Here is a 51,458-nt window from a genome sequence, read left to right as displayed (position 1 = left end):
ATTTTTCCTCTTTTTTTGCTTAAAGAGCAAAAAGTAAACCACCCAGTGGCAAGTAAATTCCACCCAAAGAAAGGTCTATTTGTGAGAAAAAAATAACAAAAATGTCCTATGGGTACAATGTTGCATGGCCGCGCAATTGTCAAAGTGCGACAGTACAGAAAGCGGAAATGTGGCCTTGTAAGGAATGGGATATTAGTGCCTGGTAGGCAAGTGGTTAATATCAGTGAGCCATCAATACCCCGGAGCAATGTACAGATAACCCGGAAGTAGCATGTGTACTAAGGGACATTCTGCTAGGCCCCACCCACAATCCTGCAATTCCCCATCTGTTATGAGCACACTTACTATGCAAATGAGGATCATCTCCTCGGTGGAGAACTGCGATCTCGCCATGTCCAAATGCAAATGAAATAAAAGACAGATTACAACACCACAAACCTCCAACCACTCTCATCCACAAGCACTTCCGGGTGCGTGCGCACGTGATGACGCATTTCCGGAAAGACAGCTGCTCGTGCGCCTTGCTGACTGCCGCTTTTAGCGTTTTATTTGTGCGCGATCGCCTATTTCTATGTGCATATGCTGCATATTAGCTTTCACAAATTTATGTTTTTCATTCCATTTGTTAGTTATCATTGGATATTAGATATTTGTTGCCAAAGGCCCAAAATCAACATCCAGCGGGTCCTAGTTTATGACAGTTACTGGAATTTGAGAACACCAATAGCGCACTGCACATTGAACACGTCCTATTCATTGGTACCTAACATGATCTTGGGGTGCAAGAGGGTTTGTTTTTTTATGATCATTTGGGACATACTTACATATGTGCGCTGTTACACGCTACATTTCAGCAGCTTATAGAGGTATACAATGTAAATGTTAGCGATGTTAATATATTGAACATGAAATGACCACCAAAAAAAAAATGTTCAAGCATTTAATTGATCAAAGAAATCTTCATTTATTTGGACAACAGCAACAAGTAGATACAGTCAATTTCTTTGTGTGTCACCCAACAACATTGCAGGATTGATGTTGCTAAACTAAAACTCTCCTGCTCATAAGAGCTTACAATCTAAAGATGCTTCTAATGAACTGTGCTTTCAGCGGTTATAGCAGGAAACAAAGGGCAAGATGAATCAAGCAACATTTTCTGGCCCATCAAATTTACATACACAATCACTTAGTATGAATATCTATTCACAAAACAGGCTACAGATCAAAATATCAATAGAACAAGACAGATGGGAAAAAAATGAACCCCTCCCACCTCTACAAATCCCCAAAACATACATTTCTCAGCAGGGTTGTCAGAAAAATGCATTGGAGTCTAAATAAGCAAGCAAAATTAAAACCAGAAAATATTTTAAAAAAAATGATTGACATGTGTGAGGCTTTCAATGCAAAGAGAAAAAGCACAATCATTGTACAATAACACACTTTACAAGGCCAAAAAAATGCCAACATTTCCAGCCCACTTCCAAACACAGCCTGAGTGGTGTCTGGGGCAATTCAGCACAAAATCTCTCCCCCCCCCCAAACACAGCCTGAGTGGTGTCTGGGGCAATTCAGCACAAAATCCCCCCCCCCAAACACAGCCTGAGTGGTGTCTGGGGCAATTCAGCACAAAATCTCTTCTTCCCCCAAACCACTACAAGCAAGGACTTAGTCACAAACCCCCCGGCCTAGTAACAGGCCAAATCACTCCCTACTGCACATCTTTATATAAGCTAGGGTGCATTTGGAGCGTGCCAAACAAGGCCCCACCCCCAATGAAGCCACACCCACCACTGTCAGAGAAAGTGTTTGCACCTGATGAATCCTCTTCCCACCTGCGGTAACTCTTGGTATACAGGCCCCACCCCCAATGAAGCCACACCCACTACTGTCAGAGAAAGTGTTTGCACCTGAATAATCCTCCTCCCACCTGCGTTAACTCTTGGTATACAGGCCCCACCCCCAATGAAGCCACACCCACCACTGTCAGAGAAAGTGTTTGCACCTGAATAATCCTCCTCCCACCTGCGTTAACCCTTGGTATACAGGCCCCACCCCCAATGAAGCCACACCCACCACTGTCAGAGAAAGTGTTTGCACCTGAATAATCCTCCTCCCACCTGAGTTAACCCTTGGTATACAGGCCCCACCCCCAATGAAGGCCACACCCACCACTGTCAGAGAAAGTGTTTGCACCTGATGAATACCCTTCCCACCTGCATTAACCCTTGGTATACAGGCCCCACAAATCAGAGTCGGAAAGAAAGCCACAGTGACGTGTACCTGTGCAGCATACAACAGAACATTGAGCAGGGATGTGAAAGGGAACCCCAATTGGAACCTTTATTGCTACTATGGTCACAATTCCCTCCAGATTCTCGCATGAGGTAAGACAGTCACATGACCACATCTTGTATGCAATACTGAAAATGACAAATCGATTTGACTAGTATGGTGAATTTCCCATCAATTGGCAAAACACTCCAGAAATCAAACATCACCAAACATTACACTCTGGGCAAAGCTGATTTACAAATCCTGCGACTTACAGTAAAGTTGACCATTTCAATGCAATTTTCAAGACATCTGACACAGATCTCTATGCAAATTGCCACTAAAGTAGTACATGTACTACTATAGAAATCAGTGTTTGAAACGCACCCATGTGGTCACTCTAATAGCAGACAATAGGGTGCGACTTTGCAGACGATTTACAGCTTGCATGTTGTGCAAATCACATGCCAAGTCCCACTCAATGAGCACGCTATTGGAGCGTTCATATTGTTGTGGTTCAAACTTGGTAGGAGCCGCAAGTAATAATAGAGTAATGAATACACTACTTTTCATGCAATTTGCTGAGAGATCGATGTCGGATGTCTTGTAAATTGCACTGGAAATCACCATGTACCCCGACTTTGAAATCATGTGACTTCACTGTAAGTCACATGATGTGACCGTCATGTAAATAACACCACTTAGAAATCTGCTTTAATGTGACCGGGTGGCCCCCAGTAACATTGTTTGCGATTGCCATGCAATTGGCATGACAGGCGACTTGCAAATCGTAGACCAAGTCGCACCCTATTGGCCACTGTAGGCTCTGTTCACATCCAATTGGATTGTGAACTCGTGCAACTTCACTGTAAGTTGGGCAATTGCCGCATCGGATTAGATGTCACAGTGGTGTTGGCCCCCAGTATCATTGTGTGCAATTTGCCATGCAAAGGGCAAGCTGCTGGCCATGCCAATCACATGACAAGTCACATCCAGGGTGTGCAATTTCAGGTGCGATTTGTGAATTGACATCGTACCTGATATTGGATATAATGAATGTGAATGTGAGGGGAGTAACATTCGCCATTTGTTGCAGCGAGAGTTCAAAGGTATTTGAAATTTTGTCCATTTATTAGCAAATTAACATCTAGACTGCAATAGAAATCGCAATGCTACACACAATTGAAATCACAACTAGTTTGAAATTTTCTAGAAAATGGTAAAATTGGCAACCTTTTAGCGCAATTTTCAATTGCATATAGTGTGAGCGAAGCAGGAAAATCAACAAAGGAAATAAATCTTTGAAGGCGTGCGGTACCTGCCTGCTGGGATAAGGGTCTGCTATGCATTTGGGGGAAATTCCACGCCAGTATTTGTAACAATTTTGACGTGGGGATTCCCCACCCAAGCCTTTTCTCTCTCTCTCTATCACTCTTCAGTATGTATCTCTCGCTCACTTTTCTTTGTCTCACTGGCTCGCTCTTCTCTCTTACTCTTCTGTATGTATCTCTCGCTCACTCTTCTTTATCTCCCTTGCTTGCTCTTCTCTCACTCACTTTTCTGTATGTATCTCTCGCTCACTCTTCTTTGTCTCACTGGCTCGCTCTTCTCTCTCGCTCACTCTTCTGTATGTCTCTCTTTATCACTTTTCAGTATGTATCTCTCGCTCACTCTTCTTCGTCTCACTGGCTTGCTCTTCTCTCTCACTCACCCTTCTGTATGTATCTCTCGCTCACTCTTCTTTGTCTCACTGGCTCGCTCTTCTCTCTCTCTCTCTCTCTCTCTCTCTCTCTTTGCTTGACAAATCCTTCACAAAAGGGGGTGGAGTATAAACCATCATTATCAAATCTATTAGTGGTCTAGGCCCTTATCTCATCCCATTGTATGACATTCACATAAGCTGCAGCTTTGAAGGTGTTTGAACAGACAAGGCCTCATTCTAATTCACATTCTAGGGATCATTTAGACAGAAAGCAGAGATGCTGCCACCAGCACATGTATGTTAGGGTAGTCACACAGAGATCATGCAAATTCATTGCCATGGTTGGGATTCAAACCAACAACCCTAGCGTTGTGAGACAGCAGTGCTAACCACTAATCCACAGAGCTGTTGAACACTAATCCTGCCTGTATTTCTGTGCTGTGAATCAATCCTAAATCCCTGGGCAAGGTCAGTGTAACTACCAGATATCTCCAATGTGACACAAATGTTGTGCTATGTTGCCAATTCACATGTATGTTGGTTGTATGTATCCCAATACAAAGGACTGCAATACTAATACAGGCGTACCTCGGTGTACCAACGCCTCAGGGAACGTCATATTTGGGGTACAAATGCCAAACCATTTCAGTTCATTGGTCTGTTTACAAATGTTTGAATAATTTGGTATGGGCATGTGGCCTGGTATGGTTCAGGAGGGGGGGAGGCGCCCGCTCGTCCCCCCCCCTTTCCTGACCTGCCGGGCTGCATGCTCGGATAAGTATGTGTTATGGATTTTGGGGGGTACCCCATGCTGTTTTTTCTTTAATTTCGGCGTGGAGTTACCCCTTAACATCCATACGAGACCCGAAGGGCTTGGTAAGGATGAGAGGGGGGACCCAATGCCGGGTTTTTAAAAAATTGTCTATAATTCCCTGCAATACTTTTACATCAACTGTCAGAGGGGAACTCCACCGACAGCTGAAACATGAGCGCTGCATTGGTTTTCACTACTAAAATGCTGCATGAGGTGATAACATAACTCATGCGGGATTGTAGGAGCGACAGCCATGTGTTAATGTTTCAGCTGTCAGCGGGGTTCCCCACTGACAGCTGAATGTAAAATAATTTCCTTTATTGCAGAAATAATGAAAAAAACAGCGTGGGGTCCCCCCTCCCATCTGTACCAAGCCCTTCGGGGGTCCCCCCTCCCATCTGTACCAAGCCCTTCGGATCTGGTATGGATATTAAGGGGGAACTCCACGCTGAAATTAAAAAAAAAAAACAGTGTGGGTCCCCCTCAATATCCATACCAGACCCTTATCCGAGTATGCAGCCCGGCAGGTCAGGAAAGGGGGGGGGCGAGCTAGCGCCCCCCCTCCTGAACCATACCAGGCCACATGCCCTCAACATGGGGGGGTGCTTTGGGGCTCTTCCCCACAACCCTGGCCGGTGGTTGTGGGGGTCTGCAGGTGGGGGGCTTATCAGAATCTGGAAGCCCCCTTTAACAAGGGGGCACCTAGATCCCGGCCCCCCCCACGTGAATGAGTCTGCGGTACATGGTCCCGCTACTCCTTCACAAAAAAAAAAAGTGTAGTGTAAAAAAAACACAGTACAGGGTCTTTGACAAGTTCTTTATTAAAACAATGTCCCCCGAAGTAGATCCAACGTCAATCATGGCGGCGTCGGCGACCCGAAAAAAGAAAAAAAAAAGTTCGGCTCCCGTCCGAGGCTTCCAGCCTTGTGAAGAAGAGGCTAGCTGACAGTTCTTATATAGGTTAGGGGCGGGGCCAGCCAGGGACATCATCCCCGCCCCTTACCTATTTGAGAAATGTCACCCTGTCTCTCCACTGAGGCTAGAGGTCCTTACCCCATTGTGGTTACTTTTCCTGGCTCCTGTCCCTTTTGAGCCCATTTACTTTCTGTTGGGTCTACCTTTTCGGGTCTCTCTAAATGTGCGAGGAAACTTTCCACCTCCATTCTGAGGGCAGCCAGGAGAACCATTCCCATGCATTGGCTGTCTTCTATGTCCCCCATGTTACCGGCACTGATGAAGGTCAGAGCAGAAATGAGAAAGTTGGAGTACCTACCTGCTTTACACCCTGCTACTGTCCCTGCGCTGGAGGCAGTTCAGGACCCACGGGACACCTATGACACCGATCTGTCTGCTCCGATCGTTTGTGATTGATGGCCATGTCACTGTTTTGTATTGACATTGTATGTTCTTATGTACCTCTCATCGATGAGCTGCTTTATCAGCCTTCTCTCCCTCTCTGCTTTTATTTTACATTTACCTTTGTGGCTGCTTGTTGTAATGTGTGATATAGAGAGGGAAATGGGTGCTAATAGGCTGCAGGAGATCCACTGAGACATAGAGAGGGAAATGGGAGCTAATAGGCTGCAGGAGATCTGCTGAGACATAGAGAGGGAAATGGGAGCTAATAGGCTGCAGGAGATCCGCTGAGACATAGAGAGGGAAATGGGAGCTAATAGGCTGCAGGAGATCTGCTGAGACATAGAGATGGAAATGGGTGCTAATAGGCTGCAGGAGATCTGCTGAGACATAGAGAGGGAAATGGGTGCTAATAGGCTGCAGGAGATCTGCCGAGACATAGAGAGGGAAATGGGTGCTAATAGGCTGCAGGAGATCTGCCGAGACATAGAGAGGGAAATGGGTGCTAATAGGCTGCAAGAGATCCGCTGAGACGTAGAAAGGGAAATGGGCGCTAATAGGCTGCAGGAGATCTGCTGAGACATAGAGATGGAAGTAGGTGCTAATAGGCTGCAGGAGATCTGCCGAGACAAAGAAAGCAAAATGGGTGCTAATAGGCTGCAGGAGATCCGCTGAGACGTAGAAAGGGAAATGGGCGCTAATAGGCTGCAGGAGATCCGCTGAGAAATAGAGAGGGAAATGGGTGCTAATAGGCTGCAGGAGATCTGCCTAGACATAGAGAGGGAAATGGGTGCTAATAGGCTGCAGGAGATCTGCTGAGATATAGAGAGGGAAATGGGAGCTAATAGGCTGCAGGAGATCCGCCGAGACATAGAGAGGGAAATGGGTGCTGAGACATAGAGAGGGAAATGGGCACTAATAGACTGCAGGAGATCTGCTGAGACAATGAAATGTGTGTGAAATGGATGGATGTGCAGACACTCCCAGAAGATGATGTCATTATGAGTGGATTGATATATATTTTGCATTGTCCCCCCCAGAAGGATCAGGTTTGGCGGGATCGCTCTCATTAGCTATACATTTGTATTTTGTGTTCTGTGTTTGTAAGACTTTTCTATATGTAATAAGAGATGTTTGTTGAACAGTTGGTTACATAAGAGTTACATTTATTTCTTCTTCCTTTATTCAGTAATGTTTCATCTCCCGTAGTATCCCTGTAAGGTACATATTATACAGGAAGGGGGATTATGGGATGGATCTCGGGGCTGCAGTTCCTCTGAACTCCACAAGGTGGGGATCTCACTTCTACCCAGACAGGAAATCTCTATGGAATGCAGACAGGAAGTGATGTCAGGTACAGACAGGAAGTGATGTCAGACACAGGCAGGAAGTGATGTCAGACACAGGCAGGAAGTGATGTCAGGTACAGACAGGAAGTGATGTCAGGCACAGACAGGAAGTGATGTCAGACACAGGCAGAAAGTGATGTCAGGTACAGACAGGAAGTGATGTCAAGCACAGACAGGAAGTTCCAGATGAGAGGTGAGGCGGGAAGAAGTACAGAGGAGACGTTGGTGGAAGTGGCAGCAGAGGAGGTAATAAGATGTTATTAACTATTTACAACAAATGTATATAAATCTGAGGCTCTTTTAGGAATGTTTTCGGCTTTAAAAAATGAAAGGGGCTTTATAGCAACTTAAATGTGTAATATGTGTAACATTGTTCTGTTTATCTCCTCCTCCCCTCCCCCGCCTCTCTCCAGCACCGCACCCGGGGACTAGCAGGGAGGGTAGAGACCTTGCAGTGTAATGAGAACCGATTGCTTTCTCCCTTTCACTCCCAGAGCCTTTTTTGCACATTTAAAAAATTATTTTATCCTGAAGATGACACAAAACCCCCAAAATATCGATTTTCTGCAAGTAGAGACTTTAGAGAACAAAATAGCGGCAGTTCCAATTTTTTATGTCACAAAATATTATCACAAAGTCTAGGAAATGCCAAATTTCAGTAAAAAATACACTTAAGTTAATTTCAGGGCACAAAAAAGCAATAAATGACCCATTTATTTGTAATAATATAAAAGCCGAGGTTGCAGCGAGTAAATAGATATCCAACATGTCAAACCTTAAGTTGTGTGTGCTGAAATGGTGACAACCTTTAGTCCCGGTATTATCTATAGGGGACACATTTATAGCCCCTTCTAGGTCATCAGTATAGAGTACGGAGGAGGTCTGCTCCTAGAATTATCCTCTCATTCTGGTGTGACCGGCGATATGTAACGTGTATCACAATCAATGTTATCACGTGTAGGCGCTCCAGCGTGTGCAATTACATTTGGGCGTGCATATATGTGGGGGTGGGGGGACCTCAACATTTTTTAAAGGGAGGAGTTATGTACTTGGTTGTAACTTTAATTCTTTACAATTAAAAAAAAAATTTACTTAAGGGGACAAAGTCCTCTGGTGACTTTTGATGACAGGTTCTCTTTATTGAGACCCCCAATGTCTCCCCTGTACTCCATTGGATGTAATGTAGAGCACATCGCACCGCATTACATTCTTTGCCGTCCTCGATGGTCGGGAAATCTGTCATAACGTCACTTCTGGGTCAGGACAAGAAGGGAGTGAACATGTCCGCTCTCCTCCATCCCCTCTACCCTCCGACACCCGCTGACCCGGGCCCACAGATGGGCAAGCAGAGCCGGGGAAGCATAGTAGGTACAGGAGAGGTTCACACACACGGGGTGGCAGAGGCTGGCACCTGAAAGGAGAGCCCTGCGGCTTGCCCTCAGCAGGGATAAAGATTAAACACAATACTTGTCCGGCCCCCAGAACTACATGTCCCGGGCGTCGGCGATGTAAAGTGACCATCCCTGCATGATGAGCCGACATTGACCTCACAGCACTGCCTCAGAGCAAACTAGTCATAGGAAGGATCAGATTTATCATTCCTTGTCTGCAGATCTAATACTCATCAAAACCAGTTCAGAGACCAAACAAACCCAACAGAGAAAAGGGGCCCCGGACCTCAGAATTGTAGTAAACACTAAACAGTCCAAACTAAATGTCTTCCCATGGGGGGAGTAGTCCTTCAATGTCCAGCAACCCTCCTATTCCCCCCTCACATCCACATCCTATTATTGTGTGACCAATACCATCCAAATCATTCTTACTTTCATTTCCCAAAGTTATCCATCTACAAGGAGACCTGTATAGATCACATGATGGCACCAATGAGGATGGAGGAGGACCGGAGTCACATGACTGAGAAGATACTAAACCTCACCCTGGAGATCATCTACCTGCTGACCGGAGAGGTGAGGAGGATTCTGGGAGGTCACATGACGTCACTCTCATCTCTATTAAAAAAACACAGACCTGACCGGAGAGGTGAGGAGGATTCTGAGAGGTCACATGACTTCACTCATCTCTATTAATAAACACAGACCTGACCGGAGAGGCGAGGAGGATTCTGGGAGGTCACATGACATCACTCTTGTCTATTCTGGTCAATAGACCATTTTATTTTTGCACACATTTAGATGATGTCAGGTGGTTGATATTGTTTTATTTGTCTCCTGATCTGTAGGATTATGTTGTAAAGAAGAAGTCTAGTGGGGAGCCAATCTCAGGAGGATGGAGCAGAACCCGGAGCCTCACCATGGTGCCTCCATCTCATTCTCTGATACCTGAGAGGGAGAAAGAGCAGAAGATTCTGGAACTGACCACCATGATGGTCCATCAGCTGACAGGAGAGGTGAGCGGTGCCGGGAATTCTGGGACATTCTCCAGTAACAGACAAGGGATGTGTCTGGATGGTGACTGTATCATTGTGTGTGTCAGGTTCCTATAAGGTGTCAGGGTGTCACTGTCTATTTCTCCATGGAGGAGTGGGAGTATTTAGAAGGACACAAGGACCTCTACAAGGACGTCATGATGGACAATCAGCAGACTTTGGGTTTTGTGAAGATTGTAAGGAAGGAATTTCCCCGGAATGAGACGATATTGAAGCTCACCCTGGAGATCCTCAGCCTGCTGACTGGAGAGGTGAGTGTAATGAAGGGGTTAAATCTGACTCGGCTGTACACTGGGGGGTATTCAGAGTCACTTGAAGTCTTCTGATGATCTGTAATCAATAACGACATCCACACAAGTACTATGAATACATAAAGTGTCCGGACTCTATGAGATTTGGTTATAGCACAAGATGGCGGCATTGGTTATAGAAGAGAACAATCTCAGCTTTAGTCCAATCAGGGAGACCCATGATTACCAGCATGCCACGCCCACTGACCACTAAATCCATGGGTGACATTTCCTGGTGGGTCAGTGAGCCTTACTAGTAAACCATTAGTGACTCTATTATATGACTTCTAGAAGGAGCTATAAATCTGACCCCATTGTCATCATATCATTGGATGGACATGTCTGTCCTTTGCTGAGTCGGCACATTGTGGCCAATCCCTGGAGAATAAATCTAGAGCTGACCATAGAAGTGAGGGATTATGGGAGAGTGAGATTTATATTTGTATCACACAGAACTGTACAGGAGTCATGAAGAAATCTACCGACAATGACACCAGAAGGAGATCTCATCGTATGACCACAAGATCCTCGAGAATCCAGAATCCCATCACCATCCCCCCACCTCCATCCCTGATCCCTACAAGACAGAAGACACAGAAGATTCTAGAAGTCACTAAGAAGATGATGGAGCTGCTGACAGGAGAGGTGAGCGGTGCCGGGAATTCTGGGACATTCTCCAGTAACAGACAAGGGATGTGTCTGGATGGTGACTGTATCATTGTGTGTGTCAGGTTCCTATAAGGTGTCAGGGTGTCACTGTCTATTTCTCCATGGAGGAGTGGGAGTATTTAGAAGGACACAAGGATCTCTACAAGGACGTCATGATGGACAATCAGCCGCCCCTCACATCACCGGGTAAGAGGAGACTTTATTGTAAAGGAGAGAGCAGTACGGAGGATCCACCTAGATCCCCCATCATCTGATAAACACATAGAAACAATGGATTCAGTCAGTGTGTGTGTTTCCTACAGATGGATCCAGTCATGGGAACCCACCAGAGAGATGTCCCCGTCCTCTGTATTCCCGGGATTCCACACAGGAAGGTCACACCATCCCTCACCATCATCAGGTAGATGATGACAATTATTGGTAGTTGTGATTTATACACAGCATGTTTGTTACAATGAATGTTTTATTATATCTTTCAGAGTGGAATCCTCGGGGATGATAATATTGATGTTAAAGAAGAGTATAAAGAGGAGGATGAGGAGTATGGAGTGATGGAGGAGTTTTCAGAAGGACACAAGGAGATGATGGAGCCACCTAATACCAGGAACCCACCAGAGAGATGTCCCCATCCTCTGTATTCCCGGGATACCACACAAGAAGGTCACACCATCCCTCACTATTACAAGGTTGGTGGGATGGAGAATCTAGAACATGGACTTGTAGAGACTATGGGCTCCAATCACAAAGCGGTATCTTCCCGTATCCCAGTATGTAGTAAGATGCTGCATTCTGTTTTTTAGTAGTGAATCCTGCGGGGAATTTACCACTGGTGTCCATAGCAACACTTGTAAATAGCTTGTTGTTAAGGAGAGGGCAGCCGCCAGTGTCCCCAACAACCAGTAAACAAGGAGCGGACGGCCGCCAAGTTCCCTGCTGACAGCTGTGACAGGTCTGGTATGGATTTTGAGGGGAACCCCGATGCCAAAAAAATAAAATTAAAGGAGTGAGTTCCCCTCCAAAATCAATACCAGACCCTTAGTGAGTGCCCACCTTCCTCCTGAACCATACCAGGCCACATATTCTCAACATGGGGTGGGTGCTTCAGGGCAGGGGCACTCTGCGCCCCCAAAAGCACCTTGTCCCCATGGCGATGGGGACAAGGGTCCCTTCTTCACAACCCTGGGCAGTGGTTGTGGGGGGGCTTTGGGTGGGGGACTTATTGGAATCTGGAAGCCACCTTTAACATGGAGGCCCCCAGATCCCGCCCCCCCACAATGTGAATGAGTTTAGAGTACATAGTACCCCTATTCATTCACCAAACAGTGTAGTGTAAAAAAAAACACTGGAATAAATTTTTGACAAAACAAAAATAAAGAACAAATCCCCCTGATGTAGATCCATCGATGATCCAATCACGATACTCGCTGTCATCGCTGAAAAAACAAAGCTCCCCTCCTGACATCTGACAGCTTTGTCGCCTCCCACTTCTAAATAAACTAAGGAATGCTACTACCCTGTGACATCACTGGGTGGCCTTGCCCTCTTGTTACGTCACCAATACAACATGCCCCGGTCAGTGACGTCACCAATACAACATGCCCCGGTCAGTGACGTCACGAATACAACATGCCCCGGTCAGTGACATCACCAATACAACATGCCTCAGTCAGTGACGTCACCGAGTGACACCGTCTCTTAGTATATTTAGTGGCAGGAGGCAGCAGAGCTGTCAGACAGAGGGGAGTCTTCATTGGGAGCGGAGCTTTTCTTTCCGTGACAGCGAGCATCGTGATTGATGATGGATCTACACCGGGGGGGACATTTTGCTTTATTTTTCTTTTTTAACTAGTAGCCGACCGCAGATAGCCGAATGACGGCTTCACTGCGGCTGGCCAGTTCTGGGTGGACGTCATATGACGTCCCCCCAGAACGCGCTCGGGCGCGCACCCGGCGATCTCCGTGATCGCTGTGTGCTACGGACACAGCTGATCACGTGATGTGGTAAAAGGCCGATCCCAGCGGCCTTTTACCACGTGATCAGCGGTGTCCAATGACACGCTGATCAGAGGGAAATGCAAGTGCCGGTTCTCGGCTGCACTTTCCTCACGCTGTCAGATCGTGAGGAAAGTACTGCCGAGAACCGGCAGTTGTCAGAGCGGGGATCGGCACCGATCATCAGGACACTGATGATCAGTGCCCTGATGATCGGTGCCCAGCAGTGCCACCCGTAAGTTCCGCCCACCTGTGCCCAGCAGTGTGCCCACTAGCTCCGCCCACCTGTGCCCAGCAGATCACCCACCTGTGCCCAGCAGTGCACCCACCTGTGCCCAGCAGTGCACCCACCTGTGCCCCTCTGCAGTGTCACACACCTGTGCCCAGAAGTGCCACCTACCTGTGCCCAGAAGTGCCACCCACCTGTGCCACCCACCTGTGCCCACCCACCAGTGCTGCCCACCAGTGCCACCCACCAGTGCCGCCCAGCAGTGCCACCAGTCAGTGCCCAGGGGTTGTGCCAGTCAGTGCCACCAGTCAGTGCCCAGCAGTGATGCCAGTCAGTGCCGTCTATCAGTACCCATCATCAGTGTCACCTATCAGTGCCGCCTCATCAACGCACATCAGTGAAGGAGAAAAAATACCTGTTTGAAAAATTTTATAATAAAAATTTTTTGCATTTTTTTTATTTATAGCGCAAAAAGTAAAGCGCCCAGTGGCAATTAAATACCACCAAAAGAAAGCTCTATTTGTGAGAAAAAAATGATCAAAATTTCATATGGGTACAATGTTGCATGACCGCGCAATTGTCAATCAAAGTGCGGCAGCGCTGAAAGCTGAAAATTGGCCTGGTAAATAAGGGGCTATAAGTGCCTGGTAGGCAAGTGGTTAATAAAGGACTTGTCAAAAACTGCCTGCTGTCTATATAACAGAATACTTTTTTGGGGCGAATAATTAGGGGTACCATGTACCCCATACTCATTCACATGGGGTGAGGGATCTGAGGGCCCCCTTGTTACTTTTTGTAAGTCTCCTGCCTGCAAACCCCCACAGCCACTAGGCTGGGTTGTAGGGAACAGTCCCTTGTCTCCATCAACATGGACAAGGTGCTCTGGGGGAGCAAAGCTCCCCCCCCCGCCCCAGAGCATCCACTCCATGTTATGGGCACGTGGCCTGGTATGTTTCTGGAGGGGGGGGTCACTTGCTTGTCCCCCCTTTTCTGATTTGCTGTGCTGCATGCTCAGATAGGGGTCTGGTATGTATTTCTTTCATTTTGGCAAGGGGCCCCCTTTCAAAATCCATACTAGACCCCCCAAGGAGGGAATCCTACGCCATTTTCTTAATATTTCCTTGCTGGTAATTCTTTTTTTTTAGATTTATCGGTTGGTTTGGATGCGGCAGCCGCTCGCTCCCTAACAACCATGTTGTTTACTGGTTGTTAAGGATGCCAGCGGCCGCCCACTCTTTACCAAGCAGTACACATTTCCTGAATGCCGCATGTCTCCACCACTAATTAATGACCGCATGCATTTCATTCTTTATTTCCTTCTGTGAATGTAATGCCTGTTCATGCGGTATTTACTGAGCGTGTTCAGTGTTTGTGGTCAATACCGCAACACGGGATAGGAAATGGACAGTTTCAGGATGGCATGCGGTATTTAGGGGAAATGTACCCACATATCACATGTGATCTGCTTCTGTGAAGGGAGACAATGTGTGGATTTTGTGTGTGATGTCACAATCATAAATCTTACATTTTACAGATGATATTTTCTCTCATTTCCTTGATTTAGAGTGGAGATCCAATCGATATAGAATTTGAGGTGAAAGCAGAAGAAGAAGAGGCGTATGTGAGGGATGATCAGCAGTCTATGGAGGAGGATGGAATAACGGGGACATTTATAGAGGAGGACACTCCTACAGAGATCAGCACAGGTGGGTCATGAACACTAAATCCATTCCTCCACCCATACTGCTCACTGATTGGTCCAGAGTAGGGCGGGGACTGGGTGATATCAGCCTGTAATCCCCTGGTCACTTTCCTGAGCTGTGTTCCCCGTCCTGTATTCCTGGATTTCTCTCGGATAATCTTCCTTCTCTGTGCTGCAGACACAATTTATGTCTCTAGACTGGATTTATGGAGGTTCTGGGGTTCAGCTGGCAGCAAAATGTTCATTTTTACTCTAAGCATTGCATAATGTAGGCACCCAGGACATGTGACTGGGGTCTCCTGCCTTGTGCCTGACTCTTCCAGGGGACCTTCTCTGTTATCTGCAGGCTGTGCCGGGTGGAGGGATATGTCTGTAGTGTCTCAGACCCAAGTCACTGAGTGCAGTCTCAGGAGAGGGGAAGCAAGCAACCCTTTAAGGACCTTAAATTACTGAATACCAATATTATGAGTCCTGACCATTACATTATATAATTTATATTGTACATTACATACTCCTGACCCCTGCACTATATACTCTATGTTGTACATTACATACTCCTGACCCCTGCACTATATAATCTATGTTGTACATTACATAGTCCTGACCCCTGCACTATATACTCCATGTTGTACATTACATACTCCTGACCCCTGCACTATATACTCTATGTTGTACATTATATACTCCTGACCCCTGCACTATATACTCTATGTTGTACATTACACACTCCTGACCCCTGCACTATATACTCTATGTTGTACATTACATACTCCTGACCCCTGCACTATATACTCTATGTTGTACATTACATACTCCTGACCCCTGCACTATATACTCTATGTTGTACATTACATACTCCTGTCCCCTGCACTATATACTCTATGTTGTACATTACATACTCCTGACCCCTGCACTATATACTCTATGTTGTACATTACATACTCCTGACCCGTGCACTATATACTCTGTTGTACATTACATACTCCTGACCTCTGTACTATATACTCTATGTTGTACATTACATACTCCTGACCCCTGCACTATATACTCTATGTTGTACCTTACATACTCCTGACCCCTGCACTATATACTCTGTTGTACATTACATACTCCTGACCCCTGCACTATATACTCTGTTGTACATTACATACTCCTGACCCCTGCACTATATACTCTATGTTGTACATTACATACTCCTGACCCCTGCACTATATACTCTATGTTGTACATTACATACCCCTGACCCCTACACTATATACTCCATGTTGTACATTACATACTCCTGACCCCTGCACTATATACTCTATGTTGTACATTCCATACTCCTGACCCCTGCACTATATACTCTATGTTGTACATTCCATAGTCCTGACCCCTGCACTATATACTCTATGTTGTACATTACATACTCCTGACTTCTGCTCTCCCCCCTCCCCTCACTGCTATATATACACATAATATGGATTCTCTTTTGTTCCCCCCATTTCCTCCCAGCTGGACATTTTTTATCGGATGATGTGATTGGAGCACAGACTTTTACATGGTGATAATAATGTGATCACATCCTCCAACTTTGGACCCTTAAACAGAAAGTGATAATGAGGGAGGAGTCAATACCCCAATGATGGTGGTCTTCAGGATCAGTCCAGTCTTCATCATGGGTGCTCTCCCCCCTCCTCACTCTCTGACCTCTGGTGGGGCTCAGCCCCGCTGTTCTTCATGACTAAATCATGGAATAAATAAGGAAGTGCAGTACTTCTTGTGTTGGGAAGATGGCGATGAGTGATAGAGGGGGTGGGGACCCTCGTCCTATAATCCCCTCATCACTGTCCCTCCTATAAAAGACAGTTCTGGTTGTTTCCTCACTCTCTGACTAAGGTCCATGAATAAAGAAATGACCTGGTAGGAGATCAGAGGAGCCATTTCCTAGTTCCCTTGAGGGTGGAATTGTAAGCTCCTCAGAGACCAAGCTGCCTGATGTGGGTGGAGTCCTGGTTTGGGGGAACCAATCAGCTCCTGTCTAGTAATCCTCTTTGTCTTTGTATTTTAGTCCATGGCCGGGAGATGAGGAAAACCTCCGAGGATTGTCTCACTTTGTCTCCAGACTGGAAAGTAGATGATGAGGACATCACACAGTATAGTCCAGGAGAAAACCCGGCTCCCTCCAATGTCCATCCGGCACCACCCAGTGTAGATGGACCATCGGATTCCTCATATCCTGAGGAACCTCAGACTGTGCGGGACCGGGCCGGCCTTCCAACAGGGAAGAGGTTCTCCTGTACTGAGTGCGGGAAAGGTTTCCATTATAAATCACATCTTAATGTGCATGAAAGATCTCACACGGGAGAGAAGCCATATTTCTGTTCTGAGTGCGGGAAATGTTTTTTAGATAAGTCCAGTCTGTCCAAACATCAAACATCTCACACGGGGGAGAAGCCGTATTCCTGTCCTGAGTGTGGGAAATGTTTTTCAAGGAAGTTCAGTCTTCACATACATCAGAGATCTCACACGGGGGAGAAGCCATATTCCTGTCCTGAGTGTGGGAAATGTTATTCAAGTAAGCCCAGTCTTAACACACATCAGAGATCTCACACAGGTGAGAAGCCACATTCCTGTCCTGAGTGTGGGAAATGTTTTTCAGACAAGTCCAGTCTTCATAAACATCGGAGATCTCACACGGGGGAGAAGCCACATTCCTGTCCTGAGTGTGGGAAATGTTTTTCAGACAAGTCCAGTCTTCATAAACATCAGAGATCTCACACGGGGGAGAAGCCGTATTCCTGTCCTGAGTGTGGGAAATGTTTTTCAGACAAGTCCAGTCTTCATAAACATCAGAGATCTCACACGGGGGAGAAGCCGTATTCCTGTCCTGAGTGTGGGAAATGTTTTACACAGAAGTCCTATCTTTACAATCATCAGAGATTTCACATGGGGGAGAAGTCGTATTCATGTTTTGAGTGTGGGAAATGTTTTTCAAGGAAGTGCAATCTTTACATGCATCAGAGATCTCACGCAGGGGAGCAGCCAAATTCCTGTCCTGAGTGCGGGAAATGTTTTTCAGATACAACCAAACTTCATTTACATCAGCGATCACACACGGGGGAGAAGCCATTTTTCTGTCCTGAGTGCGGGAAATGTTTTTCAAAAAAGTACAATCTTCATATACATCAGAGAACTCACACGGGGGAGAAGCCGTATTCCTGTCCTGAGTGCCGGAAATGTTTTTCAGATACGTCCAGTCTTCATAGACACAAGAGATCACACATGAGGGAGAAGCCGTATTCCTGTCCTGAGTGCGGGAAATGTTTTTCACAGAAGACTGATCTTCACAGACATCAGAGATTTCACACAGGGGAGAAGCTGTATTCCTGTCCAGAGTGCAAGAAATGTTTTTTATGCAAGGTCTTGCTTCACACACATCAGAGATCTCACACTGGGGAGAAGCCGTATTCCTGTTCTGAATGCGGGAAATGTTTTTCACAGACGGCCAATCTTTACAGACATCAGAGATCTCACACGGGAGAGAAGCCGTATTCCTGTCCTGAATGCGGGAAATGTTTTTCACAGAAGTCCAATCTTTACCAACATCAGAGATCTCACATGCGGGAGAAGCCACTTTCCTGTCCTGAGTGAGGGAAATGTTCCTCACTGAAGTCCTGTCTTCCTGTACATCATGGATTCCACACAACCCTGGAGGTGTATTAGTGTAGGAAATGTCTTCTAGATGAATGTTGATGGACATCCCAGCTCTCATGTGGGGAAGAAGCACACCCTGATATACACCTCAGATATACTCCATGGCTGATCTTCATCATGGAAGAAACAGTTCATAAGGAGATGAGAGGCCCCCAAAGACATGGATGAAGTGTGGGACCAGGTTGGCTATTGATGGCAGGAGAAGAATAACAATGGAGTGCTGGCCTAGAGCACTGGGCTGACTTTTCATTGGGGTGTAGCCTACAGTGAAGGAAATGCGTAATTGCTCCCCCCTGATGGTGAATGTTCGCCCCTCACACAGAAATGATCGGTCTAACAATGTAATGTTCGGTGTAACACTGAGAGACAGAATACAACAACAAATTCAGCAGAAATGCGTCTAACAAATGATGACTGATTTGCATGTTCATGAGGGAAAGAAGGATTTGATCCCCTATCATTCAGCAGGATTTCTGGCTCCCAGGTGTCTTTCATACAGGTAACAAGCTGAGATTAGAAGCAGTCTCTTAAAGGGAGTGCTGCTAATCTCATTGTGTTACCTGTATAAAAGACACCTGTCCACAGGAGCCATCAAACCATCAGATTCCAAACTCTCCACCATGGCAAAGACCAAAGAGCTGTCCAGGGATGTCAGGGACAAGATGGTAGACCTACACAAGGCTGGACTGGGCTACCAAACTATGGCCAAGCAGCCTGGTGAGAAGGTGACAACAGTTGGTGCAATCATTCACAAATGGAAGAAACACAAAACAAGTGTCAGTCTCCCTAGGTCTGGTGCACTATGCAAGATCTCACCTCATGGAGTGTCAATGATCATGAGAACAGTGAGGAATCATCCCAGAACTACACGTGAGGATCTTGTCAATGATCTCCAGGCAGCTGGGACCACAGTCACCAAGAAAACAATTGGTAACACACTACGCCGACAAGGACTGAAATCCTGCAGTGCCCGCAAGGTCCCTCTGCTCAAGAAAGCCCATGTCCAGGCCCGTCTGAAGTCTGCCACTGAACATCTGAATGATGCAGAGGAGGACTGGTGGGAAGTGTTGTGGTCAGAGGAGACCAAAATCCAGCTCTTTGGCATCAACTCAACTCGCCGTGTTTGGAGGAGGAGGAATGCTGCCTATGACCCCAAGAACACCATCCCAACTGTGAAACATGGTGGTGAAAACATTCTGCTTTGGGGGTGTTTTTCTGCTAAGGGGACAGAACAACTGCACCGCATCAAAGGGACGATGGATGGGGCAATGTACCATCAAATCTTGGGTGAGAACCTTCTTCCCTCAGCCAAGGCATTGAAAATGTGTCGTGGATGGGTGTTCCAGCATGACAATGACCCAAAACACACGGCCAAGGTAACAAAGGAGCGGCTCAAGAAGAAGCACATTAAGGTCCTGGAGTGGCCTAGCCAGTCTCCACACCTTCATCCGATTGAAAATCTGTGGAGGGAGCTGGAATTTTGAGTTGCCAAATGTCAGCCACCAAACCTTAATGACTTGGAGAGGATCTGCCAAGAGGAGTGGGCCAAAATCCCTCCTGAGATGTGTGCGAACCTGGGGGCCAACTCCCGGAAACATATGACCTGATTGCCAACAAGGGATTGGCCACCAAGTACTAAGTCATGTTTTGTGAAGGGGATCAAATCCTTCTTTCCCTCATGAACAGGCAGATCAGTCATCATTTGTTAGACGCATTTCTGCTGAATTTGTTGTTGTATTCTGTCTCTCAGTGTTACACCGAACATTCCATTGTTAGACCGATCATTTCTGTGTGAGGGGCGAACATTCCATTGTTAGACCGATCATTTCTGTGTGAGGGGCGAACATTTCATTGTTAGAGCGATCGTTTCTGTGTGAGGGGCGAACATTCAACATTAGCCTGGGAGCAAATACACATTTCCTTCACTGTATATGCTAGAGATGGTCTGCATATAAATGGAAGGGGGTCTGCTGTGCTGGGGGAGGGGTTTATGGGAAGGCTGGAGGAGTATATAAACTAGGATGGAGGGGGGAGGGAGAATTCAGTTTTAACGGGGTAGACAGATCAGACAGGTCAGTACTTGTTGGTGTTACAACCAGTGGAATTGGTACCATTTGTATGAAAATAAAAAATGCTCAAAATCCGTGTGAACAAGGTGTCAGTGAGTGAAGTGTCGGTGAATGTACAAAGGTGTAAGTGAATGGACAAGGTGTCGGTGAATGAACAAGGCGTCGGTGAATGAACAAGGCGTCAGTGAATGAAGGAGGTGTCAGTGAATGGACAAGGTGTCAGTGAATGAAGGAGGTGTCGGTGAATGTACAAGGTGTAAGTGAATGGACAAGGTGTCAGTGAATGAACAAGGTGTCGGTGAATGAACAAGGTGTCAGAGAATGAAAGTGTTTGTTCACCAATGCCAGAAGTGTGCCCAGCACAATAGGTGAGTTGGAAGGTTTGGTGCATGAAGAGAACTAGGATTGAATTGGTATTGCTGAATCTTGGCTTCATTCCTCACATGACTGGGCCATTCATATTCCTGGCTAGGTTCTCTTTCGGAGAGACGGGGGAAATAGGAAAGGTGGTGGTGTCTGTCTCTATGTGAGAAGTGATCTCAGAGCAAGTGTGAAAGAGGACCTAGTTGATGGAGAGTGTGATGAGGCTGAAGGATTACGGGTGGAACTGCACATGGGGGGCGGTACTACAAAGGTCATCATTGGAGTTTGTTATAGGTCTCCCAGTGTTAATGAGGAGGTGGAGACTCAGCTCCTCCCACAGATGGAAAGGGCTGGGACAGTGATAATAATGGGGGGTGGTAACAACCCGGAAAGTGACTGGAGTAATGGTACTGCGGGTGTAAACACAAAACAACCCCTCCTGCCCTCTATGGCCCAGAACAAGGGTGGATAGATGGACCCGGAACTTGAAGAACTTCCCCACCAAGGCATCAAAGGTTGTGCGGCTCTAAACAAGGCTGGGGAAGCCCCACCAATACTGAAAAGCGAAACAAAAAGCACACCAACCTTGTGCATTACCTCAGTAAAATGTGATTTTATTGGATGTGAAAATATCCTCACAAACAGAGAAGTATAACAAGCGTGTAAAGTCCTTGATGAGACTTGACCAATCAGAGACCAGCGCGAGTCTAAACACGAGGGAAGGTTCTCAGAGTCAGGCTGACGCGTTTCGAGTCCCTTCTTCATCAGAGCTGACTTGGCAATGACAATCCTCTTCTATATATACCCTGGGACAGAGGTTGGACCCTCCCACTTGGGTTGGGCAGTCCCGGGAAAGGAGGCGGGACAAAGGTGACATCACAACATGCTCACACAAGTAACAATACATTACACATCAAGAGGTATAGTAAGAGACATTAGAAACATTCACCGGCATTAAAGCTGTAAGAAACGCAGGGCAGTGTAATATATACATGAGGAGGTCATATAGTCTGTGTATATATATATATCCCCATATAATAAATAATGACATATTGGGAATGCTGCATTGGGGTTCATGGGGATAATATTGTTGGATCAGCACAATGTATAAAAAGGAAAAATGAATGAACTGAATACATAATTCCTTTGGATAAAGCCTGCTGGTCCTCAATTGTTGGCTTCTTTCCATGGAGATAGATGTGAACACAAAGTAGGTATACACATACATTTCAATGGCAGCCAGAATGTCCTTGCTTTGTGTGGGCTGTCAGTGGGGTCATTGGGCAGATCTTTGTCTTTAGATGTATGGAGTATTCATGAGTAGTGTTACTATACTGGCAGCAGAGGGAGATCAAGTGCTGCCATTGCCAAATATAGCTTCTGGAGGTGAATTGGAATGCACGCCAAAAGGTGCGTGGCTGTGGGGGCGCATGTGCAATGAGGCGATGGCACGCTGGAGTAGTCATGGAGATGGGCCTCCGACGGGCTATCGCACATGCGCAGTGAGGCGGCGGCAGGCTGGAGTAGTCATGGAGATGGGCCTCCGACGGGCTATCGCACATGCGCAGTGAGCCGATGGCAGGCTGGAGTAGTCATGGCGATGGGCCTCCGACGGGCTATCGCACATGCGCAGTGAGGCAACGGCATGCTGGAGTAGTCATGGAGATGGGCCTCCGACGGGCTATCGCACATCCGCAGTGAGGCGACAGCATGCTGGAGTAGTCATGGAGATGGGCCTCCGATGGGCTATCGCACATGCACGCCAAAGTCAGCTTATCATTTACCTAGTGGAGTGCACTCCGGACATCCCGGAAGGACGGCTGTGAGATGTTTTCCAGCCGTGACTGTAAAGTTGGACCTCTACCTACAACTCTTGGGACAATTAGCCTGCATGTGACCTCGCTGTCTCCATCTACAGCATCAAGTCTGGGGTGCTCTTCCTTTATGTCTCCACCTGTTTTCCAAACCAAGAGGTCCTCCCCTAAACCTTGGGGTGTTGGTGGGATTGACCTGAGCCTTTACATAGTTAATAGGGTAGATCCGTGATGAATTTGCATCTTGCATCACGCCTGTCCCAGACTTGTGCTCTACTCCTAGCGCTCTGGGTCACACTCCTTAGAAACAGACTATTAAATTCTCACAGGTCATTCCCTTGGAGAATGTCAAAAGAAAGTCCTGCCATTACCCCAACAGAAGAAATTCCCTGTAGAATTCACCTCACAGGGATCAATGATGGTCAGGAAAGCACCTGTATCACAGAAACCAACGACTTTTTGTACATCTATGCAGAGCTCCTGTAACTGCTGCTGCCTTATCTTGGGGTAAGTGGCTGGACTCCATAAACTAGAAGGGCACCAGTTGTTGGAAGCATCAATTCACTTTAAGATGGTGAAAGGCTCTTTCCTTCTGGCACCAGAAATACACTGGGATCAGGGCAGGTGTTTTGATTCTGGGGAGGGTGAAGTTCCTTGGGCATCTAGCCTGGAGATGCCTGGGTTATCCACATCTGTAGCATGGGTGGTCCAAGGGTGACCAGAGGGCTGGGGTTGGAGTGGAATTTCTTCAGAAGCTTGGTACATATCCACATAGTGCACCAGCTTGGGAGAGGTGGACCTGAGAGTCTTTTTCTAACAGGGCAGCTGGCCTGGCAGTGACCGGTTTGTCCGCAGCCAGAGTCTCTCTGTAGAGATAATGTTAGTGGATCAAATTATCCTCCCAGCACTTCAAGTATGTCCCTAAGCCAACCGCTTCCATACCCCAAAGTGATGTCCTGCTGGAAAGAGCATTAATAACCATGTGGCCCTCAGATGAAAAGCCATCCCATGGATACTTTTGTAGTTTTGCTGCTGAACTGGGACATGTACCTTGCAGAGGCATGTTGAGGCCTCTTGCTGGTACATGATTGGAAGGGGCAGGGGTTGTAGCGGAGGGAAGAAATATATATTTTTTTGTGTGTTGTTTGTTGAAGCACAGACAGCATTGTGTCCTGTAGCTGGATAAAGCCAGATGGGCCAGCAGCAGGTTTGGATGCTTAAGGCTTGGCTGAACTCAAAGGACAATATAATAACCCTATGCTGGCAGAAAGGGTCAGACGTTTCTGAGTTTACTTCTGTGATGGACACACAGGACTGAGGGCTGCATGTCTTCCTAGAAAGAGGTTACCTGGTGCACAGAATTGCTGAGACAGATAGCTTCCTGGACACTGGGACTCTGCTCTACTCTCTGATCTTCTGGCAGCATCTGTCTGTGTGGCCCAGATGCTGGGGCAGGACACACAGCCTTCTGAGGACCCATGATGTGGATATGAAGAACCTCTGCCCACCAGACCTCCTGTTCCCTGCCAAGCTGCCTGGACTTCTGTTGACTGGTGAGTCCCTGAACCTATGTTGTGTCTATTGCTGCTCATCCCTCATAGTGCCTGGACTCTGGACTAAGTGGCTGCTGGATCCGATTGCTGCAGTTTGCCAGTCTATACCCTTGATGTGCCATACCATGCTGCCCTGGTCTCTGCCCTGTGCTTGAATCACCCCACTTTTCTGTCCAGTTCCCTATACTGTGCTGACTTAGCCCCTTGTCTGTCCAGATCCCTGTCCTGTGCTGGACTCAACCACATGTCTGCCCAGATCCCAGCCCTGTGCTGGACTAAACCACTTGTCTGCCCAGATCCCTGCCCTGTGCTGGACTAAACCACTTGTCTGCCCAGATCCCTGCCCTGTGCTGGACTCAACAACTTGCCTGCCCAGATCCCTGCCCTGTGCTGGACTCAACCACATGTCTGCCCAGATCCCTGCCCTGTGCTGGACTCAACCACATGTCTGTCCAGATCCCTGCCCTGTGCTGGACTCAACCACTTGTCTGCCCAGATCCCTGCCCTGTGCTGGACTCAACCACATGTCTGCCCAGATCCCTGCCCTGTGCTGGACTCAACCACTTGTCTGCCCAGATCCCTGCCCTGTGCTGGACTCAACCACTTGTCTGCCCAGATCCCTGCCCTGTGCTGGACTAAACCACTTGTCTGCCCAGATCCCTGCCCTGTGCTGGACTCAACCACATGTCTGCCCAGATCCCTGCCCTGTGCTGGACTCAACCACTTGTCTGCCCAGATCCCTGCCCTGTGCTGGACTCAACCACTTGTCTGCCCAGATCCCTGCCCTGTGCTGGACTCAACCACATGTCTGCCCAGATCCCTGCCCTGTGCTGGACTCAACCACTTGTCTGCCCAGATCCCTGCCATGTGCTGGACTCAACCACTTGTCTGCCCAGATCCCTGCCCTGTGCTGGACTCAACCACATGTCTGCTCAGATCCCTGCCCTGTGCTGGACTCAACCACTTGTCTGCCCAGATCCCTGCCCTGTGCTGGACTCAACCACTTGTCTGCCCGGATCCCTGCTGTATCAGCTGGATTTGACCCTTGCTACATCCTACCCTGGTCCGCCTAGATCCCTGCCTAGTGTGCTGGACTTAACCACTGCTACGCTGTATTCACCCTGTGGGCTGGGTACATTCCCCTTGCCATACCGTCCGGTGGCCTGGTGTACTGGTTCTCCATTTTGCTTGGCCATCCTACATGGACTATCTATGTGGTATTACATTGCTACCTGGTGGACTATTTTGTTGTGCTGTGTCTTGTTATCCATACTGTGCCCTCACATTCCCCAATATACCCCCATATGTTGGGTTTTGTGTGATCTGCTCTGTGTGCTCTCTCTCTGCACTTCTAGTTTATCACTAGTGATGGGCTGAACACCCTCCGGTTCTGTTCATGGTAGAACATTCGAACAGACCAAACGTTTGCCGCCAACATCGAACCTATGGGACTCAAACTTGAAAATTCAAAAGTGCCCATTTAGAAGGATTATATGCTAGGTGTCAGCAATAAAAGTGGTATGGGGACTCGGGTACTGCCCTGATGGACATGAATCAGTGGAAAATAAATTCTAATAGTACAGTTTTTAAAGGGGCAGTTATTTTTCATTGCTTAAAGCAGTGCTTCTCAATTATTTTCTGTCATGCCCCCCCTAGGAAGAAGAAAACATTTTGCGCCCCCCCCCGCGCAAATGTAAATAGTATCATTTGTCTATAAAATTGTTATAAGTAGGAATAGTGCCCCATCATTGGTGTCAGTGGGAGGAATAGTGCCCCATCATTAGTGTCAGTGGGAGGAATAGTGCCCCATCATTGGTGTCAGTGGGAGGAATAGTGCCCCATCATTAGTATCAGTGGGAGGAATAGTGCCCCATCATTGGTGTCAGTGGGAGGAATAATGCCCCATCATTGGTGTCAGTGGGAGGAATAGTGCCCCATCATTGGTGTCAGTGGGAGGAATAGTGCCCCATCATTGGTATCAGTGGGAGGAATAGTGCCCCATCATTGGTGTCAGTGGGAGGAATAGTGCCCCATCATTGGTGTCAGTGGGAGGAATAGTGCCCCATCATTGGTGTCAGTGGAATAGTGCCCCATCATTGGTGTCAGTGGGAGGAATAGTGCCCCATCATTGGTGTCAGTGGGAGGAATAATGCCCCATCATTAGTATCAGTGGGAGGAATAGTGCCCCATCGTTGGTGTCAGTGGGAGGAATAGTGCCCCATCATTGGTGTCAGTGGGAGGAATAGTGCCCCATCATTGGTGTCAGTGGGAGGAATAGTGCCCCATCGTTGGTGTCAGTGGGAGGAATAGTGCCCCATCGTTGGTGTCAGTGGGAGGAATAATGCCCCATCATTAGTATCAGTGACACCAATGATGCGGCACTATTCCTCCCACTGACACCAATGACACTTGCTGACCCCTGTTGCAGTATGGTGCTGCTGCAGCCAGCATATGTGGTTGCAGCAGCACCTCTGCACTGCACACTTACCGGCTTTTCCCTCACTCGATTTTCGCGGGTCCGCTCAGCTCCGCCTCCTCGCCCGTGATTGGCCGCCTGTGTACCTTTCCTGAGCTACAGTTCTGGCGGCCAATCACCGGTGAGGAGGCAGAGCCGAGCGGCAGGAGTGAGGGAGTGGCCGGAGTGACGGAAGGAGCAGCGCTTCCTGGATGGATCATCGTGGGAGCCAGGTAAGAGACAGCAGCCCTCTGCCCACCCCTGTACGCACCCCCCTTGATGGAGCCTCGCGCCCCCCGGCGCGCCCCACTATTTGAGAAGCACTGGCTTAAAGTAAAAAAAAAAAAATATTCATTTAAATATCATGTCTTGGGGGTCCCTTAAACTACCTGCAAAGTTGCACATCTGTACAATGTATAGAACCTGCTGCAGCAGGACTCACACTGTAACCCTTCAGAGTTATTCTTGACAAGTGCAGGATTGGACCCGGCTCTAAAAATTCTAATTATATGTAATGCACCTCTCATATAGGTGTAGAACAATGTGGCCTTCAGTGTTGATGGTGCCTGAACACTGTGTCCCCTCACAGTTACTATTGCTGGGTGCAGTCATGGGCCCTGCAGTTGAGAACTGTTAAAAATTATAGAAAAATTATCCAGGATTGATTCATGTTGATAAATGTCAGTTGGTCAGCGGAGTCTGTGGACAGACGCACTCTTTTATCCATCACAAAACCTCCAGCAGCACTGAATGTCCGTTCGGAAAGCACGCTGGGTGCAGGACAGGCCAGTAGCTTGATGGCATATTGAGCAAGTTCTGGCCAGTGATCCAGCCTCAAGACCCAGTAACCCAGTGGATGTTCAGTTGGAAAGGTCTCCAAGTCTGTTCTTGCCCCTAGATAATCCTGCACCATATGATGCAGACCCTGCCGATGGGTGCTTAAACCTAACAGCCCTGGGTGCTGAGGACTAAAGAACTGTTTAATCGGTCAGCTGGCCGCCTTCTCCACCGCTCTTCCTTTAACAGAATGAAGCCTCAGAAACACGTTGTCCAGGAAATGGTGACCTCCCAGTATCTGGAAAGGTGTTGCACAATTTCAAGGTGTCCTCAGGATGTTTCATCCTCTGCTCCCTCTGGGAAGACTGGATGAGCTCTGCACCTTGACCCTTGTAACGTGGATCAAGAAGGGTTGCCAACCAGTAAAGATCTCGCAGACACTTTGAGGAAATCTTGAAAATGAAAGATGTACACACAGTGCGCTGGTTATGCAGCAAAGTTGAGGCCTTGCGTGCTTTTCTGCAACACTGGAAGACAGTAGGGAGCCATTCTGAGCAGATATCATCTGAGGGATCATGTGAATCTGCTAAAGTTAAAGGCATCCTGAAAGACCTGAAACAGATGAAGTTTGTGAAACTTTTACATTTCCTATTTGATTTTCTAGCAAGCTGAACCCTTTGTCAGAGGGTCTTCAGAACAAGGAACTTATGATCTGTCAGGTAAAAAACAAACTAGAACAAGCAGTTAAAACTCTTCAGAATCTTTCTGATGGGAAAGAAAAAAACGAACTTGAATTTCTTAGTAAGTTTACAGAAGATGGAAAACGACATGAGCTGCAGCTGACCAACCTTCAAGCTGGTGACAGAATTTCAGTCTATAGGCCAATCTGTATTGGCCAAAGCAGAAAGAGATTTCATTTTGAGGCTTTCCTCGTTCTCCTCAGATATTGTACAATCTGTCCATATATTGAACAGCGTGTCTTGGCCAGACAAAGCTCACATCCCCAACTTTGGATGGGCTGAGTTGCACAGAATTGCAAAACATGTTTTTGATAATCAGTTTGAAGACAACATTGAGCTGTTAGAAGCAGAGTGGGCTGACCTCAAACTCTCCATTCAAAATGGACTCTTTTATTGAGACTCTGAAAAGACTGAATCAGCAGAAAGATTCAGCAACATACTCCCTCTGGTCAACTTCTGTGCCGTACTTCCCCAACAACCGCCTCATGTGAACGTGGCTATAGCTACCAAATCAGAATAAAGACGGTCTATCGTTCATCACTGACACGGGAGACTTTGGATGATCTTCTGATGATTGCTGTTAATGGACCACCACTAAAAGATTACAATCCACACACAGCCATTGGAGTGGTATTTTGTATCAGAAAGGGGACGTTACACAAGTCTTGGTCCTGCTGTACAATGAAAACCATAGCAAACCTTGATGTGAAACTGGCTTCCTACTGCTTTTTGGCATCCAAAAAAAAATCATTTTTTGGTGTGTTTTTTTTTCATGAAATAGAATGCAATCCGCACACAGCCATTAAAGTGGTATTTTGCATCAAAAAAAAGGGTATTACACAAGTCTTGGTCCTGCTGTACATCACAAACCATGGCTGCTCTGTTACAATGGTTACTATTGTTATGCCATGTTTTTTGGCATCTAAATAAGCACTTCTTTGTTTATTCTTAATGCACTACTTCTCTAAGCTCTCTTTTAATAAGATGCTGGAGATATAAAATGCAAAATGTTTACTATTGTTATTTATGTTTTTTGGCCATCAATAGAGGCACTTTTTTCTTTTTTCTTAATGCCGCACTTCTCTAAGGTCTCTGCTGGAGATAAAAAATACGTGTTTACAGTAATTATTATTCCATGTTTTTGGCATCAAAATAAGCACTTTTTCTTATGCTACACTTCTATAAACTAAACTTACATCTTTTAAAAGAGACTTTACTGCAGTTACTAAAGATGCAGGAGATAAACAAAACAAATACAAAATGTTCACTGCAGGTTTAAAGCTGTAAAACTTGATATTTTGATTGCCCCCTATTGCTATTGCTGTGATGTTTAAATTGACATAATAAAGTTATAATTGCAGTTTTTTTATATTTTGGACTCTTTATTCTAAAGAAAAATGTAATTTCATAAGTTTTAAGGGGGTGTGGTTGGGGGCAGGGCTAGGGACAGGGTTGGGGGATGGGCTGAGGGTGGGGTTGGAGGTGGACCTGGGCAAGGTTGGGTGGGGCAACTGGTGGAGAGTAAGGATTGTGCCTGGCTAGTAGGTCTAGACTCAAAATGGTTTAGCTGGATGTATACAGTATATATATGACAAGGCAGACTACTTCATGTAACATTACATCTTCATCTCAGATTGTAAGCAGATTGGATTGGCCTGTGTATGGGATTCCAGATCAAGTCATGGCAAGGTACACGTTGAGCGTTGAATATCTGGCTGTAGAGAGATCACGGGGGGGATTTGTATATCTGTTGTCACATGTTGCTGAGTTACTGATTTCTTACACGACATTTCCAGACAGTTGGATGTAATTCATTAATATTTGGCAGTAATTGCTGGCTTGTATTTCTCCCCATTATTGTGGATTAGATCATTGTACTGTTATCTTGTATTGTTTATTATTTATCATCACCTATTAGATTTCATCCCCATTTTGTACTGATTTATATTATTAATAAATATATATTTTTGCACATTATTGCGTTTTATTTTGTCTTCCAATTATCACAAATACAGAACTGGGATGTCGGTTACTTTGTGAGAATTAGTAGGGAATCTCCTTCATTCCAGATCCCGCCTGTTTCCATGAATTGTATACGGATTATTTCCTCACAGATAAAGTTCTGACAATTTGTACCGTTCTGGTGTTTTTGATCCTCAGAAATGAGATCTGCCGTCATCAGACATGATGGATTTTCAGACATCTATCCCATAGTTTGTAGACTCTATAACTCTCCTACACACTGAATCATAGACACTGATTGGGGTTATTGTACCCAAGAAATGGCGCAGAATACACCTTTGTCTACATTTATAAGGAAAGACCATTTATTTGTAAAAACAAGAAAAAATGGTAAAAAGTGGTGTTTAAATACCACCAAAATAAATATCTATTTGTGTGAAAAAAATGATAACAATATAATTTGGGTACAATGTTGCATGACTGTGTAATTGTCATTCAAAGTGTGAGAGTGCTGATAGTTACCAGTCGGCCTGGGCAGGAAGGGGGTGGAAGTGTCCGGTATACAGGAGGTAGAAATATTTATTTTTAAACAGACCTCCAAGTGTTTGTGAAATCTCCCACCACAAAATGTACTCAGCCAATCACAGGTCAGGACTCCATTTTTATTCTTTTCCTTCCATCAATAGCCAACCCGATCCCACACTTCATCCATGTCTTTGTGGACCTCTGATCTCCTTATGAACTGTTTCTTCCATGATGAAGATCAGCCATGGAGTATATCTGAGGTGTATATCAGGGTGTGCTTCTTCCTCACATGAGAGCTGGGATGTCCAGCAACATTCATCTAGAAGACATTTCCCGCACTCAAGGCACTAATACACCTCCAGCATTGTGTGGGACCCCTGATGTACAGGAACACAGGACTTCAGTGAGGAACAATTCTCTCACTCAGGACAGGAAAGTGGCTTTTCCCAATTGTGAGATCTCTGATGTGTGTAAAGATTGGATCTATGTGAAAAACTTTTCCCACACTTAGAACAGGAATATGGCTTTTCCCCCGTGTGTGATCTCTGATGTATGTGAAGATTGGATATCTGTGAAAAACATTTTCCACACTCAGAACAGGAATATGGCATCACCCCCGTGTGAGATCTCTGATGTATGGAGAGATGGGACTTCCGTGAAAAACATTTCCCGCACTCAAGACAGGAATACGGCTTCTCCCCCGTGTGTGATCTCTGATGTCTGGAAAGACTGGACTTCACTGAAAAACATTTCCCGCACTCAGGGCAGAAATATGGCTTCTCCCCCAAATGAGACCTCTGATGTTTATAAAGATTGGATATGTGTGAAAAACATTTTCCACACTCAGAACAGGAATATGGCATCACCCCCGTGTGAGATCTCTGATGTGTGGAAAGATGGGACTTCAATGAAAAACATTTCCTGCAATCAGGACAGGAATACGGCTTCTCCCCCGTGTGTGATCTCTGATGTCTGGAAAGACTGAACTTCACTGAAAAACATTTCCCACACTCAGGACAGGAGAACCTCTTCCCTGTTGGAAGGCCGGCCCAGTCCCGCACAGTGTGAGGTTCCTCAGGATACGAGGAATCCGATGGTCCATCTACACTGGGTGGTGCCGGATGGACATTGGAGGGAGCCGGGTTTTCTCCTGGACTATACTGTGTGATGTCCTCATTTTCTACTTTCCAGTCTGGAGACAAAGTGAGACAATCCTCGGAGGTTTTCCTCATCTCCCGGCCATGGACTAAAATACAAAGACAAAGAGGATTACAAGACAGGAGCTGATTGGTTCCCCCAAACCAGGACTCCGCCCACATCAGGCAGCTTGGTCTCTGAGGAGCTTACAATTCCACCCTCAAGGGAACTAGGAAATGGCTCCTCTGATCTCCTACCAGGTCATTTCTTTATTCATGGACCTTAGTCAGAGAGTGAGGAAACAACCAGAACTGTCTTTTATAGGAGGGACAGTGATGAGGGGATTATAGGACGAGGGTCCCCACCCCCTCTATCACTCATCGCCATCTTCCCAACACAAGAAGTTCTGCACTTCCTTATTTAGTCCATGATTTAGTCATGAAGAACAGCGGGGCTGAGCCCCACCAGAGGTCAGAGAGTGAGGATGGGGGGAGAACAACCAAGATGAAGACTGGACTGATCCTGAAGACCACCATCATTGGGGTATTGACTCCTCCCCCATTATCACTTTCTGTTTAAGGGTCCAAAGTTGGAGGAAGTTATCACATTATTATCACCATGTAAAAGTCTGTGCTCCAATCACATCATCCGATATAAAATGTCCAGCTGGGAGAAAATGAGTGCAAAAGAAGTAAGGCCAATGTAATGTACAACTTATATAAGATACAAAAGTTAGGACTCAGTACAGTACGGTATTAGAATGATGTAATCCACAACATAGAGTATATAGTGCAGGGGTCAGGAGTATGTAACATACAGCATAGAGTATATAGTGCAGGGGTCAGGAGTATGTAATGTACAACATAGAGTATATAGTGCAGGAGTCAGGAGTATGTAATGTACAACATAGAGTATATAGTGCAGGGGTCAGGAGTATGTAATGTACAACATAGAGTATATAGTGCAGGGGTCAGGAGTATGTAACATACAGCATAGAGTATATAGTGCAGGGGTCAGGAGTATGTAACGTACAACAGAAAGTATATAGTGCAGGGGTCAGGAGTATGTAATGTACAACATAGTGTATATAGTGCAGGGGTCAGGAGTATGTAATGTACAATATAGAGTATAGAGTGCAGGGGTCAGGAGTATGTAATGTACAACATAGAGTATATAGCGCAGGGGTCAGGAGTATGTAATGTACAACATAGAGTATATAGTGCAGGGGTCAGGAGTATGTAATGTACAACATAGAGTATATAGTGCAGGGGTCAGGAGTATGTAATGTACAACATAGAGTATATAGTGCAGGGGTCAGGAGTATGGAATGTACAAAATAGAGTATATAGTGCAGGGGTCAGGAGTATGTAATGTACAATATAACTTATACAGTGTACGGTTCAGGTCTCATAATATTGGTATTCAGTGGAACATTAAATGTTTACTGTAGACAAGTTGCAGAGGTCCCACACCACTGCCTCCCATCTCCTGAGACTGCACTCAGAGTAAGTATCTCTGGGAGAATTGTTCTGTCAGAGATCTTGCTAGACCCGGTCATGGGACAGAAGACCCAAATCACATGCCCCCGGTGCTTAGGTCTAGTAATGTCTATGGTGAAAATCAACATTTTGCTGCCAGCTGAACCCCAGAACCTCCATAAATCCAGTCTAGAGACATAAATTGTGTCTGCAGCACAGAGAAGGAAGATTATCCGAGAGAAATCCAGGAATACAGGACGGGGAACACAGCTCAGGAAAGTGACCAGGGGATTACAGGCTGATATCACCCAGTCCCCGCCCTACTCTGGACCAATCAGTGAGCAGTATGGGTGGAGGAATGGATTTAGTGTTCATGACCCACCTGTGCTGATCTCTGTAGGAGTGTCCTCCTCTATAAATGTCCCCGTTATTCCATCCTCCTCCATAGACTGCTGATCATCCCTCACATACGCCTCTTCTTCTTCTGATTTCACCTCAACTTTTATATCTATCAGATCTTCAACCTAAAACAAAACAATAATAGAAGAGCTCATCTGTAAAACATAAACTCCAATATTGTGATATCACATAAAAAACAATCACTTCTGTGAGACCATATTCTAGATTCTCCATCCCACCAACCTTGTAATGGTGAGGGATGGTGTGACCTTCCTGTGTGGAATCCCGGGAATACAGAGGACGGGGACATCTCTCTGGTGGGTTCCTGGTATTAGGTGGCTCCATCATATCCTTGTGTCCTTCTGAAAACTCCTCCATCACTCCATACTCCTCATCCTCCTCTTTAAATTCTTCCTTAACAACAATATTATAATCCCCGAGGTTTCCACTCTGAAAGATATAATAAAATGACATCAATGGTAACAATGCAGATAATGTACAGATCCTAATGATACTATCAGTGATTGTTCCTCATCTACCTGATGATGGTGAGGGATGGTGTGACCTTCCTGTGTGGAATCCCGGGAATACAGAGGACGGGGACATCTCTCTGGTGGGTTCCCATGACTGGATCCATCTGTAGGAAACACACACACTGACTGAATCCATTGTTTCTATGTGTTTATCAGATGATGGGGGATCTAGGTGGATCCTCCGTACTGCTCTCTCCTTTACAATAAAGTCTCCTCTTACCCGGTGATGTGAGGGGCGGCTGATTGTCCATCATGACGTCCTTGTAGAGATCCTTGTGTCCTTCTAAATACTCCCACTCCTCCATGGAGAAATAGACAGTGACACCCTGACACCTTATAGGAACCTGACACACACAATGATACAGTCACCATCCAGACACATCCCTTGTCTGTTACTGGAGAATGTCCCAGAATTCCCGGCACCGCTCACCTCTCCTGTCAGCAGCTCAGTGATCTCTCTGGTGACTTCTAGAATCTTCTTCTTCTTTCTCTCTTCTATCAGGGAGGGAGGTGGAGGCAATGTGATGTCATATGATCTCCAGACTTCACAGGAGGAAAACTCTACATCTGAACACAAATAGTCACATCAAATGATATTCCCAGAATCCTCCTCACCTCTCCATTCAGGTCTCCATTTTATTAAAGCCCCACTTCAGGCTGAGGTATAATTCCCCCCACAGGACCCCCACACTACGCAGGTCAAGGAATTCTGACGTCATTACACACAACGCAGGATCTACAGTTCTGATTTGCTTATGAAGATGCCAAGGGTCCCCCACATCCTAAGACCATAGAATAAGAAGAAAGGAGATAAATTATTATTATGGCGCCAACAGTGTGCTCAGCGCTGTACAAAATGAAGGCAGACATTACAGTTACAATACAATTTGGTAGCAGAGGAAGCAGAGGGCCGGCTTGTTAGAGCTGACAATCTAGGAGATCATTCCTTTATGTCTAATACATTTTTAATTCCATCTGTTCCATGTTACATGTCAGTGATGGTGATGTCACAGTGTCCATGGTAACCCCACGGGGCCATCCAGTCTTGTTGTTTCTACTGTGTTAGCCTTCAGTTCCATCCTTTCCCAGATATCTTCATTTATGTCCTTTTCTAGCTCTCCTGTCCCTGATGCCAGTTACCTACAAACCAGTTTTGATGCCAAACTTCCATTTAGGATTTGTCAGTCTTTTAGTTTTAATTGCATTTTAGTCATCTGAATTATTTTAGTTTTAGTCGACTCAAATAGTTTAGTCAACAAAATGAACACGGCTTGAAACTGCAGCCGAGGGCCGGAAACAGCCCTTTGCTTGCCTTTATCTAGCCCCTGGGGCACTATTCCCCCCATTGACACCAATGATGGGGCATCATTTCTGACTCTTACACCAACAATAGATCACTACCCCCCCACCAATACCATCGATGGGGCACTATTCCTTCCACTGACATCAACCACAGGTCACTATTCCCCCAATGACACCAATGATGGGACACTGTTTACTCCCACTGATGCCAGGATGTTTTCTACTATCACTGTCCACAGTCAGACCCCCTGAAGTCTGAAGACAGTAAACTGGCCCTTTGTTTACAAAGTTTGGAGATCTCGCTATATGATATCATTTTATTGGTCATTCCTAGAGGGACATTAGGAGGAGGAGCTGTGAGGTCAGTGTGATGTCATAGGACTCTCTGACTCTGGATGGAGGGACATCGGGGGGAGGAGGAGCTGTGAGGTCAGTGTGATGTCATAGGATTCTCTGACTCTGGATGGAGGGACATTGGGAGGAGGAGCTGTGAGGTCAGTGTGATGTCATAGGATTCTCTGAGTCTGGATGGAGGGACATTGGGAGGAGGAGCTGTGAGGTCAGTGTGATGTCATAGGATTCTCCATCCCCCGTAACTAATAAAAGTGGTATAATCCATTAGTATAGACTGAAGAGGTGAGAAGGTGACACCTCTCCACAATGAGGAGAATGTTCCGGCCCCGGAAGTGGGGGAATGTTCTGCCCCTGAAGGGGTTCATCTGGGTTCCCACACTATATATGTGTGTATCATCATCTGCTGGAGATAAAAGACGTCACAGTGACTATGGAGGAAGAGGAGAGACATGACTATGGAGGAAGAGGACGGACATGACTATGGAGGAAGAGGACGGACATGACTATGGAGGAAGAGGAGAGACATGACTATGGAGGAAGAGGATGGACATGATGGGGGGTTACTGGGTGTAAATAGGAAATCTCCTAGATTGCAAGCTCCCAGGATCAGGGCCCTCCTATCTCTCTTCTATTGAACTGTATTGATCTGTATTGTCTCCCATTATATTGTAAAGTGCTGAGCAAACTGTTGGCGCCATAAATCCTGTATAATAATAATAACAACATCTTATTACCTTCTCTGCTGCCACTTCCACCAAGTCTCCTCTCTGCTTCCTCCTGCCTCACACCTTACCAAACTGCCTGTCTGTACCTGACATCACTTCCTGTCTGTCCCTGACATCACTTCCTGTCTGTCTTCCATAGAGACTTCCTGTGTGGGTAGAAGTGAGATCCCCACCTTGTGGAGCTCAGAGGAACTGCAGCCCTGAGAAGCGTCTGGTAGTGTGACCCCGGCCTTGTGCTGGGTGTGTATGGACTGTAGATCCTTATAGAGGGGTCACCTCCACTCCCACCAAGGGGGACAGAAATACATGACTGCCTAGTCCAGCCTTTCTCAGTCAGGGTCCTCCAAAGGTTTCTCGGGGCTCCTTCAGCAATGAACAATTCCTGTGTGAATCTGTCAGATTACAAGTCCCCATTATCTGGGTAAGGGGGTGTCAATCATCGCACGTCGCTGACATTTATAAATCTAGAGCAGAGTATGAAATGTTCTGCAGATGACATTTCCCTCCCGGATTCCTTCCCCCAGACCCCACAGTACATAGCGCCCCCTCCTGTATTGTGGGGGGACTCTGGAAATGAAGTTTTATCGGCAGCTCAATGTGTGTCATTATCGGTCACTCTGCTGTCACCCCATCCGGTGTTCTCCCAGGTTTGTGTTAGTAGAAGAACATCATGTGACCGTGTATTCCTGGAACTCTTCACACTCAGCCGATGCGGGGCCGCTGCGTTTTTCAAAGTCCTGTTTGTCACATCTTTAGTGCAGGTTTGGGGTGATAAAAAAACGCTCCAAGAACGCCCCTCCCCCATTGAAATCAATGGAAAACACCGCAGAACAAACCAACAATGCCCCCACGGTGAGGGTTTGGTGCGGATTTTGAGTCACATGATCTTTAAAAAGTGCAATGCAAACACGGTAAAAACATGGCGGAAATGCAGCAAAAAGTCATACGTGTCCCGCGGATCAGTGTGGGAGGAGCCTTCATGTCACTTTTGTTGCAGCACATTCTACAGTGAGAATGGAAACCATTCATAACCCCTCCCCCACCTCAACAAAACGCATCCCAGACTCCTACACACTGCAAAACCAGCTCTGGCAGTGAGAGGGTTAATGTGGGCTAGATGGGATCCCTCTGCTGGGGTGACATTAGAGCTCCCCCTAGCTGCAGCCTGGTAATAACATTGCTGGGAGGTCTATTCATTTCTCTGCTCCATACTTCCCGTCTTTATATCTGAATTCCATCTTTATATGAGCAGAAAATGAATGGAATAGTAAATCTAATCATAATCCCACCCCCCAGATTACTGATCACCAAGTCCTGCCCCCACAGAGTACTGATCACCAAGTCCCGCCCCCACAGGGTACTGCTCACCAAGTCCCGCCCCCACAGAGTCTTATTCTCCCAAGTCCGGCCCCCACAGAGTACTGCTCACCAAGTCCCGCCCCCACAGAGTCTTATTCTCCCAAGTCCGGCCCCCACAGAGTACTGCTCACCAAGTCCCGCCCCCACAGAGTCTTATTCTCCCAAGTCCCACCCCCACAGAGTACAGACACATAGAAAGGGAAATGGAAGCTAATAGGCTGCAGGAGATCCGCTGAGACATAGAAAGGGAAATGGGAGCTAATAGGCTGCAGATCTGCTGAGACATAGAAAGGGAAATGGGTGCTAATAGGCTGCAGGGGATCCGCTGAGACATAGAGAGGGAAATGGGTGCTAATAGGCTGCAGGAGATCTGCTGAGACATAGAGAGGGAAATGGGTGCTAATAGGCTGCAGGAGATCCGCTGAGACATAGAGAGGGAAATGGGAGCTAATAGGCTGCAGATCTGCTGAGACATAGAAAGGGAAATGGGTGCTAATAGGCTGCAGGGGATCCGCTGAGACATAGAGAGGGAAATGGGTGCTAATAGGCTGCAGGAGATCCGCTGAGACATAGAGAGGGAAATGGGTGCTAATAGGCTGCAGGAGATCCGCTGAGACATAGAGAGGGAAATGGGAGCTAATAGGCTGCAGGAGATCTGCTGAGACATAGAGAGGGAAATGGGCACTAATAGGCTGCAGGCGTGTGCACAGGGTGTTATGAATGTGTCTGATTACTCCCTGATCACCCCGTTCACATTGGCATTGTGGCTGTGTGGAGGTTGGGGGATGGGAAAGATCCTCCAATGAGCAGCTGATAAGTGTGGAAGATTTCTCCTTCACTCTGAATCTGCAGGCAGGGAGATCATGTGTTGGGGGAGGGGATCAGAAACATCTCCTCTCTGAATGGCAGAGGGCCTCCATGTATGTATGAAGATTGCATTGTCTGTGTCCCAATCATTAACAGAGGAAACATCTCTGGAAATGGAAACCTCCGGAGAGAGGGAACAGCAACAGAAATGTCGGCCAATCAGATGCGGGTAAATACTCTAAGCCACACCTCTTTTCCTTAGATAAGGGGATGTTGGATATAAAAGGGGAGGGGCTCTCAGACAGCGACTGACACTGGACGGAGCACATGGATCTTCACAGACACTCATCTGATCCTCATCTCCACTCTCCACCAATCCAGACTCTCCATACCAGAACAGATTCTATGGGGAGCAGCCATTGGGAATCCTCGGGGGCGGTCCTATCATCCACCACAGCTCTCCTCACCTGGTAAAGTATAAATGAATCTCTCCTCTGTGAAATGTCATCTCATTTCTGAATCTGAGGGAGTTTGGACCTTCATAGTTTGTCTGATAGACATTTGGGGTTCAGTCCTCTTCCAAGGTGTCATCTCCACTAAGGAATCCAAGTCATGGAGAGGGCGGAGTCAGTGGGAGGGGTCGCCTAGACTCCATCCTGGTATTCTGCTGCAGAGACTGGAAGGTGACGGACTGATTGGGGGACCTTGTTGTCTACCAGTAGAGTGTGAATGACTTGTATTCCCAGATAATAATATATAATATAATCCCACGTTTACACACTATATATATATATATTTATATCTGGTGGTATATCATTGTTAGTGACTATATAGTATATTGTTGGGAATTATAATGATTTCTATGGTATGTTTCCCTGACATATATGACACCTCAGCTTCCATTCTTCCCTTGGTATATATATATATATTTATATCTGGTGGTATATCATTGTTGATGACTATATAGTATATTGTTGGGAATTATAATGATTTATATGGTATGTTTCCCTGACATATATGACACCTCAGCTTCCATTCTTCCCTTGGTATATATATATATTTATATCTGGTGGTATATCATTGTTAGTGACTATATAGTAGATTGTTGGGAATTATAATGATTTCTATGGTATGTTTCCCCTGACATATATGACACCTCAGCTTCCATTCTTCCCTTGGTATATATATATATATTTATATCTGGTGGTATATCATTGTTGATGACTATATAGTATATTGTTGGGAATTATAATGATTTCTATGGGATGTTTCCCTGACATATATGACACCTCAGCTTCCATTCTTCCCTTGGTGTATATATATATATTTATATCTGGTGGTATATCATTGTTAGTGACTATATAGTAGATTGTTGGGAATTATAATGATTTCTATGGTATGTTTCCCCTGACATATATGACACCTCAGCTTCCATTCTTCCCTTGGTATATATATATATATTTATATCTGGTGGTATATCATTGTTGATGACTATATAGTATATTGTTGGGAATTATAATGATTTATATGGGATGTTTCCCCTGACATATATGACACCTCAGCTTCCATTCTTCCCTTGGTATATGCCTGGATTTAGGACAATTGTTGTCCCTTTTCTTATATCGCCTTGTTTTGATCCAACAACTGATCACTACTTACTGACCTATCCGGACCCCACTACTATCTAATATTTACTGTGTATTTGCTGACACTTGTATATGTCACTCCAGCTTGTATCCTTCAATATACCTAAGGAAAAATGGCGCCTGCTTAGCCGTGCGTGCGAACTACGTTACGTCTTCTCAAAGATGGCACATGTATAATGCACATGTGCAGTCGTCTATATAAACTGATGGCCCGCGGCTTGGCATAATTGGTGTTCCCCTCAGATGACCTGCGGGTGCACGAAACGCGTAAGTAAGGAGCCAATAACACCGTGACATCACTCCGCTGGAGCAATGTGGAGCTCCGGCGGCCATCTTTAACTCTGGCCGGTTAGTCCATGCTGTTTTGCTTACTCACCCTATGTGTTTTTATCTGGATACCTATTATTATCTCATTACATATTCATACTACTACACTATGGGATGTGTTTGCCTTGACTCCCCCGGGGAGTATTGATTTACAGACATCCACTGCCCAGTTCCCAGAGAGGGAGCCTCTATTACACCCAGGGAGCTGCACCCATCCATCCCTTAAGGGGAACTCTGGAAAACCCGGATTCATCATCTTAAAGTCCCAGGACCCATCCCCCATAAGAGGGAGTTTACTCTATTCCTGCCCTGAGATGACCATTAGATGACAGCAGGATTTATTACAAAACGCACATTATTTTACGCGTTCCGGTGAGTGCGCATTTCTTCCATACTGATTGCACAGCACCGTTTCCAGGACTGTACAGGATATATGAGCACTTAGTCACTTTATGAACTTTTATATGTCTGGTGTTATTTATATCGCATGAGTTTATTTTTCAGAATCAATTTGTGAATATTTATGTCACTTTTATGTACCTTTTTGACCTTTTACAATAATTTTAGTGCTGCACACTATTATTTACATTGCTTATTGTCAGGTTTTACTTGGTTACCTTGTGCATAGCGGCTGATATCCATATCACATATACCTACCATACATACTGTATCCCCAGATGGTGGGGACTGGACCTCCTGAATGATGGATAGGGAAACCTGAAGATTGTCCTGGGCAGGAAGGGGGTAAAAGTGCCCGGAATTGAAGCGGTTAAAGGGCAAATATGACAAGAAAACATTCAAAATGCTGAACACAGCACAAGGGATCACACCATGAGACATTTCTCAGGGCTGCAGTTCCTCTGAGCTCCACAAGGTGGTGATCTCACTTATACCCAAACAGGAAGTCTCTATGGAAATGATGTCAGCTACAGAAAGGAAGTGATGTCAGGAACAGACAGGAAGTGATGTCAGGTACAGATAGAACGTTCCATGTGGCACAAAGAAGAGGAGACATTGGGGGAAGTGGCAGCAGAGGAGGTAATAAGGTGTTATTTCCTATTTACACCCAGTAACCCCCCGTCATGTCCGTCCTCTTCCTCCATCGTCATGTCAATCTCTTCCTCCATAGTCATGTCCGTCTTCTTCCTCCATAGTCACGTCCAACCTCTTCGTCCACGGTCACGTCCGTCCTCTTCCTCCACGGTCACGTCCGTCCTCTTCCTCCACGGTCACGTCCGTCCTCTTCCTCCACGGTCACGTCCGTCCTCTTCCTCCACGGTCACGTCCGTCCTCTTCCTCCACGGTCACGTCCGTCCTCTTCCTCCATAGTCACGTCCGTCCTCTTCCTCTGTAGTCACATCCATCCTCTTCCTCCATAGTCACTGTGACGTCTTTTATCTCCAGCAGATGATGATACACACATATATAGTGTGGGAACCCAGATGAACCCCTTCAGGGGCAGAACATTCCCCCACTTCCGGGGCCGGAACATTCTCCTCATTGTGGAGATAAATTCTAGTAATATGGTCCTCTAAACAAACAGCACTGACAATAAATAGACAAGACAAGGACCATCCTGACCATACATGGCCTACAAAGGGCAATGATGACACTACACAGGCAGCCAATGGGCAATCATTACACTATGCAGCCAACACAATGATGGAGTGCCGGGGTCAGGAGTATGGAGCATAGAGCCCCTTACATTGGTGCTCAGGAGGAAGGAAACATTCCCCAGCCTGCCATGAAGAATATGTTCCATCATTGGTGTCAGAGGGAGGGAAATACTGAGGGGTCTGAGGGAAGAAGAGGAGCTGAGAAGCTGTGAGGGTTTAGTAAAGCTGAAGGACTTTAGGGCCCCTGAAGGGGGAATCTGCAACCTTTTAGGGGGTAGTCAGGCTGCAGGGCTTTGGGGGAATAGGGGGCTGAAGGGCTCAGGGGACTCGGAAGGAGGGGAGGTCTCTGGGTCTGTGGTGCCCCCCCCCCCACCTGTACTTATTTTTCTGACCTTACAGAACCGGCAATCTTAACCATCTTATTGTCTCACTGGTCATGTGATATGTTCTGGAATATCAAGTAACATAGAGAAGGACATTCCTTCACTCAGTGAGCACTTGTTCTTAGAGGAGTCCTGATTCAGCTGAAAACCAGTTCAGAAACAAAACAAACCCAACAGAGAAAAGGGGATTTCTGATCCGACAGCCTAAGAGGGTTCCAGGTCCTTCAAGATGTAACAAACACTAAACAGTCCAAACAAAATGTCTTCCCATGGGGGGAGTAGTTCTTCAATGTCCAGCAACCCTCCTATTCCCCCCTCACATCCACATCCTATTATTGTGTGACCAATACCATCCAAATCATTCTTACTTTCATTTCCCAAAGTTATCCGTCTACAAGGAGACCTGTATAGATCACATGATGGCACCAATGAGGATGGAGGAGGACCGGAGTCACATGACTGAGAAGATACTAAACCTCACCCTGGAGATCATCTACCTGCTGACCGGAGAGGTGAGGAGGATTCTGGGAGGTCACATGACATCACTCTTATCTCTATTAATAAAACACAGACCTGACCGGAGAGGTGAGGAGGATTCTGGGAGGTCACATGACATCACTCTTATCTCTATTAATAAAACGCAGACCTGACCGGAGAGGTGAGGAGGATTCTGGGAGGTCACATGACATCACTCTTATCTCTATTAATAAAACGCAGACCTGACCGGAGAGGTGAGGAGGATTCTGGGAGGTCACATGATATCACTCTTTATTATTTATTTATTTCAGGTACTTATATAATGTTGTGGGCTTTTGAATCATGTCTCAAGAATATGACTTTTCTCAAAACATAATGTTATATAGCAAACAGCTCAGCAGAACCGGATGTTAAGAGTTAATTTTGTCTTGGTTGAACCTTCAAGAATTCTAGTTAAAGAACTGAAGAGAACAGGGAATTAAGACTTTTCCAAGACAATGGGATTGTTTAAACTGTCAACAAGGACTATTTGTATATGGAAGTGAAAAGAATGCACCTACAGAAAGTCAAACAAATAGGACTCTGACTTGTAAACATTTCAACAATAATGAGACGGGAACTCAACTGTTTGAAAGCTTAACCAAAACCTGTAGAGTGTGATGAACCAACAAACCTCTGAAACTATTACCATCTACTATTGTTCACCAAGGGTGAAAGCATTAACAATTGTTTACCATGAGTCCAATACAAGGGCTAGGCAAACAGAGAATTTTTTTCCCTACACAGAGGAAATGTTGATGCTGAAACCAAGAGGTGAAATTCAGGACATTTAAGTCTAAAAGTTCACTGTATATCATTACAAAAATGTACTACAAAAACAGATTATAAATAAGATGTCATAGACTTTAAAACACCATTAAATACTCAGCAATGGGAACTATATATATCACTAACTTGAGTATTGAGATGATGGGAAGTAAGATGTATTATAAACTAGCATTAGTTACATGTCTTATCAGGAAACAAACAGGATGGTACTTCAAGGAGGAATAACCGAATATACACCTATATTCCATGGTCCCTATTTAGAATAATATAGGTATCACTGCTATATCTGGATAGAGCCGTATATTTTATTCCTGAAATTACCTGAAGATTCCACCCAAGGTATGAGTCATCTCAAATACTCACATTGTTCTGTGATACATGACCGCCACCTGGCGGGCAGGTGAGAAATAGCTTATGTACACACATTTCTCAACTAGCCAATCAGGAAGCCTGGTGGGAAGGTATCTTAGAACAATGGACTAGTGGATATAAAAAGCCCATGTGTTTTGACATAAAAAAACCTCATGAAAAAGAAGAACCCTCATAAGACCTCATGGAAAGACCTGACATCTGAAGAAGATCTCTGCTGAAATAACTACTCTTCCATCTTTTCAAACTTCCTAAAACTTTAAACCTCTAAACTTATAACTTCCTACATTCTCCCCTATTGAATCTCTCACTTGCCTATATATCAGTCTAAAGGCGTTCCACTGCCAGCTAAATCCACGGGAGAGTTGACTAGTCTGACGTCCGGGTGTGGTGAGATGTTTATTTGATTTGTATTAATTACTTTCTCTGTTGTGTAGAATCATAAAAATTACCGTAGTGTATTACAACAATATTGGATAGTTAGATATATGTAGTCAGATACTGTGTTACTGTTAAAAAGAAAAATTGTTGATTGCCATATTATAAATTTTTCCATATTTCATAATTTATTGAATATTAATAACCAGAGTATCATATATCAAGGACTTACTTCTTGCAAGCCTATGGCCACGGCATGTAAGAATATAACCTTTGAGATATTCGAAATTATTAATTATTAATAAATTTAATAAATATCGTATCATTTAAATTTGTGATTGATGTAATTAGTTAGAGACATTATTAGTGTGTCTTACATTGGTAGGATATGTTTTTGATTGTGTGTACCAATATTCATTTATCACCAGTCTTTTGTGTTTTGTGTTAATATATATATAATTTTTGTACATAAATAAATTTTTATATTTATCTATTATAAGGCAAATTTTGTGTGTATGGTACGAAATCATATTGGCTAAAAGAATTCAAGGTACAATAATAAGTGGTGATCAAATTATCAAGGTGTCCAAATTATTGGTTTACTAAATATTTGCCGTATTTTAACGGCTGGAGGCACTGTAATATTTCATCTAAGGGAAAGGGACACGCCCTTTATAAATAATATATATCCTTACATAAACCACCACAACATAAATTTGGAGGCACTGCTGAGATCCATAGAAATCGTACCATAACACAAAACGCACTGGTGATTGTATATTTGTACACGTTATCAAACATATATTTTGTATCAAAATGGCATCCAGTAATCACGGATCCACCTCTTCCAAGCATAACGAGGAAAATATGGCGGCCCAAGGTGTTGAGGAAGAAACTCTGAAGCCAGCCCGGAAAGCTGCCGGTGCTTGGCAGAATTATGTTGAATGTGGAGTAATAGATTATCTCCGCAAGAGATTAGGTCTGGGGGATAGCCATAATGAGTTTGTGGATGAAGAAAAAAAACAGGCTATGAGCACCTTTGAGGACCTGTTTAACCAAAAGGGCCAGGTTGTTGGGTTTTTAATGGCATTTGCTGGAGCAGAAAGTGATAGAGGCCGTGACAGACTTCTCCTAGAAGCTTGGCCCATGTTATGGTTCATGACCGCTGGAGCTGCCCAGCGGACCATGACTCTAAGGGAAGAGTTGTCAGAGGCCCGCCTCTTGTTAGAAAACAAAAATCAGGACATTGAGTCTTTGAAAGGGAAGCTTGGTCATGCCGGTATTCGTTTAGACGAATCCGAGAAACATTATGATAGATTGGTCAGAGACTTTCGAAGTGCTCAGGACCTGTATGAAAGAAACTTTCAGGAATTAAAACAACTTCAAAAGAAGTATCAGGACTTGAAAGATGAGGTGGAGTACTTCAGATCAGAGAGGTTATCTCCTGTCAAAATTAAAGTTCACCCAGGGGATAAGCATGACCAGTCAGAACTTACCTTGATAAAATCTGAGCAGAAAACTCTGGAGGAGCAGATTATAAGGTTGACGGCCCAAATAAATTCTGGGGTCCAAAGACGGACCAACCCAGTCAAGCCAGAGGCTGATGAGCGGAGATACCCGCATCACAGCGAAGTATCTGATAGTGAGTCAGGGTCAGAATATAGGTCACCTCCTAAGCTTTCAAGATACACTCCAGAGCGCTCTGAAGAAAGATATGAGGTTTCATATAGGCAGGAAGGGAAATCCCAGGGGTCATTCAGGAGATATGACACCCCAAAGGTCATTAAGTTCCTGAAGGACACTGTTCCTATGTTTTCTAAGAAAGGGTCCCTTGAAATCACCGAACACATGAAAACATATGAACAGACGTTAGAGATTCTGGGCATTAGAGATGACCACACCAAAATAGAATTGCTGCCATGGGTGTTTGAGGAGAAATACCGGCAATTCTTTGAGACCTTGAGGGCCTATTCCAATCAGTCCTGGAGAGAGGTTAAACATAAGTGCCACATGGAATTTGGGCCTTATAAAACTGTAACCTCTGCCAAGGCTGCGGCCTACAATTTAAAGTGTGGTCCTCACCAAAGCCCTGCAGAATTTCTGGCTGTCCTCAGAAATGCCTATTTCCTGGCTGAAAAGGATCCCAATCCTAACCAGCCAGAATTCAAGACACTATTCTATGAAGCATTACCTGCTTACATAAAATTGGGACTTGCAAAGGATTACAGAAAGGGATGCTCTCTTGATTGGTTGGTAAGAGAGAGTGACTATTTATTCTCGATCCAACAGTCCAGTGAGGGCGGGATAAAAAGAGAACCTAAAAATAGCCCCAAGATAGTAGCAGCCACTACCGTTTCCCCTCCAAATCCAAATGTGCAGGCAGAGAAGAAATCATATGCGGAAGTAGTCCGTGGGGGTAAAACCAATGGTTCCCCTAGATTTGCACCTCAAACCCAGCAAGTGAAGGAGGTCCATAACTTTGCACCCCAAAACCAGTGGGTGAGAAAGGATAGGCAAAAGCCAGGGAACTACGGTAGTGGAAGTGAGAAGAATAAAAAGTATGGTAAGGGCCAGTACAGTGATGAAAATCAAAGGAGGCAATGGTATCCTCAGAGGTTCTATTATCCTCGCCAAAACCAACATGGGAATTTTTATGGGAACCCCAATTTCAACAGGCCCCATAATTACAATAAGAATCCCAATTTTAATAAAAATTCAGACTTCCAAAGATTTCCTCCACGCCAAGAACACCCTCAAGCTCAAAGGGGGGATACAGTACCCCAGGCTCCCTTTAATAACAGGGAGACCCCAAAACCTCAGAGAGAACAATGGCGTCGGGACCAGAGCAGTAGTTCTGACTCTGAGTCTCATTACCAGTCTCGTCCAAAATACAAGCGCAAGTATAGGAAAAGGGAGAATCAACAGAATGACTCCTCTGAGCGTATTGGACAAATAGAGGCACAGGTCAGCAAAATGGCTGAACAAATGGACAGGCTTGTCACTCAATTTCCATCCAATCCTTTTTTAGGAGCAGCTCCTGTGACCAACCAAGGGTCACAGAATTAACAGGCAACCAAGCCTTAAACCAACAGGGGAGGACACTGAGTCAAATGACAGGAGATATGTGCCCCGTCCCTGACACGCCTACTAATGGAGAATCTAGTTCTCAGGCAAAGGGGGACCAGTTGTTGGTTATTAATGATTCTCCTGTTTTTCAGTGTCCATCTATTGCCCCTAATATAGTCGCGGCATCGGAAGTCGTCGGGATTGACAAGCCAGACGGAGCACCAACTTCTAGTTGTGCTTCTGTCTTGAGACAGTCCAAGAATCCCACCAGGGAGGATAAGGGTAATGTGTCCACCACATGCGGTGAGATAAGAGCCAGTCATATGTTATTGAAGGGCCCACAGATCTTCAACCACACTAATTTCATGTGTGAGCTGACTGAATCTGATGGGAGATATTATGCCACGGTGCAGGTGCAGGATGCCAGTGATCTTTCGATTGTCGGCTTAATAGACACTGGATCCCAAGCAACCATCATGTCACAGGAGCATTTTGACAAAGTGGCGAATGTCATGCCCACCAAGCCAAGACTTAAAAGTTTTGACAGCTCATTGATTGGTGTAGGTGGAGACCCTTTACAAGTCATGGGTACCGCCTGGCTTAAACTGAAACTGGGTAATAAGGAACTGAGACACCCCATCATCATTGCTAGCATATCACAGCACCACATGATAATTGGGATGGACTTCCTAAAAAGGCTGAACACCATAGTTGATTGTGTGAACCAAGTCCTGTGGTCACAGGTAAATACCCCAATTAAATATGGGAAACTTAAAACTCCCCATTCCCGACAACACTGCCACCTGGTGGAAGAAAGGCCTGGATCATTAGAAATCCATTTCAGGAACAGCCAACTTCCTGATGTAACGGTTATCAAACCTGATGACTGTAACCCTATCAGAAGAGATGAGGAACACATTTTTAGAATTCCCCAAGATAAAATCAAAGATATTTCCCTCCAAGATGACATCCTTACGATATCTTTTCATCAGGAGGATAAACCAAGAAAAGGGGGAGATCACACCCAATTCTTGACAGGTATTGAAAGGGTTAACAGCGACTTGTTTATCCCCATCCGGATAAATGGTCTTAATAGGTCAAAATATGCCAAACTAGATTTGAGACAGGAACACAGCTTTGTAAGCCATGGGTTGATAAAACACCTGACCGAAATGGAAATGATCCGTTTCTCCACACCTCAGCGTCATTGGATTTCAGACTCCCTTGATGACTCTGATGATCACAATTCAATGGCTAGGTGTCTCTTAAACGTCACTGTAGGAAACAAAACAGCCGCCCATGTGTTCCTAGTCTTGGATAATTCCCAAACTAAAATTGATTTTGGCAACGATATATTACATCGCTTTGCAATGCAAGTCGACCTAATTAATGACTGTTTATGGAGTCGACTAAAGGGGGACCCCGAAAAATACCAAAATCTGGACTTAGCTTTAAAATCCCAGCAACAGATGCCTTATGCTGTTGAAGTCCAGGTAGCCCAAAAGATTACAATTCCTAAGGGCATAAATAATTTCATACTCCCCATCCAAGTTAAAAAGGGACATAGACTGAAGGGGTCAGATGCATTAGTATGCCTCTCCCATAAAATGCAGGGGGAGGGACTGAACATTACACACACGCCCCTAGTCAACACACATCAATCCCCGATGTACATTTACGTACATAATCTGTCCAATCAGGACATCGTCTTACCCAAAGAGACCCTTATTGGTCTAGCGGTAGAGACTGAATATTATACCTTTGGGGTTACTAACCAGGTGATTGGACTCATCCCCGATGAATATTTGTCGGAAGAACAATTAATTGAACAAACATTCCATTCATTACCAGAGGGTATTTTCACCATAGAGTCCATTTATCCATTCGATTCTAAAGATGGCACCTGTCGAATCGAAGAGACATCAATTGTCTTTGATCACCCAATCAAAGAACAAGAGTACCCCAAAGAACCTGGATGGCAGGAGAACACACACACACATCACATACCCAATGACCTCACCACGAAACTTGAAGAGGCATATGAGATAGGTCAGCCGGAAAGCTTTCCTGGATTCAAGGAGTTAGTGGAAGAGATGGTGGCCCTCGCCGACGCGTGTGCCAGTGATCTCGACCGACAATTGCTCCGAGAGCTTCTCCTTGAATTCCAAGAGATCTTTGCCAAGGATTCTTACGATTGTGGGACTACTGACCTACACATCGCTAGGATCCAAACAGATCCAGATGCCCCACCAGTATTCGTAAGACAGTATAGGTTACCATTAGCTTCCTATGAATCTCTAGCTGAGATTATCAGGAAGTTACATGAAAGGGGTATAATTAGGCCCATCCACAGCTCCTACAACCACCCGATCCTGGGTATCTTAAAACCCAATGGACAATGGCGTTTGTGCGCTGATCTCCGTCAGCTAAACAAACGTGTGTACATGTCAGGATGGCCTGTCCCATACATAGACCAGTGTCTCGCCCAGCTCCAAGGATCCCAAGTTTTCACAGCTTTGGATTGTGCACAGGGGTATTGGACCATAAAGGTGAGTGAGGAAGACCAATACAAACTGGCCTTCAGTTTTGGGAATCGACAATATTGTTGGGTGAGAATGCCTTTCGGATTCATAAATTCCGGACATGAATTTGCTGTGTTCATGCACAAGGCCATGCCAGACGCCTTCGAAAGGGGGACGTTGGCATATGTGGACGATATCCTGATCAAAAGTACTGATATGGCCAAACACATTACAGAACTTCGGCATGTCCTGGGCCAATTAAAAGCAGCAGGAGTAAAACTGTCCTTACAAAAAGCCCAGTGGTGTCGCACGAAGGTAAACTTCCTAGGCCATGAAGTTACTGCTGAAGGTTTGAACCCACAAAAGAAGAAAGTTGAGGCGGTTCTGAACTGTAAAGTCCCTATTAACCTTAAAGAATTGAGATCATTCCTAGGTATGGTAAACTACTCGCGTAAGTTTATTGATAATTACGCCGAGATAAGCAAGCCACTGCTTCACCTACTGAAGAAGGATGTCGAATGGTCGTGGGGTAAGAAACAGGAGGACGCCATGAAGGAATTAAAGGAACGTCTCACACAAGCTCCGTGTCTCGGATATCCCGAAGGGGGTAAAAATTTCTATCTAGAGACAGGGTTTACGCAGGTAAGTATGAGTTCTGTTCTTTACCAGAAACGTGATGATGTCAGTAAGGTGATTGCCTATGCCAGTAAAACTTTGTCCCCGGTTGAAGTAAAGTTCAGTGACTGTGAAAAAGCTCTATTGTCCACCGTGTGGGCATTACAGAATTTTCGCAGTTACATTCAGGGAGAGAGAATCATTGTTGAAACGGCACACCAGCCTTTACAGTATTTAAAGAGTGAACGTATCAAGGGAGGAAATGTGTCTAATAGCCGCATCACTGCTTGGACTTTGTCTTTGCAAGGGTGGCCTCTTGAAATTCGGTACAAACAGAATAAGGAAAGTCCAGTAGCCCAA

At 45.6% G+C, this 51,458-nt stretch overlaps 2 protein-coding genes across 2 annotated transcripts; one reads left to right on the top strand and one right to left on the bottom strand.

Annotated features, from left to right (window-relative positions):
* Positions 1 to 485: 485 nt before the first annotated feature.
* Positions 486 to 28,687, top strand: LOC149435865 (uncharacterized). Its single transcript, XM_089662344.1, has 7 exons — positions 486 to 573; positions 11,203 to 11,300; positions 11,380 to 11,586; positions 14,686 to 14,827; positions 16,874 to 17,930; positions 28,215 to 28,408; positions 28,494 to 28,687. The coding sequence occupies exons 1-7, from the start codon at positions 486 to 488 to the stop codon at positions 28,685 to 28,687; spliced, it is 1,980 nt and encodes a 659-aa protein (XP_089518470.1).
* Positions 28,688 to 30,589: 1,902 nt separating this feature from the next.
* On the bottom strand, positions 30,590 to 41,486 carry LOC149435864 (uncharacterized). The gene is made up of 5 exons (XM_089662342.1): positions 41,462 to 41,486; positions 34,331 to 34,428; positions 34,035 to 34,241; positions 33,775 to 33,916; positions 30,590 to 32,023 (listed from the first exon to the last, which is right to left on the bottom strand). The coding sequence occupies exons 1-5, from the start codon at positions 41,484 to 41,486 to the stop codon at positions 31,197 to 31,199; spliced, it is 1,299 nt and encodes a 432-aa protein (XP_089518468.1). The 3' UTR covers positions 30,590 to 31,196.
* Positions 41,487 to 51,458: the final 9,972 nt, after the last annotated feature.

Source organism: Staurois parvus, unplaced genomic scaffold (genome assembly GCF_062004578.1).
Source record: "Staurois parvus isolate SC_StPar_1 unplaced genomic scaffold, SC_StPar_1.0 ptg001458l, whole genome shotgun sequence".
Classification (NCBI taxonomy): domain Eukaryota; kingdom Metazoa; phylum Chordata; class Amphibia; order Anura; family Ranidae; genus Staurois; species Staurois parvus.
The sequence above is the reverse complement of the archived record's forward strand: the minus strand, read 5'-3'. Positions and strand labels throughout refer to the sequence as shown.

Bases quoted from the DNA above. Each gene is read 5' to 3' on its own strand.
- LOC149435865 (XM_089662344.1), top strand. From the start codon at position 486: ATGACGCATTTCCGGAAAGACAGCTGCTCGTGCGCCTTGCTGACTGCC. The intron at 574-11,202 runs GTGCATATGCTG...TGTTTCCTACAG, and splicing joins GCGCGATCGCCTATTTCTAT to ATGGATCCAGTCATGGGAAC. The intron at 14,828-16,873 runs GTGGGTCATGAA...TTTGTATTTTAG, and splicing joins TCCTACAGAGATCAGCACAG to TCCATGGCCGGGAGATGAGG.
- LOC149435864 (XM_089662342.1), bottom strand. From the start codon at position 41,486: ATGGATATCAGCCGCTATGCACAAG. The intron at 34,429-41,461 runs GTAACCAAGTAA...TGTTTCCTACAG, and splicing joins TATCAGCCGCTATGCACAAG to ATGGATCCAGTCATGGGAAC. The intron at 34,242-34,330 runs GTAGATGAGGAA...TATATCTTTCAG, and splicing joins CCATCCCTCACCATCATCAG to AGTGGAAACCTCGGGGATTA.